The sequence below is a fragment of the Wyeomyia smithii genome, chromosome 1, assembly GCF_029784165.1.
Source record: "Wyeomyia smithii strain HCP4-BCI-WySm-NY-G18 chromosome 1, ASM2978416v1, whole genome shotgun sequence".
Lineage (NCBI taxonomy): Eukaryota > Metazoa > Arthropoda > Insecta > Diptera > Culicidae > Wyeomyia > Wyeomyia smithii.
Window position 1 is genome coordinate 59993194 of NC_073694.1, and position 72089 is coordinate 60065282.

At 38.9% G+C, this 72089-nt stretch overlaps 3 long non-coding RNA genes across 3 annotated transcripts; 2 read left to right on the top strand and 1 right to left on the bottom strand.

The window, feature by feature from the left end:
- The first annotated feature begins 5339 nt into the window (after positions 1-5339).
- On the top strand, positions 5340-13915 carry LOC129734071 (uncharacterized). Its single transcript, XR_008729769.1, has 4 exons — positions 5340-6146; positions 13510-13594; positions 13657-13734; positions 13807-13915. It is a non-coding gene; the product is annotated as an uncharacterized LOC129734071 (long non-coding RNA).
- Positions 13381-13942, bottom strand: LOC129734072 (uncharacterized). The gene is made up of 3 exons (XR_008729770.1): positions 13805-13942; positions 13655-13731; positions 13381-13586 (listed from the first exon to the last, which is right to left on the bottom strand). It is a non-coding gene; the product is annotated as an uncharacterized LOC129734072 (long non-coding RNA).
- A 12451-nt stretch (positions 13943-26393) lies between these two features.
- On the top strand, positions 26394-33124 carry LOC129718946 (uncharacterized). The gene is made up of 3 exons (XR_008727091.1): positions 26394-26528; positions 32658-32697; positions 32756-33124. It is a non-coding gene; the product is annotated as an uncharacterized LOC129718946 (long non-coding RNA).
- The last annotated feature ends 38965 nt before the right edge of the window (positions 33125-72089 follow it).

The window sequence follows — 72089 nt, forward strand, 5'->3', positions numbered from 1 at the left end:
GTATATAAAAACAATTGGAGGGCCAAGGATACGAAGCAACTGACTACAAGAATCCGGAATTGTATCCGGAAAATGGACGTAAGTGCCGTACAACGTTCTTGTGAGAGCATCGCAACAAAGTTGCGTCGAACAGCAGACCACGGCCCTTACTCAAACATTCACTGAAATTTTTTTGAAGAAAATACATTATGTTATTAATAAAAAATACTGAAATCGATGAAAAAAAATATTTTGTTTATATGTGATTGAAAAAATTCTCATTTTTTATTTAACACCCGTTACTACGAGACCGTTGAGGAAACGTATGGAGAGTACCCACAACACGACATAAAAATCATCGTCGGGGATGTGAACGTACAGGTCGTAAAGAATTCTTTCGCCTTGTTATTGGTAAAGAAAGCCTCCACTCTACCACCAACGACAACGGCTTGAGGCCATCTGTAGTACCTATTTTGCACGTCGGAACATTCGGAAGCACACCTGCAGACATCCGAATGGAGAGGCCTGCTCCCAGAACGACCATATGTTACTGCAGAATTCACTCGGAAAGTTGATGAACGGATCGATGAACCAGTTGAAATGGACCTGAACGAGCAAAGAGAGCGCATCCACGGCGCAGTCAGTGAAACAGCACATACCGTGATGGTCATGGCAGTGGGATCCACGCGTAGTGGGTGGTTTGATGCTGTGTCTAGAAGTGACGGAGTAAAAAAAAACGAGCCTACGCTAACTCATTAGGAGCAGCTAACCGTGGGATGCATCAGATGTGGAAGCAATACCAGGAAGCTAAAGCAACCGAAAAGAGGCTTCACCGCCACCAGAAACGCGAACACTACAATCGGGTCCTCGCGAAGGTGGAGAAATGTTTCACCAGACACTCCACGAGGAGCTTCTATAGACCGATTAACGAAACCAGGAACCGGACTGAGTAAAAACGCTTTACTTTATTTAGAAGAAACGGATCGGCAACGATCTAAGCGACGAATAAAGGACACCGATTAAAAGTTCGAAACCTGAAATTGTAGACCGCTGAACATCCTGGGTGACGGCACCGGAGCGCTGGAGGAACCTCGCCGGAAAGAAGAAAATATACGGAGGATGTGAGCGGGGTACCGGCTTTATTGTGTTGGGCAGGATGCAAAGTCATGTGATCAAGTGACAAGCAATCAGTGATAGGATGTGTGTATTGAGAACTAAAGGCCGGTTCTACAATTACTCCATCAACAATGTGTCCTGCCACATTAAGGAAGACCCGATGTTGAAAAAGAAGCCATCAACGCACAGCTAGAGGACGTCTACGACAGATGCTCGCAGCGGGAAATCAAGATCGTCATCGGGAATATTCCGATGCCAAATTGTTATTGTATCTTTGAGTATCGCTTGCACTCTTGAAATTACATTAAACAGATTTCAAATAGGTTAATTTAACGTCGAGATTAACCTAATTCAATATTGTAGGGGAATCGGGGCAAAATCGACATATTGCTGACATTTTACGTAGAACAGACACCTTTCTGAGACTTTTTTACTCAATATGAGATATAATTTGATTACCGTTTTTAGATATTAGCGCATTACCATTAATGCTCATACATACTCGATATTATTTTGCTCTGTAAAATATACTAAAACCATGCCAAAACCGGTTTCGTAGAATCACCGTTTTGAGCTCAGTTTTTGTCCGATTTAAGATCTGTTTTTTGTTTTAAAGATGGGTAAGAAGATGCTTATATGTGGACAAACTCATGGAATTTTGATATTTGGTCTTAAAACAAAATGGCGTCTAAAAAACCTCGAAAATTTTCGACTTCTCAAAAATTCAAAATGGCGCTGTGGTTGCCCCTTAAGTTGAAATATGTTCAAACTCGGGGATATTTGGTTGTGCATCAAAATACACAAAAAAACTATATATAGAAACCAAGGCAGAAGAAAAAGTAAATTTTTGTTGCACAGTCCGAAGTACATTCTTCCCCCGCAAGGACATCCACAAAGCCACTTGGAAATCACCTGACCAACGAACAACAACCAAATTGACCATGTGCTTATCGAAGGATGTTTATTCCGCACATCACCAACATACGCACCTATCGAGGTGCGGACATTAACTGGGACCGCTACTTAGTGCCGGTTTGTATGCACTCAAAACTGTCGACTGTCTATCAGTCATGCAGGAGCCTATCCCCGCGGCTCAACATCAAGCAGCTACGGAACGCGTGAGCTGCCGAAATCTAGGCACAACAGCTTGAGGCGGCACTACACACGGTAGAGGAGTTCGACGTAGCTTCTCTCGAGGCAGCGGTGATAGGTAAAAGCCGGACCTGGATAAATTACCTGAGGGTAAGGATCAGAGAGAACCTGGTCAAGTACAGACGTCAAAGAAAAGAGCGACATGACCACGATCCTGAGACGTAAAAAGCGCCAGAATCGTGACCATGAAGAGCTAGAAAAGTTCTTCACTGCTAATGATACGCGAAAGTTCTACGAAAAGATTAACCAATCCCGTAAAGGCTATGTACTGCTAGGCGACTGTTGCAAGGATGTTGAAGGTGATCTCATTACGAACGATAGCGAAGTGGTCGACAGGTGGAAGCAGCACTACGATGAACATCCGAATGCCGATGCAACAAACAGAAGCGGAACTGGAACGGAGCTGGGAATGCCAGCAATAGATGGGTATCAGCCTCCGACCTCCACGGAATTGCCGGGTGAACTCTACAAAAGTGGTAACGAACATCTTTAACCAGGAGGTTCGTGGGACAGTACCAGGCAAGTTTAATGGGAGCCCGCGCAACCGCGGACCAGATACTTTCAATCCGACAGATTTTGCAAAAATGTCGTGAGTACAACGTGTCAACATATCACATTTTTATCGACTTCAAGGCAGTTGATTGAGAACAGCAGATGGAAGAACATGCACGAGAACGAGGATATTTTCCCGGATAAACGACACGGCTGATCAAAGCTACCTTGAAACGTGTGATGTGTTACGTGCTAGTTTCGGGGATATTTTCGAGTCCCTTCGAGTGATGCCAAGGATTGACACAAGGTGATGGACTTTTCTGTTTGCTTTTCAACATCGTCCTCGAATGAAGAGTGAGCATTGAGACGAGTGGTACGATTTTCACGAAGCGAGTTTAGTTTAAAGGCTTTGCTGATGACTTCGACATCATAGCACGAAATTTTGCGACGGTGGAGGAAACCTACACCAGACTAAAAGTGGCAGCTAAGCTTTTGATCAATGCGTCAAAAATAAAGTATATGGAGGAAAGAGGCTCCAAGAAGAACAATAATAGCCTCTCACCCCGGATCATCATAGACGGCGATGAGCTTGAGGTGGTAGATGAGTTCGTGTACTTAGGATCGCTGGTGACCGCTGACAACAACACCAGCAAAGATATCCGGAGACGCATTCAAGCGGGAAATCATTCCTACTTTACACTCCGTAGGGCATTGAGATCCAATCGAGAAGCCGCCGTACGAAGCTGAAACTGTACAGAACGCTAGATCAGCGGTCCTCTATGGGCTGTAGACAACAACACTGCTCTCAGAAGATCTCAGCGTCCTTGGAGTTTTCGCACGAAAGGTGCTGCGAACCGTCTACGGTGGAGTACAGACCGAAGACGGAGAATGGCATAGTCGCATGAACCATGAGCTGCACGCGCTAGGAAAGACCCCCGTCGCACATCTGGTTAAAGTCAACTGATTGCGATGTGCCGGACACGTCGCAAGGATGCCGGACGCCAACCCGGTCAGTGTGCACGATGGATTGATCAGATTGAAAGTGAACTACACGCCTGGAAGCATGACGCCATACAGCTCAGAACTGAGTGGAATGGAGGCGACTTCTTGATACAACAGGAGCCACTCTGGCTCTAGCCTGCTAGACTCGCCACCGGACCCTGCCAGTTCCTGCCATGTATAATGACAGGGAGAGGAACCTGATTACCGTTAAGTTGCAGGTGGCCAGCGGGTGAAAACAACACTTCAGTCGGGAACGAGCGGCTGTATAGTGCAGTTCACCAGTTTATCCTGAGGGTATGGTGCGCATATAATTGGCCCTGACGACTTTGTTGATATTGGTTTGGTTTTTACTTGCGAAAGTGAAGGAAGGGAACATTTTTTCTTTTGCTTTCACACATAAATTGACAATTGCATATGAGAGTTCGCGTAGGTGCGAACAGCCTTAAAAATCTTTTTTACTTGTGTCAGGGCCAATATTCTCCTTGCATCATGTCTCATAGACTGAGGCCGCTGCATGAAGCTTTTAATGATGAATATCAGTGCGGCTTCATGATGAATACCATTGGGGCATTTATCAGTTCCACATCAAGCGTCAGGACAGCGGGTGAAATTGCAGACGTGTTTTGAAATTGTGTGATTTGAAGCAAGAGCGCGAGCCCTCGAATTTGCAGATCAACATAACCTTGAAAGGAGCTGTATGAAGGGTAGGTGTGCAGAGAAACGGCATTTTTATCAAGAAATCTCTCATGCCTCTAGGCTTTGCGGACGACATCGGTGTTATTCTTTGAGCTGTGGAGGAGGTTTTTCACAGGTCTCAGAACGAAAAAGCAGCTAAAATATTACGTTGTAACTGGGTGGGACAATGTGCCAGGCAAGTATAAATTCGAGAAGACCAACCAGCCTTGCATCACTTCCACAACAATGACATCAAGCGCATACATGTTTGAAGAAACAGATTTTACCATCATTTACCAAGCTCGGAGGTATGTATGGCTCCAAATTTCACAGAAATGGTTAAAAAGCTGAAATTTTCCTAGAGCAACTATTTTGAGCATGAGGGCAACATTTTTTTTTTAAATTTTGCCGAACAGTGTTATGAAAAAAGTTCGAAATTTTTTCAGAACTAGAGAAATGCAATAATAAAACTGAAGAAAAATACTGCGATACAGGTAGTCATTTATAGTTTTTTTGCGTCATTCCAGGCCCGCACTGTAGAATGTTATCAGCGGTCAGATCAGCTCTAGTCAGGTTCCATTCACTTAACACTTTTAGATAACAAACCAATTAAAATAATAATTAGTATCTCTTCTTATAACCGGTTCACAACGCAAGTTAGTTGCAGTAAGCTAACAAGTGCCAATCATAACGAAGGGCCAATGTAATTACTTTAACAGTGAGAATCGAATTAATTGTGCGGCTGCCAAATTTCTTGCTATCCGCTCGGTTTGTTGTGTAGAATTGAAACATACCGACCAAGAAGGGTGATTCAATTAATACCCATCAGGCGGTATCATACACTGTGTTGTGGTGCAACTTGAAAACTGAAAATGTGAAACAGATTTTTTTTGGCAATAGTCAAGTGGGAAACCGAATGGGAATAAAGGCACTGTTGGATTCGGTTAGTTCAAAGGTGGTCGAATGAAATTCTGATCATTTGATCACAATATGTTATTAACACTTCACAAGTAAAAACCAATTAAATCCACCCACCTATCAAGGAAAGTAAATTCGTTCATATCGCAAGTGAATTCGACGGAGGCGTCCCGTATCTCAGCTGACCCGGCTCGGTAGAGAATTCTCTGAACATTGTTCGTGAAAATGATTCAAAGTAACAGCACTCGTTACTGGTTGCCAGGAATTTCACCGAGACCGTCCGGATCCATGTATGGCGCGGGCGAGGATCGACGGTTGGTAGAGGAACGCATGTCATAATCGAATCGAGCTACAAACGATGACGGCAGCGGCGGTGACGACGATGGCGGCAGTGGTTTAGCTAGTAGTAAGAGCGTTTGGCATGTACGGCGTTTGTGGTCGGTCAGGCTAAAAATAGTGTTCCTTGGTGTGTGCGGTGTACAAGCGATTTTTTTTCTTCTGTCGTACGATCCGGACTATTTCTGCTTCGCTTGTTCTTCTGTCATTGAGTGTGAATGATTGCGGCAATGATGCTGACAGCACTGGCGGAGATGATGATTGGCATCGTAGTCCGCAAATATCGTCGACGAAAAGTAGAAGGAATCAGCAGTCAGCCTATATGCATGCACCGCTCCGCTGCCAAGGTGAATTGTTCGGATGATGAAATGGCCTTCGTCCCTAAAACAAATGATGAACTTTTACGCTATTGAAAATTACATAAACTCCGCTTCAACGAGGGATGAAAAATCTACAGCAGAAGCAGTTTATGAAAGGTAATTTAAGAATACATTGGTTATCAGGTTGAAAATATCCTGCACCAAGAGCTTATCGCGTTCCCTTTTGTTCGTACCATTCTAGCCTAGAAATGATTTGCAGTAAGGACGAACCCGAGGCAATCGGTGATGACGTCAAAATGAAAATTCCGAGCTGCATATACGCGCATATCGCTCTCGTCATTTGCACAGAGCCAGTAGCACTTACTGTAGCTCTCTGGTGTATCTTATTTCACCCTTTTTTCTCAACAGCCACGTTTAAAAGCGTCAAAATCACGTTATAAATGCGCATATTAGCAGAAACGCATCCATCCATCCATCTATCCGTCCATCACTTCCCATAGAGAAACGCACCATCTATCAGCAGACCAGCATCCTTTTCCTCCGCAACAATCTCTCCCTGCGAACCCCACGACAGAGTGCACTTTTGCAGCAGCTGCATACGCACGTATCATCCTTCCGGAAGCTTTGACGTCATTATCGTCCTCCAACAACGGTCGGCCTCCAGCCCTTGCCGCTACTGTTCCCCCTTCTACAGTTCGGTTCCCTTCTCTGCAACGTGCAACTCTGCTGCACAAACATACTCTCCTTTCCGAAATTGAACATGACGGTGTGCTCCGTATGACATACATGCACCAACAGCACCACCAGCAAATGGGTAACGAAACACAATGCTGGCTGCTTAGCTTTATACTTCAACCTCATTCCGCTCGCCGTCATTCATTGGAACAGGATCAGGAACATGGCGCGAGCGATACAGCTGATTATTACAAACCATGGCGGGTATTAGTGCACGCTCAATAAAGCCACACTGCATCAGGTTATATAAAATATCCGGCACATCGATGAGCCTGCGGTGAAGCGATCCTGATCCTGATCGCATGGTTACTAATCCTGTACCTAGGTACTGTTAACGTCATTCGGAGCTGTAGATAAAAGCTCGCTTTTGTACGTTCTCAGATTTGCTCCCTTCAAAAAACGGCAACCCATCAGGTTCCTAGAAACCAGTAACACCCTTTGGCTCATGACGACAGCATTCCCAAAATTTGCATGTAGGATAACTCGCTGAGAGATCGACTTTCAGGTTTCTGGTCAATCACGGAAATTTTACTAGGTAGTTTCCAGCTTTATTTTGGAAACTTGTTGACTCATTCATATTTCACTGAAATGATCTCGATTAGTTTATTCGTTTCTTTTGCAATGAATTTTTTATACCATTTTATTAGTGTACAACACAGAAAAGTATACAGCTAGACGAAACAAAAAAAGTAACAGAAGCTGTTAGTTTGTTATGAGAAAAACTTCCAGGTTGTGTTTTCAGTTTGATAGTCACTAAAAAAACAGAAATTTTAACAAAAAGGGTTATAGTAATATCAAACCCGTATCAAACTTTGTTACTAACGTATCTGCTTTTCAACTAAATAAGAAAGCATATAGAATAATGTTATAACAACCATCGTGAGAAACAAAAGCTTTTGATAGAGATGAAAAATCGGTTAGACATGTGTCAGAACAACTTCATTTCAGGATTTGGACTGCGTGCAGCAAACCGAACCAAGCGCTAAAAAAAATATTTTGAGTAATCGGCGTTTAAAGTTTAGCCACCCCTCATGTTTGTTTTACTGTCATAATGAACTGTTCAAATGATTCCATTTTTCCATAAAAGATAGATTATACATTTTCGCTTCCAGTGGCGTTAATAACTCAATTTAAAAAAAATGGTGTCTGGTTTGGTCTGATCACACGCCGATTATTTGTTATTGTAACTCATTTACATTCAATTTTGCTATCGAAAGCATATGAAAAATACAAAATCGTTACAAAATGTGTTATTTGTCTCTGCTGTTGATAGAATTTTGTAATGTCTTAGTTATGCTTTCCTGATCGGAATGCCAAGATATGAAAGACATAGACATCTTACGTCAAAACTGAAAATATTTACAAATGTATAGAAATTCACCCATGAACTCTCTGCCTTTTGTAATTGCGCATTAGATTAACAGTTTTTCAAGCTACAGGGTGCTCAACAAGTTCGAATACAACCATCGCTGTGTAGGTGCACACCAAAGGGCTCGTGTGGCTGTCAAACTCTACACATTTTCCACCTACCACTCATTGATTTTGGTACCAGCGTTTCTGGTACCCACTTTCTGGTTGGTTTGCCCTAAAACAAATGGAATAGAGTAAACGTTCCATAATTGTCGGTACACTTATTTTTGAATAAATATCGTTTTAGATGGAAGAAACAAGAGCTCAACGTTTGTTTTCAGTAAAATGTGCACTTTTAATGAAAAATATAGGTTTGGTAAGCATTTGAAATGAAATATTGACGCCGTGATGAATTTATGATTGGTAGGCAAAATGTTGACGTTTATAGTCCCCTGGTGCACACCATGTGTATTGGTGTCAGTTTTAGCCTCATATAACCAACGCGCATGGTTTCGACTTGCTTTTTGTTGTTTGTTTACCGCGCACGATGAAGGAGTGCCACGACGTCGTAGTAAAGTTGTTTGCAACAGGTGAGCGTAACGGCAACAAACAAGATCGCACGCTAGTCTGTGGAGCTAATAGCGGTCCCGATCAACTAGATTAGTTTAGAGAAATTCGTCATCGATATTGTTTATGGCACATTTTGCATATGTGTAGGATTAGTACAACGATACACCGTGCTCCAGGGCTGAGTCGAGAAAATTTCCAGCTCGAACAGATCTTCGACCGGATCGGGAATCGAACTCGATATCAAAACCGTGCGGGAGAGCTAACCGATCGACTTCGCTAAACACAGAGCCACGGAAAGCAGCGTAGCGATCTTTGAAATCCCATGAGTTGAAGCACAATCTCATCCATATCATCATCCGTCGATACCGGAAAATGAGTTCGGCCGAGAGTCATGCGAGATCTGGGCGACCGTGTTTGGCCAGCAGCCAGCATGGCGGTAAGAAAGCGGATTCGTCGAAAAATGAACCGCTCGATAGGGAAACCCGCTGTTGACCTAGATATCTCGATTGGGACTGCCCACACCATTTTGACGAAGAACCTGGAGTACAATTCATACAAGAAATGCAAGGTTCACGGAGTAATGGAGGCTACAACGAAAAGGAGGCTGGACAGAACCAAACTGATACTTTCGCGGCACGCAGGTCAGGAGTTCGTGTTTTCTTATGAGAATTTTTTTGTCTTGCAACAGCCGAATAATGTCCAAAATAATCGGCATAAACATCTCGCAGTTCCAGAGTGCCATGTCGATGATCGTATTCAGACGTGGGAGCTCTTACCGGTGTTTATCAAGAAACGTGACAATCAACGCCGCTTACTGTAAGACCTAGGTTCTGGAGAAAGTTGTGACCCCGGCATTTCGGGAACTCTATGGGAAGGATAATTACGTCCTTCAAAAGGAGGGTAAACAGATCCACATGGCGGATATCGTCCAACCGTAGTGTCGGGAGAATTTGACTTATTTTCTCAATTGTGGCCCCCCAGCTCTCCGAACCTTAATCGCCTGGACTTTTATGTATGTTTGTACATTCTAGTAAAGCAGAGAGAATATGAAGTGAGCACTACGGACCAATTTAAGAAATTCACCTCTAACATCTGGAATGAGATACCGATGGACCAGGTGCGTTCCGCTTGCCATTCCTTTGGGAGGGGGCGGGTGTGTGCTCCCATTTGATATTTCCTAAAAGTTCTCAATAAACATTGCCTCAATAAAAAGTAACTCAGAGAAGAATACCTTATATTTGCATTTTTCGACACATTTTTTGTATTCGAAGTTATAGAACACTTTTTGTGTTCGAAGTTATTGAACACCCTGTGGATTTCTCTTTGTTTAGTTTCTTATGTAAAGAATGATGAAGCTTCGGACATATTTTTTTCAAAGCTCTTACATTTCAATCACTTAAGAATCTGTTTGGAATCTTCTCAAAACCAATCCTTCTAAAATCAATCAAGCCAAATATTTTAATATTATCTTAGAATTATTTTTTAAATATTTTTTAATCTCTCTGTTTTTTTCTCTTCAGCGTCATTTTGTAGTCATTGTTTTTTTGTGGATTGTTTCTAGACCTTTTTGACATAGAAACTAGGTCCGTCAAGTTTTTGTATTTTTTGTAAAAAAATCTCATGCTCTTCTGATTATTCTCGTCCGAAATCGTAAACCATTATGTTTGGAAATATAGAATCTGGTTGTAAGTTACATGTAAACAACACCGAAAATGTTGAAAAAAAGATCGTACACGTTGCAGCGAAAACAAGAATTTTCTCTATCCCATCACGAGTCGGTCACATTTTACGAGTATTATATCAAAAGGGCGAAAGTCAAATTCTTCGCAATCCAAGAAAACCCGCTGATCAAATTGCATTACAGTCATAACTCGTCGGAGGGTTGTGTGCAAAGCCACGACCACAAGGTTGAAGTAGAATACTTTTACAAGAAAGATAACCCGGATGAAATCGGATTTGTTTCGTATATACCACTTATTAAGTACAGTATCAACAAATCGTAATAAACATCACACTGCTGTGCATTTGCAGCAGCATCAAACCTCAGTTGCAGTTTATTAATAACCATTCATTATGTTCTTCCAAATACATTTAGTAGCCTTGAAAAAGGCCGATTGCTGCAATTTTCATTTAATTATTGCATAAATGCTTCATGGTCAGATATACCCGCTGCAACTGCTTCGCTATCCGTATCCATGCCACAGTTGTGGCCGCTATACGCTGCCATTGGTATCCGCTGCCCCTGCATCAGCTGGCCCAGCTGCTATCTGCTAAGATCCGCTGCAACTAGTGCCCTATCCATTGATATGCCACAGCTGTGGCCGCTATCCGCTATCGCTGGTATCCACTGCACTGCTACTGCTGCTGCTAAGGGATGGCTGCTGTTGTCGCTGTCTAGAACTGTTATGAGTGGCTTCGGCTGAAACAAGCTCTTATATAGGCCAAATAGCATATTTTCAATTGCAAGGTATATGATTCTGTCGACCGTGCTTGGGAAGCAATCATATGACGACCAATCAGAGGTCGAATTTTTCGTTTTAACAAAGCTTGACTATTTCCAATAGTACAATAGTTTGAATAATATAATTACAATTATCTTCATTTGGGAAAAATCTTAGAGAATTTTCCAATCTATTGCTGCAATAACGAAGGAAATCCATCGATTACTAACCGATTTATTAGCATTTGAAATTGGACATATTTTTCACTTTTTTCGGTTTTAGATTTTCATTTCACATCCCTATGTAACCGAACCGAGAAGTATTTTACTTCAAAAAGCGGCTGTACTATGCGATCCACCAGATAATACTAAGGATCTGGGCGGATGAACAAATGCCGAACGACTGGTCGGAAGGCCTCATATACCCTATCTGTAGGAAGGGCCATCGATTGGATTGTGGCAACTATCGAGGCATAACGTTGCTCAATTCCGCATATAAAGTGCTCTCCCGTATCCTGTTCTTCAGATTGAGACCGTTAACGGAATCCTTTGTTGGCGAATACCAGGCTGTTTTTCGACAGGGGGGTTACACGACGAATCAAATCTTCACCCTGCGACAGATCCTCGATAAGTTCCGCGAGTACAACTTACCAACTCACCATCTGTTTGTGGATTTCAAAGCGGCATACGACTCAGTAAAAAGAAACGAGCTGTGGCAGATCATGCTGAACACGGTTTCCCTACAAAACTAATTAAGCTGAGTCGTATGACGCTGGGGGTATCGAAATCATGCGTGCGAATAGCTGGCGAGACATCAGCCGCGTTCGTAACGTTGGATGGACTGAAGCAGGGGGATGCGCTCTCTAACTTACTGTTCAACATCGCTCTTGAAGGGGCAGTACGAAGAGCAAACCTGGAAAGAAACGGTACGATCATCACGAAAATTCACATGCTTCTTGGTTTTGCGGACGACATCGATATCATCGGTATCAACCGTAAGGCCGTGGACAAGGCCTTCGTACCTTTTGAGAGGGAAGCAGCGAGATTGGGATTTGTCATTAACTCTGCCAAAACGAAGTACATGGTAGCTGGCAGAGAGCGTAGGAGTTCCCGTGGTGTTGGTGCTGAGGTGGAGATAGATGGAGAGCGATTTGAAGTGGTTGACGAATTCGTTTATCGCTTGTGACATGTAACAACGATATGAGCCGTGAAGAATAGGATAATTGAATCTGTTAATGTCTCAATGTGGTAGTCAAGTTATATCTTAAATCGAAAAAAACAGTCTCAGAAACCTGTTGGTAGGTGTCTTATTCACGTAAACTGTCAGCAACATGTAAAGTTTTCTCCAATTCCCCTACAATACTGATATAGGTTTATCTCGACGTAGGATTAACTTATTTGAAACCTGTTCAATGTAAGTGTGTATTAACCCTCTAGTGCCCAAGTTAGTTTTCAGACGGGCTTCGGTAAAATCACTATGAATCATAAACACTTTTCAAGTATTTATTGAAGCTTTATAGAGGTTTGACTGAAGCCCGCCAAATGGCGGCATTGGGCACTAGAGGGTTAAGAGTATAAGTGATACTCAAAGATACAATAACAACAAAATTAACATAATTCTTCTGCGGGAGAGGATTGCGTTCTAGGCTAGGATCGGTCAAAATATAAAAATCTCGCTTGAGCTACGAGACAAAATCTTCCATAAAGTAAATACTTTTAATCATGTATCATGCTTTTGATATTCTAGATACCCAACGTGAGAAACTGAAGAACGGAAGAGGGGGATATGCTGCTGGCTTGCAGAAGATAAAAACTAATATAATGGTTACTCAATAGAGCTGATCACATGGATCGATTTTCCCTCCAATACACAGTGGTACACTGAGACAATGGTCCCGAAATAGGCGAAATAAAAAAAAACTTTTTTATTAGCAGAAATTAGACCATCTAATCTAAATCGCCTTGTAAAAAACCCAAATTAATCCACCTAGCGGTGAGACCCTGCCTTTCTCATTCAAACTTATTATATGTGTTCGGATGACTAAATTTTTCAAAGCTGCACTTTTGGAGTGGTTCAAAAACTAGAATATGCATTTCGGGGCTTATCACGAGAGTCACTTCACGGTGAAGTGACAACCGTAATAGGCACGGTGAAAGTGATTCCCATTTGATTTGCACGCGTCTTTTTTCACCGTGAGATTTTTTCACTTCGTTCTCACCGTGAAGTGACTCCCGTAATAAGCCCCTTCAATTAACGTTTTGTTTGCGGTTTACATTATCTTTACTTACTCAAATAGTCTCCTCCTTCCTTACGATACTTGTCCTTCCTGAACTCTTTCTACTGTATACTCCGTTTCCGGTTATTTTTATTATCATTTAACGCATTGACTATTAATTTTACTTGTTTATTTCTTCTCTTTACAGATACTCACAATCAATCACCGTACCAGTCTACGTGACGTTACGGTACTACTCTGGATGGTCAATCGCAGTGTTTCAATCTAGTTAAGTAAGTATATTATTTTCAACCATTTCATCACTATATAATCTTTCTTTTGTTTTTACTTACAGTCCTCAATCAAAGGGTATTTATCCTATTTACTACTACGGTCCGATCCGGTTCTTCGGTTAAAGTGTGCTACGAACCTGGTAAGTATTTGTTTGTATAATTGATATGTTTCCACTACTAACATTATTTTTATTTTTTTTTTCTGCTTACAGGTGTCGAGACCAACTAGGATCACCGAAATTTTCACCTCTTCACTCCTAACACCTATTATTATTCCGAAAGTTAATAATTAATAGTTGATTAAATCACGTTAGCTTAATATAGCGAAAACTTTGTTTATGTTTTTCTTTTTCCTCTTCTCCTGCTAGTCAGTTTTCGCTGTCGATCTATCCATGACAGATGAGCGTGTTGGCATATTTTTCATTTGCGTTGTTTTGTTTTCGTTTTGTTCGAAACGGTACTCGCCAATTTTACCGTCTACGGTTGATGCCCGGTGATGCGAACAATATGTTAAAATAGATTTACACGATTCAAGAGAAAGAATACTCCTTGAAAATTTCTGCTGGTTTCATTTTTTACTCTAAATAAGGAATTTTTGATAGCCAACAGCACAACTATCCCAATATTAAGTTAAAATTAAAAACCTATCATTCACACACATATGAGCATACATTAAAACATACATATGCAAATACCATGAAATAAATATTTTTCAAATACATCACGCGAAAAATCCAGATGACTACTTCTGGTTGCCGGAATACATCCTAAAATGGTCAAATACACATATTTTGATCGTAGCTATAGTTTTAAACGGTCTCCGGGTTACGTTTCTTTCTAAAACTTCCAACCCACATGTTTAAACATTATGAAATTCATTGTTTAAGAGTTTAAGTGCTCAGTAATTTGAATTAAGCTATGTTCATAGCTTTTGAGATAAGAGAGCAATTTTCACGTTGCACATACACACGTACACACCCACACACACATATACACCTATACATGCATACATGCAGAAAATACTCGATTCGTTGAACTGAGACGAGTAGTATGTGACATTCGGCCATTTGGATCACTTTTCTACCTTTTAATTTGCCAGTGATTGTTAGGAGAAAGCCAATATGTTTACTTTCATTATGTGATATCACATTTTTATGAACAACGGACAAAGTTACAATCCGATTACAATGAAATTTAATAGAAACCTATGGGGCAACTAGACCTTTCATTTGACACTAATTTTGTGAAAATCGGTTCAGCCATCTCTGAGAAAAATTGAGTGAGTTTAAACAACCTCAAGATAACTTTTATTTACATAACTTTTAAACCATATATTTAATCATTACGAAATTTAAAATTTAAGGGTTTTGGAGACAGCCCGATCATTTGAAACCAGTTTTGTTAAATCGGTTATGTGGTTTCTGAGATATTGATGTTTCGTGATTTTTATATTTTGATACATAACCTCTACAGGGTGACAAAGAAAGTCCGGTCACACAGGAAAATCTCAATATTTCAAAGAATAAGAAGAAAATCTGAATCTGGCTTTCATAGCTTTATTCAGTAACTCATAAAGATACTTCAGAGACGATTTCTCGAAATTACACCACCTTTCTCTGATCGAACCAGCTTCAGACGTCTCGGAAAGTCTTCGCAAGCGGCGCGCACGTGCTCCACCGGCATCTCGTCCAGATTTTCGTGATAACTCGCTTGAATTGCTCCAAATTTGTTATTTTATAGTCGTTCAGCTTCGACATCATGTATCCCTACACGAAATAATCCAGTGGATTCAGATCCGGAGACCACGGAGGCCATTCATTCTTCGAAATTAAATCGGTCAAGTTTTCCTCACACCACGCCTGAACAACCTTCGCGGAGTGGGATGGAGCGCCATCTTGCTGAAAGCAGTAGCAATCGTCTTCAAACAATAGTTCAGCTTGAGGCAGAACATTTTTATTTAAAACCGTGTCCAGGTAGTACGCTGCGTTGATTTTGACCCCTTTATCGATAAAAATAAGAGGCAGTTTACCTCTCTAGCAAATGACTCCCCAAACCATCACTGACGTCTTATTTTGGAACCGGGAAACGTTCAGCTTGTCCGCAGGAGCTTGCTGGAGGCTCACACTCCAAACTCGATCATTTTGGCGATTGATTGTTTGCTCCAAAACGAACAGCTTCTCGTCCGAAAAAATAATCTCGTCATCTGCGCGCTAACCGAGCAACTCCCGCGAACGTTGGTACCTCTTGTCCTTTGTAGCTTTGGTAACCCCATGAACCACCTGTTTTTTCTACGGTGTAAGTTTTAAATCCTTGCGCAGAAGCAGGCGGATTGATTCTCGGTTCATTTTAAGGTTCCTGGCCAGCTTCCGTGCAGATTGGGCGGAATTTCGGCGAATTCGATCTCGTATAATCTTTTTCAGCCTTGGAGTTCTCACAGACCTTGGTCGTCCAGATCGTGCCTTGTCCTCGGTGCCTCCGGTCTCTAGGTACCGATTATGGTGTTTGAATATGTGTCCGGGTTTGTACCGTTTCACATATTCAGCGATAACAGCTGCTCTTAATCTGCCATGGCTCACAACTCAATGTAAACAAACTGCACAGAAACGAAACTCTGCCACTTTGGGCAGCAAAGTTAACCCTTTCATTTGACATATAGATGGCACCAGAGAGACGTGTAGGCTACAGGCGACCCCAAAAAAGTGTGACCGGACTTTTTTGTCACCGTGTAAACTAACAATCCGATTCAATGACATTGACATTCAATAGCAACATATGGGAGTGAGAAAAAAAGTTGCACATACACACACACACTCACACACACACACACACACACACACACACACACACACACACACATACATACATGAAATGCTCAGTTCGTCGAAAGGGATCGAGTGATATATGACATTCGGCCATTGGGAGCACTTTTATATACCTTTGGTTTTCCCAGCGATTGCTATACCTTTTAGGAGAAAGGCGAAATACATGTCATATTCCTTCATTGGAATTCTATGAGAGTTCAATTTTTTTTGTTTTTTTTTTTTTGAGATATTTGATTTTGATTGATAACAGTTTCTCTGATAAAATTCGAATTTTAGGCATTATTTTCGATAAATTTTCCGACTCAAAGTTGCTACATGAAACGAAGAACTTCACTTCTTTTCTTTTGAAGTAGAATACTTCTCTCAGGAAGTTCGGCTACATAGGGATGTGAAATGAAAATCTAAAACCGAAAAAAGTGAAAAATATGTCCAATTTCAAATGCTAATAAATCGGTTAGTTTTCGATGGATTTCCTTCGTTCGTGCAGCAATAGATTGGAAAATCTTCTAAGATTCTTCCCAAAATAAGATAATTGTAATTTTATTATTCACACTATTGTACTATTGAAAATAGTCAAGCCTTGTCAAAACGAAAAATTCGACCTCTGATTGGTCGTTATATGCTTGCTTCCCAAGCACGGTCGACAGGATCATATACCTTGCAGTTGAAAACATGCTATTTGGCCTATATAAGAGCCTGTTTCAGCCGGAGCCGCTCATAATAGTTCTACACAGCGAAAACAGCAGTCGTCCTTCCTTAGCAGCAGCACTAGCCCTGTGGTTGGTCACCACGTCTCAGGAGCAGCGCGGTTTTTCTCAGCGTGTGTCGCCAGACAGCCTTTATTCCCCCCGTGTTGGGGCAGCATGAAGATTGCCATCAGGAAATCCAATTTTGAAGGCAAATAAACAAGTCATTGAAAGTTAATAATTTTTGTCAACGCAAGCAAGTATTCTGTGTTGCATCCTAGCAATTTAAATTTGTCGCACCCGTCTAATTTACTGAATGTGAAATAGCTTCCACAGTGCATGTTGTCCGTGTATCTCAATTCCCCCAATGTTAGGGCAGCTCTAAGGTTGTAATTAGCAACCGATTTTGAACAGCAAAATGCTTTTTTGAAGGCAAATAAAAAAATAATTGAAGGTTAATAATTTTCTGGCATCAACACATCCTGTGCGGGATGCAATCAAATTCTGTTGTAGTTGTCTAATTTTTACTTTATTTAGTAAACTCCCCACTGTAGGGGCAGCGCAAACGCTGCGATCAGCATAACCGACATTGAATAATAAACTGCCCTGTTAGTACGCAGCGATGGAAACGAAACGATTATGACCCGATTGTCGTTTTGTCCCAAACTGTACAGATTGCGATGTGTTCAAGTAATGAATAAACTTGAATCCTCTCAGTACGTAACAAAATGTTGATGCATTGCTCACTCGGAAATAATAAATACATAACTAGACTATATACAGCTCTTAGAAGAGAATGATCCGCGCAACTCGTTGTGTTTTTTTCTCCGTACGTGGCTCGTCGCACGAGGAAAAACGATAGCAAAAGAGAATAATAAACTTGACTTGTCCCCTTCGCATCACAGTGACGCAGTAGCAATGATGTGGTACGGTGACGGCGGGAGGGAGAGTTATTTTAGGCTATCGGACTACTTGGGCAACGATTGTTTTCAGCAGGTTTGCTACACCAATTATTAAAAAACTGCTGGAGTAGTGTGAAACATGATATTATATAATATTTTTTTTGTTTTATTCATTTAAAAAAAAAGGCTGCTTAAGCAGGTAATACAGAAATTAATAGGTACCAAACTTTGCTATTATTCAATTAACCGAATTAACCTACGTTAAGCTTGCGGTTATGCCGAAAAATTTATCTACCTCTCGTTTTGGTTATGGTTTGGTGAATGGAACATTTTCCTCATATTAATTTCAGAGGTAGTGCTAAGAGGAGAGAGAGAGAAGGTGGCTACCTGATATAAATAAATTTAAAAAACGCAAGCTTGGCATAGTTTGCGTGATTGATAGTAGACACTCAAATGCTTGAACCTATCTCTTAAAACTAAATTCTTTTTAGTCGTATTGAACTAAGATTTTTAGTAAACATAACAATAATTCTTTTCAAGCAACAATAAGTTTCAGGGAACCTACGTGTAATATTTTATTTTTTTATCGTTTCCTTTCGGATTGACTTTTTACAAAGAATCACTTCGTTACTTATTGTTACGTAGGAGGGAGGGAGGGAGGGGGGGGGGGGGGGGGTAGTAGAAACAGTTACGTAACTATCATGTTTGCTCGAAATTGAAAATTTCGGAGAGGAGTCAGACTGATTAGTGGTAAGTAATTTTAGGGGGGGGGAGTCATGTCGAACGCTACCTATCGTTACATAGGAGGGGGGGGGTCTGAAATCTAGATTTTCAGCGTTACGTAATTTGTAATATAACACGTCGATGTTGCACCATCATGTTTCATATCAGAGCAATTCCATCACAAAACCGGGCAATCAATTTAGTCGACCATTGCAAATACAGTGATCACCCGATTATATCACCCCCTTGATGATGTTTGGAGTGATAAAATAGGGAAAGTGATAAAATCGGGAATTTTTTTTTATTATTATTTTGTTATAAAAGATGGTAAACCAATCATTTAACACGTAAAATCAGCGATTTTGATTACTACAAGAAATCAAATCATATGAAAAGGCAGTTCTATCCGTCTGTCTGCTTCTCCTTATAGACGTGGGAACTACTGTACTAATCGGCGTGAAAATTTTTATGTAGGGGTTTTTGAGGCCGGAAAAGGTTATTAGAGTAGCTCGAGACCCCTTCCACTTCTTAAAGGGAGGGCTTCCATACAAATATAACACAAACTTCTACGTAACTTAAAAACTAATCAAGCAAATGGAACCAAATTTGACATGGTGAGGTTATTAGGAGTAAGAAATATGTCAATGGTCACTTGACACCCCTCCCTCCTCTGGAAGAGGGAGGGCTCTCATATAAGTAAAACATAAATTTCACTACTAGTTCGTAGGATAGGTACTAGTGTTTGCATAAAGCTGTGAAGTTGTTCTCTTAGTGTCATACATATCTCAAGCAGCTCAAAAAATTAGTTTCAGCTATTTTCTAAGGTTACGGAAGAGGGATCAGAAATGACCCAAAATGTGTTTATGTGGTTTACTGATAGCCCTTTCACAAAATATCTCCTGGCTTTTTGGACCGATAGGCCTGAGCAAAACTAGAGAGGGAAAAAAATCGATGAAGTAGTTGAAACAACACCAATGATTTTAAAAATAAAAATTAATCGAGGATACTGTCTACAGACATTAAAAGATGAAAGTTTGTATCTTAATTGACAGTGGAACTGGCACTTGTAAATAATTGCGAAATTCGGAGATGGTGGACATACAATGTTATATGATGATAAAATTGGGCGAAAAAGGTGATAAAATCGGGGGCAGATAAAATCGGGTACTGATATAATCGGGTGATTACTGTATTTTCATAGCCAAAAAAAAATCGGTTTTCGATGGTTTTTGATGCCAAATGACTTAGAAACGCATGAAACGTCGAGAATTGGTGTCATCTGAAAAAAAAATTGCAAAAATCGACTCTCTGGGACTTAATCGTTTTTTCAATTGTGGAAGGCGGAGTTTGAAACAATTAGAATTTATTTAATGAAATTGATTGCTAGTATCTCGAAATAGCCTGTATAATGATATATACTATAAGTAGCATCGAATACATCATAATTCATAATATAGTGAAAAATGAGTATAAAATAAAAAGCACTTCGGTTCGTTTGATTGGTGTGACGTCTTGGACAAAGTTGTAGATAATAATTCTGTCTTTTCAAAAAAATACATTTAAAAAAATCATTTATTGAAAAATAAAATAAGACGAAAAATTAAAAAACAATTATGTATTCAAATGAGCTCATTTTTTAAAAATCTGATTTTTTAATAAAACCTACAAAAGATTGCCAAAACAATGAAACCAGTCCGACCATTTAGAAGTTAAGAAAAACAAAGTTATCGTTTTTTGAAAAAAAAAAAAAAATTTTTTTTTTTGAAAAAACAAATTGTTTGAATCGTTTTTTCAAAAGGAATATTTTTCTTTTGAAAGGACAAAATATTATCTACAACTTTGCCGAAGACACTATGTCAATCAAACAAACCGTTTCGACTGTAGACATATTTTTAATTTCCAATAGAGCACTGTATGAGGAATATTTTTACGGTCAAAAAGGTTTATTTGATTGTCATAGTGTACCTGGCAAAGTTGTAAATAATAACTTTGTACTTCCAAAAAAGATGTACCCCGTGAAAAAAAAATAGCTTTTTTTCTGATTCCTCCATGACTGGTTTCGTTGTTCAGGTAATCTTTCGAAGTTTTTATAAAAAAAATCGATTTTTTTTAAATGGGCTGTTTTGGATAATTAATTTTAAATTTTCTTCTAATTTGTTTTTAAAAAATCAATAATATGTTTTTACAGTCTATATTTTTTTGGAAGACAAAACTATAAGTTACAACTTTGCCGAAGACGTCACACCGCTCAAACGAACCGTGTTGGCTCTAAAAGTATTGGTAATCATCAATACCATCATAATAGCATTTTTCAATAGCTTTTCAATATGAGTTGTGTTTCAAAAAATTAAACCTATAGCACAAAAGGGCATTTTTTGCCTATAAAAACGACTATGCAAAGTTTCAGCCAATGGGCACGTTCACGTTCTGATGATGTAAACTTGACAGAAAATGTATGGTTGAACTGTCAAAACGACGCAAACTCAGAAACAACGAGTCAATTGTGTTGCTTATTGATTGAGATCCCTATCCCTGGCAAAGGACATTATTGTGGTAAGGGGCTGTCCACATACCACGTGGACAGCTTGGGGGGGGGGGGGTTGTGTGATGTCCACGGTCCTTACAAATATTTTATAATTCATATGGGCATTTGTCCACGGGTGGAGGGGGGTCAAAATCGTTAAAAATCTGTCCACGTGGTATGTGGACGGCCCCTGAATAAAACGAATAAATTGTCTGGTACAGCATTTGCATAAACAAGTACATGTGTCCTAGAGAGTATATTTTTCAAACAAAATCAAAAAAACATATTCCATCAGTATCCACCGTTTCATGTACTTTCAAGACACTTGGAATAGAAAACATTATTCAAATTCCATGCACCTCCCGTGTGTGATTTTGTAAATGACATGGAAGCATTCAACATTTTCCGCGAGACACAATCTTAATTTTGGTTGAGTTATTTTTTTTCACAGAGTAGTTTTTTGAAACATTTTGTAAATTTGTTTTGAAATATCTTGCCATTTTACATGGTATTTTTTTCCAATTCAACATTGCCACCCTAACGACAATGATGTAGCAAATATTATATTTTCAGAAATTTTTCTATTGGTACTAAGTGAAAAGTGATTTTTTTCTTTTTATACTCATTTTTACACAATATTATAAACCACTCTATGTCAAATAAATGAACCACCCTAATGAAACATAATGTATTCGATGCTAGTTATAGTGTATATCATTATACAGGTTATTTCGAAAGACTAGCGATCAATTTCATTAAATAATTTCTTAATATTTTGAACTCCGCCTTCCGCATCTGAAACCGCCATTCTCTACTGCGAAAACTTGCCGAACTTTTTGCGGATATGTTAACCTTTTCTACCTTTTTGTCCATCCTGACACACGTTTTATACAAGCAAGATCTCTAAACCAACTGGGAACTTGAACCTGCCACCAAAACAATCTCATTATGGGAGTAGGAAACAACACACTTTTTTTTCACTCTCTTTTTGACAAAAATCTCAATCATTGACTGAACGATCATGAATGATCTTTGTTTATCATATGTAAATATTGCGACTAACCCCATATACTCAACTGTGCACATTTAGATACAGATGTTGTTGTTAGCAGTCACGACAAGAGGCGAATAAGGCGAAGGAAGAGAAAGAGAGTACGCCAGCAGGGATACTATATACATGGTGCTCCTTTGCAATCCTCGTAACTCGTCTTACACATAGATCTGCTTGCAAATGTGAGAAGAGTAAATGTATATCGCACACTGACAGAGATGTTAATGCATCACAAAGGAGATTTATATGTATTCAAAAATCGCTAGAAACGATTTTCTTCCATCGCTGTTAGTACGCATTCACAAAAGCAGTTAGTTCGACTATGCAGAGCTAATATGAAGTCGATTCAATCAATCAGCGTAAACAGAATTTCGTCGTCTCCAAGCTGCCAAGTTGTCACATGATGCAACACGCAACAGCGAGCGAACGAAATCGCTTGATGTTACAAACCGCAATAAAATACGGGTTAAAACCGTTGCGTGTGTGAGAGCACCATCGGTGTTTATTCGCTGGATATACTATCTACTGTCTACTGAACGCAATAATCTGCTTACATGCGACATGGGGACGGGAACATTTTCTTCAACCAAGCTGCACAACACGACACAAAACATGTTATTTTGTTGCTTCAATGAGAGTGCTATCGGTCCGGCTCGACAGAATGTTCACAAGAAATCATTTTTGCGCATCCGTGCTACGAAACTGAGGAAAAACTTTAGAAACTGAAAAAAGAGGTGGAGCTTATCAAATGATCGCTCTGAGCCAGAATGAAGTCACACATATTTTTCAAGTTATATCATTCCACCACGTACGTAAAATAATTCATTCCTATTTTCATCCCTATATAAGAGCCTGTTTTAGTCGAAGCCGCTCATAGTAGTTCTGAACAGCGACGACAGCAGTCCTCCCTTAGCAGCAGCGGGAGCGAGCAGTGGGTACCATCGATAGCGGATAGCGGCCACAACTGTGGCATGGCTGCGAATAAGCGTAGCAGTTTCAGCGGATCTCACCATCGATAGCAGCAGGGCCAGCAGATGCAGGTACAGCGGATACCAATGGCGGCCACAACTGTGGCATGGCTACGGATAGCGTTGCAGCAGCAGTTGGGCCAGCGTATAGCGGCATAGCGTAGCTGTTGCAGCGGGTATATCAGCATCGATAGTAGCAGGGTCAGCTGATGCAACGACACTCCCTTCACTAAAATGCTGTTTCAGTGTGGTAGCGGGAAGCATCAGCAGCAGGCTTGCATGAAGTGAATACATCAGCCAGCAACTTTCTCTAAGGCCTCTGCCATAGTAGACGCGAAAAGCGGCGCGAACCGATTCGCTCGGCCGTAGGTTGATGTACAGCTCTACTGATGGCTGTACCTTAACCTACAGCTGAGCGAATCGGTTCGCGTCGCTTTTCGCGTCTATTATGGCAGAGGCCTTATGGGAAAGTTGTATCAGTTTGTTCAGAAGAATATTATTGTCGGTAATATTACAGAGATGCGATTGCGTAAATCCGATTTTGAATTGAACAATTGTTCTTTTGAGAACAAATAACACACTTATTTGAAGAGTTAATAGCTTTTGGTACCAATAGCAGTATAGTGACAGCCTCAGCGGTAGATGCAGATGCAGCCGGTACTTCCCTGAGGCCGATGTAAAGGTAAAATTTGGTAACACAGAGATGTAAGATAAACACTACATCCTATGATGAAATGAACAATTGTCCTTATAAGGACAACAAATGAATTAATGAAGATTTAATTTTGAATTAGAATACTTCTCTCAGGAAGTTCGGCTACATAGGGATGTAAAATGAAAATCTAAAACTGAAAAAAGTGAGAAAAATTTCAAATGCTAATAAATCGGTTAGTTTTCGATGGATTTCCTTCGTTTTTGCAGCAATCGATTAGAAAATCTTCTAAGATTCCTACCAAATGCATGAAATTGAAATTTTATCATTCAACTATTGTACTATTGAAAACTCTTAAGCCTTGTCAAAACACAAAATTCGACCTCTGATTGGTCGTTATACCGCGCTTTCCCAAGCACGGTCGGCAGAGTTATGGACCTAGTAAATTGGAAATGCATCATTTGGCCAATATAAGAGCTTCATCAGATAATAAACAAACATTTCATCGGATATTAAATTGAACAACTGAAATTTGAAGAACACAAATGATTATTTAAAGAGTTAATATTTTCTCGTTTTGCGCTATAATCCAAAGGTAATTATCTTCATCTACATGCATACTCTGACTATTACTACGTGTTTGCGCCGCTTAGTGTTTGGCTACGGTCATGCAGAACGCAAATAACGGCGCGATGCGATTCGGCAAGACGAAATCTGTTGAAATGTATAGCTCTACTTCGCCTTAAGAAGAGCTGTACATTTCACCACGGTGAGGCGAATCGCATCGCGCCAGCATTCGCGTTCTGCATAACCGTAGTCTTTGTTCCGTTCCCGTTTAATGATGTCGCATATTAAAATTCGGCAGCACTTCAACTTCTCATTTGCACAAAATTTAAAAATATCCAATGAACTTCATTCAAAACATCAGACAAAAAGAAATTACAATACTGCCAATGAACGGTCAACGTTTATTTACTAGAAAAAATGACTGACACGCAAGCAGCCTGGTTATCTTTCTTGTAAAAGTATTCTACTTCAACCTTGCGGTCGTGGCTTTGCATACAACCTTCTTGTGATTTTTTGTTGTTGTCGAAAAACTGAAATCGTTTTCAGAAAACTTAAACAAGTGTTTAATACACACCAAAAAATTGTTATATATCAAAGAGCTTAATGGTAACCTTTTCGAAGTCATTTTCTGATGGTTTAAATCCTCTCTGCAACATTTGACTATGTTCAACTATTTTCAATTATAGTCAGAATGAAACATTTCTCAAAGCAAAGAACTTTTCGAAAAACAAAATAACAACTATAAAAGCCAATAATTATAATAATCAAATAATAAACATCCTTGGAGACAATAAATCGGAGTGTAATTGCAAAAACTGTCTTATATAAATCAGCTCGCAATTATAATACCCGTAGCAAGCCAGAGCCCATGTGCAGCCACAGCCAACGAAATCCCAGCGCAACTTCCATCCGCAACGAAAACTACCCACGATACCGCACCAGAACTGTTCGAACCTGCACGCGCCTGTCAGTGCTACTAACCTAGAGCCCTAGCAATCCTCTGACCCACATTCGGAGCGCCCACGCGCAACCGGCCGAGTCGGGTAGTGCAGACAGTTCAGTCGGCCAGAACGTACGCGCACACAGGCAAGGGATATGCAACTAGGTCCGGGTACTGCATGCCCGAAAACGGCATTGTTTTGACGATGTCCACCCACGCAGTCAGCGTGGATTGGCCGTTCCGTGGAGGCAGGCGTCCCAAAGATGCGTGGGCGAGATGACGACATCCGGATCTGCCACGTACGATTCGTCACCACCACCACACAGTCCTCTCGGGGAGTAAACAGCAGCCGAGAGCAACAGTGAGACTAAGAAGGGAGAAGAGAACCGACTGCTGTTAGGGTTTATTGACCCACCTCAAGAGTTGTGCTGTTGGCTGGAAAATTTGACTGGTGGAACTCTGGAAGCGATCGAACCTTGGGCTCAGTGGTTTCGCTGACGCGCGTTGATCAACGAAGCACTATGCGATGAAGTTTTTGTTGCATTTCAGGGAGATTGACCTCGTTTTTCTTCAAACGCAAGCTGATAATAACGATGACGTCATATAGGTGCAAACGACCGACCCGAATCAAGACCCATTCCGCTTACAGTGAGAGAACGCGCGAGAGCGAGAAAGTATGCGAGAACGGTGCGATGATAAAATTCCATTCAAAAATTTATTCCCGTCGCTGGCCGTTCAGCGCATGTCCGGAACATATCCTCAAGCCAATTCCGCCAAGCCCTTGCATGGTTTTTGAATTGCCACCAGCAGTTCGGAGTTCATCCGGCTGTGCGAGGCAACCCAAAAAAACACACCACCGTAGCAACGTGAGCAGCAGCATGCTGTTTGAGTGCCACACACAGCATGCGAGTTATCGCCTAAAGTTAGACAATATCACAGCATCAGTTCCTCGGCGAACGTTGGACTGTACGCACAGCAAATGCGGAAGCGAACCTGCTTACAGAAAGGTTTAGGATAGTTATAAAACAGTTGTGGGCTGTTTGGCAAGTGTTGTTCAGCCTATTTGATAGTGCAATACTAGGCTCTGGCCAATCGAAAGGTAAGTTTCTAGTTTGAAGAAAAAGAAAACGAACGTTGGAATCGTTACTTAACAAAATGAATGCTTATCGGTTGATTATGTGATGTGGTTTAAGAATAGTTTATCCGTTAATTTCTACTCTAAGTGTAGCTCGGTTAGGAAAAATGTGAAAATTCATCAACAAAAGAAACAAAGTTACGAACTCGCACGACACAGTCTCGTGGCACAGAAAGCCAGCAACATAGTAGAAACGCAAACTACGTCATTGCCTCTGACGTCATTGAGAGCAAACGGTTTTTTTTTTTTTTTTTTCAAATTCCGCTCGTTGTTATAGCAATCCGCTCCCGTCCGTTCTTCGTGCGCAGCAGCCTCGTAGCGATCCAACCCCCCAGATAGCATCGATATCTCGGTTTTGTTGCTGCTGTGTGTGAACGAAAGAAATCTCCCAACCCCAACACTGTGCCCAAGAGGAAAATGTTGCTGTTGGTTTATAGCTTTGGAAGAAAGAGAGGAATAGTGTGCATAATTTCACTTCCCGTCCGTCCTTCGAGTCTAAGAATAGCTCAACGATATTTTTTCTTATTTCCTCGATATAAATAGAAACTAGCCAAAGTTATGCTCTGATGCTGACAATCCGAAAAATTCCTTATTCAACGGCTGCCAGATAATTCTCGGTTTTGCTATATCGATCATCAATCAAAACGTCAGGAAGAACCGCGCGCAACGGTTGAGTTCCATGACCTACTTCTGCAACATGCACTCTCACACATATAGAAACGCATACATCGGTGCATCAAACGTCAAAAAAAGAAAGTTTTCGTATCCGGATACATGCTGGAGTTACCGAGCGTGCCCTCTGTCGGCACAGTTCGTATATTTGAATGACGTCATTCTCAAAAATAATACCTCTGCAGCTCCACACACGGACCCTCAGTCCCGGTAACACTATCAGAGCGAGTTCGTGCGCATTTCGGCCCATTTCCATACTCCACATGAGAGAAGGAGGTCTTTCCATCTTTCAATCCCCAAACAGCAGAAAAGAATTGCATCCGGCTGCTTCGGAAATCGCCAAACGTAGAAACCAAAACTTACGAACAAGAAGACAGTGAAGAACCGTGTGCGGTGATCTACTGAACGATATTTTCGATGACGTAGTCTGGCCGACTGCGTCCGTTGTCGCAGTAGGGCCAACCGAGGCGACATGGGAGGCTGCGACCCCAAACAGAGCAGCAGGCTATGCACTTGTGCCAACTTATTCAGTCAATTGGTTCGCTGCATCGCAGCTGGCCATACTGCATCCGGTTGAACTGAAACTTACCCTTGCCTGCTGCTCCAGTTGTTCCGCTGGTGGAGTGCTCGACCGAGTATTGTTCGAATGTGCAGTTGCGGATCTGCGGTTTCGGTGACGTCGGCTTTCGGCTGCGATTGACCCTATTTTTAACCATCGTGACGTCAGTGCATCGGAGCTTAAGAGTGCACTCTTAACTACGTCAGTGATTGACCCTCTTTCGAAACAGTGACGTCAAAGGGGGCGACTCTTTTCGGAACGCGGTGATAGTGATTAGAGAAGAATATTTTAGTTAGTTTTTTTATGCAATTTTTAGTGTCAGTGTAATAACGCTGTGGTGTGCATTAGAGCAAAAAATCCGCGGATAATACTGAACGATGACCCAGTTTCAAAATGTTAACATCCCTATTTGATGGTGACGTCACAGCTATGGTTTTCGTTTGGTTTTTTCTTAAATTTTCAACTTCTTTGTTGTTCTGTGGGTCGATGAAGACTTAAAATAAAGTGGTTCGTGTTAGGATTATCTAAGAGCTTTGCTGTAACTAAGAGGTGAAAAGTTGGAGAAGCTCATTGATTGATATGTGAATTTAAGTCCAAAGTTTTATGACTTCTTTCAACTTGCTTAAACTTATTATAAAATAATTGGATTCTATTCTGCTGTAAGTGCATTCTATTCAGATTGATTTTTCAGTTGAAGCTACAAAGTAAGCTAGGATATACTTTGTGAGGTTAAAGACCACAATTCTCATCAAGATATTGAAGTGCTGTATCAACGTGTCCTAACTTGATCTCGTTAACAGTTGAAATATCAGTTGAAGTCTTTGCTATTCATTACGAATATGTTTTGTTAGGTTTCCTACAGAACTAGATCAGAACAGAAGGTTTCCTACAAAGTCTTTTTCATGAATATGCTCCAACGTTATAACTGCTCTTGCTCTAATCGCGCCATGTAAAATTACTTCCACCTTTTGCATCAAAATTTTTGGAAGGTGCTGTACCTTTAAACACAGAACTTCGAAGTATTGGAAATATTCAATCTTAATGGATATTGCTTATAGAAGCTTATATTTTTAAGGTGTGAATGGTTTATTTGAAAAAAGGAGACCTTTTGAAACATTCAAGTGTATGATAACATAATTTGAAAAAATCTGTATCTATTTTTCTGGTATGTCAGAAATATTACAGGTTTTGCTATTTTCATCAAGTTCAGATATATCATATATTAAAGTAATCCGTTTGTTAATATTCAGTTGATCGAGAGTTTAGTTTGAAGATCAGGAAAATATCCGGTTGTTAAAACTGTTCTAACGTCTTTTAACAATTTCTTCTTTACCTTGCTCGAAAGTTGATTTATTCTTGAACAGATTGCGTGATGCTATCGGCATTGTCTCTTTCAATTTCAATTTGTTTTATCTACAGTATTGAGCAACAGAAACTATTGTTAGATAATTAAGAGAGTTCATCAATGAATCCACTAGAATGAAAATGAGCTTTAAATACGGGGCAAACAAATTTGTGCATATCCATAATTTATTTTTCATTACGGAAGATCGCGTGACTATCAGAAAGTTTTTTGCGCGAGAAGTTTTTTAAAATGTCAGCAACTGCTTGAAAAATCGGACAAATCTGCTTGAAATCTGCTTGTTGTTTAGCTATATCAGTTTTTTATATCATCTGAAAGAGCTGCATTTTCCAAGCAAAACGTGATTTTCAAAAATTGTCTATCGTTGCCATTCTATTTAAATCACGAATCAAAACTGATCAAAATCTGCTCGAAATTGCTACAATGACAGTTCGCCCATATACCAACTGTCATTATTGTAGCGCTTTAGATCTGATCTGCTGATTGCGATCGCAACCGGCAATATATAAACATAGACTCTGGAAATTGGTTTGTTGAGTAAGACTAGACTATCGTTTGCTTGAAAACTCTGTTTTCAACTTTCATGAGTTACTTACTTACTTTACTTTATTGGCCGACGGATCGTTTAGCGGTCTAAGGCCAAACGAATCAAAGAGTTCCAGCTTCTTCTGTCTTGAGAAGCCATCTCGCACACCAGCAGATTGTATTCTCTTCTACATAACAGCATTTTTGTATACTCTGCATGCGCATGATGCAGAGAGCTCATTCTTTCGGATACGCTGGAGACGACATGGAGCGGACTACCAATAAGGAGCAGACTACTAACAAGCCTCGGACTACCAGAAAAGCAGCAGGAAGACTGCCAAAGGCGAGTAAACCGGTTCTGGAGGACCGTCTTCAGGAGGAGACGGCTTGAGAACTGGACGGCTTGCCATTCCTGGCTTCGAGCGGACCGCTTGTAGAGCTTGTGGCTGCAGAGCGAAAGCCGAAGATTATGTGGCTGGCATTTTACGACTACCACGCTCTCAGGCGGTGATGGACGATGACACTGCTACCGCGTCCTCCGCCGGTCACCACAGAGACCTTAGCTGGTTACGTAGTCCGTAGGAGGCCTTGTCGGCAGCTGCAATTCGTTGTTTCACTTCATGGCTTATATCGTTGTCACATGTCACAAACAATCCAAGATAAACGAATTCATTAACCGCTTCAAACCCCCATTAATCTCTACTTCATTCCCTATCAATATCCACTTCATTACCAACACCACCGGAATTCCTACGCTCCCTGCTAGGTACTGTGTACTTTGATTTGGTGGTTAATACTGAGTAGGGTCCGCTTGTCTCCTAGAGGCCTGAAGGCCTTGTCCACGGCTGATATCAATGTCGCCCGCAAAACCAAGGAGTGTGTGTGATGTCGTGAAGATCGTATCATTTCTTTGCGCGTTTGCTCATCGTACTACACCTTCAAGGACGATGTTAACAGTAAGTTGGAGAGTGCATCCCTCCGCTTCAATCCATCTAGCGTTACCAACGCGACTGGTGTCTCGCCAGCTATCTGCACGCATGATTTCTATCCTTCCAACATCCTACGACTCATCTTAATTAGTTTCGTTGGAAAACCGTCTTCCAGCATAATCTGCCACAGTGCGTTTCTTTTCACTGATTCGTACGTTGCCTTGAAATCTGCAGAAAGATGGTGAGTCTGCAAGTTACACTCCCGGAACCCATCGAGGATCTGTCGCAGAGTGGAAATTTGATCCGCCCCTGTCGAAAACCAGCCTGGTATTCGTCGACGAAGGACTCTAAACAGGATACAGGAGAGCACTTTATACGCGGAGTTAGCAACGTAATGCCTCAATAGTTGCAACAATCCAGTCGATGTCCCTTCTTGTAGATTGGGCATATGAGGCCTTCCAACCAGTCGTATAAATACTGTGCTGTTCATCCACCCAGATCTTCAGTATAATCTGGTGGATCGCATAGTAAAACGCTTTTAGAAGTTCGATCGAGATACCATCCTTCCCAGTGGCCTTGACGTTTTTCAGTTCACTCATCGCCTTTTTAACCTCTTCCTATGTTGGTGGCTTCACAGCTTATTCGTCACTCATAATCCTCATCATGTTCCTGTTTTGCTCATCTTGCTCCTCATCGTTCAATAGCGCTTAAGAGTGCTCATTCTACCTGGCTGCAACCGTCGGTTTATCCGTAAGCAGATTGCTGTCCTTGTCATTACACATCACCGGCAAAGGGAAATTCCTGCTTCTGACTATGTTTATTGTTCTATAGCAGCTTAGCACGTCATTTCACGTACTCGCGCTTCTTCTGACGCGTAGCCCCAATGAGCAAAGGAGCGGTAGGAAATAGAAGCTACATATGGCCATTCCTCTGGTCGCAGCAAAGTTTATCAGCCTCAGGCCGTTTTCATTGGTTAACGAGTGAAGACTATGCTTTCCAATGATTGGACGGAAGAATTCCTCCATCTCAACCTGTGCATTTGCATCTCCGATGACGACTCTTACGTCGTGTTTTGGGTACTCGTCATAGATTCGTTCAAGCTTTAATAGAACTCATCTTTTACGTCATCGGATTTGTCGTTTGTCGGTGGATAGATGTTGATTATACTGTAGTTGAAAAATTTGCTCTTAGTCCTCAACACGCATATACGGCCTTGCCCGGATGTCTCGTGTTTTGAATATTCACAAATTTACTTGTATTCCGTATACTTGATGAGATTCACCCAAAATATTGAAACAACAAACAATAAGAGTGCACGAATTTTGAATGAAATTGATTGTATCGCACAATATAATAAGCCAGTCATCCTATGTTCCGGCTTGGGATAGACTGTAGAAAGAATACTGACTCTTGTCACCTGTGACAAGTCTTCTGACACCTAGCCCGGTAATGGTATTGTACAATTAATTGGAGTTCGGGGTCTCAAGTGTTTTATACTGATGTGCTGGAATAACAGCACAGGCAAACAGACGCATCACTTAATACAAACTTCTAAAAAAATATTTCAACATCTCTGACAACCATACTGCCGCTATTTGCATAACAGTCCTATGAGGCATTCCATGGAAAATAGGTAAAAAAAATATTTTTTTTTGTATGTCATTTCTGATTTCTCTGAAACTTTTCACAGTTGTTTTTTCTTGATAAAGAGGTCATTCTATGATATCAGTTCTTAATGTAGACCCGCGGCTGCTGCTTCAAAAGGGTCTATTCAAAATGGTGACTGATAGACAAAAATTTCTATATAAAAATGACTTGTTTGATTGAAAACAATTTTTTTTTGTGCCAAATTTTCCAAATTGTCGCAAAATATTCTCAAAAAATCTCAAAAAGTACCTTTTTAAAAAATCCTCTTTTTACACATTGAAGATCACAATATGTACTACTATCTGTCAAAATTTGTTGATGGTAACATGAAAAACAAAAATGTTATGAACGTATGAGTGTTTTGACATTTTCACTTTGAACTTTTTTTTTTCCTGTAGGAGCCTATGACCACTGCTACCATTAGTTAGATATATTGTGGTAAGTATATTGTGGTAAGTATCACTTTGAACTTATTTTTGAGTGCTTTTTTTTCTAGCTGCACATAACGATAACAATGTTGAAAATTTATCACAAAGAGCATGATACCATTCCAATGCGCTGTTTTTATAGCTTCAGTCACTGACGAGGCGAGCAAAATGTTTCATTAGAGACCGAGAATGAAACTTTGCTGGTGACAGCTGAGTCACGAACGAGTCGAGCGATTTCGCAGACGAGCTACTCGTCCGAAATCCAACCGACTCGCCATCTGTAATACAAAAATTGATCACTTACTCACTCAGGCCACTACAAAATAATATTCAAGAAACATGAAAGCTGAATAACTCTGAACAGAATATCGCTTGGACATATCCGCATAGTTTTTCTCGTCAAATGTGGCCTTCAATCAGCCCCTGATATATTCCCAACAAGGAACCTAACACCCTGTATAGCAGTTTACAATTGGGTTGTTTAGCTATATCAGTTTTTTTTTTCATCATCTAGAAGATGCTGCATTTTCTAAGCAAAACGTGATTTTCAAAAATTTTCTATCGTTGTTCTTCGATTTTTAAATTACGAGTTAAAACTGCTCGAAATCTGCTCGAAATCGCTACAATGACAGTTCGCCCATGTTCCAACTGTCATTGTAGCGATTTAGAGCGATTTTTTATTCTTCATTTAAAAATCGAAAAACAATGATATTTTTTTTAAATCACGTTTTTGCTCAGAAAATTACGCTCTTGAGCTTGAGCTTGAAGCTTGATTAATCACCACCGGTTGCCGCTTCGTTACAGACCAGGATCGACCGGAATTGCATATCGAATTCATCAATTATTGCTTGGGATTTAGCTATTCGATGTGCAATCTCCAATGATCCCTGCATGCTGATCAGTACCGACGCCTGTCGGTCCAGAACGTAGATCTAAGGAAGGAAGGAAAGGAAAGTTTGTTCGATACTTGTTGCTACTAAAGGCCGGATATACTCCTGCACACTCCACAAGTTTGTCACGTTTCTTTTTTCGAAATTTCCTCGTAGGCATGTAGTGTATCGCGGTTCTAATTCTATCGAAGTCAGCGCGCACGTTCGTCTACCCAATCCATGTCTATCGCGGTTTTAGCGATGCGATAGTGTTGTGTAAGAAGCATATAAATATTAACCTCTAGGTGAGACAGCAAACGGATTCGGGGTGCTGGTAATGAGGAGCCTGAGAATGAACCCATGCTTAAGTCCTTTGATCGGTCTCTTTTTTTTCGCCACGAACAGTCATCGGGCGCGGACGCGTTTTCATTTCGCTCCGCAATTAACTTGTATTTTTTTTTTTACACCTTGACGGCGTCGCGAGTGCACGTAAGCAACAACTTATTTATTTATAAACAATCTTTGACCGTCGCGCTACCGCGTGTATCTAACCTTTTCTCGACAATTCGTACTCGCCGCGTAACAATTTTTAATCAGTGCTATGGAAAAGTGTGGCATAACCAACTGTACTTCGACCAACAACCGTTTCCTGTGGAAATGCGAAGGAATATGCAAAAGGCACTTCCACGCTGCCTGCGTAGGAACCCGTAGAAACCAAGAAGAACTACTGCGTTCATTTATGCTGCCCTTATGCATAGAATGCCAGGAACAATTCATGGACCAACTCCAACTGAAGAAGCTCATCCAGCACCAGAAAATTTTAACAGAAAGTATTGAATCACAAATCAAATCAAATCATTCAATAATCAGTCAACTTCCTAAACTGACTGTAACGCACGACACACTGGACAGTATCAATACACTGCTTTCTGAATTGAAGACGGAAATAAAAAAAGTAAATATCAACACAAACAATGCGTCGGCAGAAACCATAAATCGCATTTCGACGCTGTTCGGCGAACTTGGCCATGACTCCATATCGGATATATCGGACATTAGCAAAGAAAATCGGCAGCACACAAAGAACATACAACAGCACCTGGAAAAAGCATTTACTAATATAGAATCAAAAATTGACAATATGGAACACCAATTAGAAGCTATACAAAATAAGAAAACAAACTGCAGTACAACGGCGCAGGAACTAATCAATGAATTAAAAGCGCTCAAAGAATCGAATTCACTCCAGCCAGAAACAGACAATCATCCCAGTCTGGCTGAAGAACTTCGCCTTTCATTGCCACTTCCAGAATCGGACTCAGAAGAACACCGTACTCCAAATTTCACATCAGGCTGGCGCCTAATTGGCAATAAAAAAGTATGGAAACGCGACTGGACTGAATATGACGCCAGACAGCGTAAAAGACGCATGCAGGAAAAGCAAGCAGAAAAGGCCGCTCGTAAACGTATGCAGCAACGCAAACGTCAGCAGGAAAACTCAAACCTTATCAGCATAAGTAACAACACCTATAAACACGGAATAAACCATTTCGCCTGCAACTCAAAGAAAACTCAAATTGCTGAAATGCCAAAACAACCACTACCCTCGGACAAAGACCTCCTGGCAGCTGCACGCGTTCAATTTGCTGGGCCGCCGAATTCAGACATAACATCAAAATTTATAAATTTCCAAAAAGGCGAAACTATCAACCCATATCGGACAGAAAAAAATGCAACTAACAATGAAAATTCTGCACTGGCTCCTGCCAGCAACGCCAGCATACAATCAGCACCGCAAGACAGCCAATTTGAACTTGACCCCATGCGTCCACCAATCGTCCGACTTACGCAGCAGTCATCGAATGGCTAGACTCCGCGACCCAAAAGTAATGCATATTACACACCTATATCTCGCATACATGAAGGACCAACCATCATCTGTATGCGTAGAAGGAATGACACCAACCAGTATAAGAATGCTTCTCGCATCCGAAGGACTGCCGACATCTCCAGAACAACTCCAACGCGTCTTTATTGAAGTCCATCAGGAATATGGACTCACGCCAGCCGAAGCAGTAGCCGACCTTCAATCATATCGTCATTTTTTATCAAATGAACGCACGCACCGTCTTCAACAACTTCGCGAAAGTGTAAATAAATTTAGTACAAATTTTCGCAAGTAAGGACGCCCTCTTCTGAGGCAGAACCATTATATTTAAACATAAGTAATAACTTGACTAACACTTCTTCGCTTCCTCGACAGAATGCGACTGAAATTCTTATCTATTGTCAGAATTTCAATCGCATGAAAAGCCCAAGCAAAATGAAAGAAATTCAACAAAATCTATTGTCGTCATCTTTTAAAATAATTTTAGGAACTGGAAGTAGCTGGGACGAAAGCGTAAGAAGCGAAGAAGTATTTGAAAACAATTATAATGTATTCCGGCACGATCGGAATTTGTCTACCAGTCAAAAAAGTGGGAGGGTGGTATCCAAGACACGACCGCATAGCTGACGCAGGACTACAATAGTGTCATATTTCCTTTCGAGGCTCTGTTTGATTTGAGCTCGTTCTACCTTTCGCACGGTTCCATTTTGGCACACATGGGCCAAAAATGAGCGATTAAGTTTAATCACAATTTTTTAGTTTTCTTGATTTTTTAACCAATTTAAGCTCAATACCCTCCAAAATAAGTGGCCCCGTGGCTCTGTGGTAAACGATGTCGGTCGGCTAGCTCTCCCACACGGTTGTGATATCGGGTTCGATTCCCGATCGAGTCGAGGAACTTTTCGAGACGGAACACTGAGGCACGGTGTATCGTTGTACTTATCCTACACATGCAAAATGTGCCAAAAACAATATCGATAACGAATTCTCTCAACTAATCTAGTTGATCGAGACCTCTATTAGCCCCAAGTCTAAGCGTGCGATATTGTTTTTTGTTCCCATCCAAAAAAAAGGTATTTTATTTATTTGTGTTGCCGAAGCGAATAACCGTTCTGGCGTGTTGCCAAGATCGAACGCGGTTTGTATTTTCAATATGTTTTTGCAGCTCTTTATTTTGGAAGAAAAAATATTCTCTTTAACATTGATGAACACCTTTCATTATAATACAGTCAATTTTCTTCAATACGTGAAAAACAACCTTCTATACAGACCTAATTGAGTTCGATTTAGTAGAAATTAAACTTCCTTCTATATTCAATTGTCTTGTGAAAGTTTCTGCAGGTACAAGTTCTTGGAAAAAATAACGAGAGTTGCCCCCGCGGGATGTAACTTAGATTGTCATATTGAACTAAACTCATTTAAATAGCAAAATATAATCATCATTACAGCTACATCAACTACCTATTCAAAGATCTCTACGGAGTATTTTGGTTTTCTATTGTTTTTCAAATACTCTATACTTAGTTATTTAACTAAATCTGAAAAATAGTAGGAGGGTGGTATCCAAGACACGACCGCATAGTTGACGTAGGACTACAATAATTTTATATTTTTATTTTGAAGCTATGTTTGATTTGAGCTCGCTTTACTTTCGTAGTTTGCTTGATTTATTTTAACCAATTTTAGCTCAACTTCTTCCAAAAGGAAGGTATTTTGGTTCGGGTTCATCAAGCATCTAGGTCGTCAGCCCAAATTAATCAAGCGACACCTCAAACGACTTGGAACTAAAACTAGTTCATTGGTGGCCATTTCTACTGTTAAGGTCGTCTTTGACCATTTAAAATGTCAAAAAAGTCATGAAAAAAGAACCGTTCATTATTAGCATGGTTCGATTTTGGCGTGTTGCCAAAATAAAACGGGGTCTGTTTGTTTTGATTATTTCTTTGCAGCACTCTATCTTAGAAGAAAAAATATTCTCTTTAACATTCACAATGTAAAAGAAAGTTTTTCTCTAAAATATTGCTATAGAGCTCTAGACCCAAATTTCCCCCTAAATTTTGTTTCTGGACCATTGATGAATACCTTTCATTCTAATACAACGAATTTTCTTTAATACGCGAAAAGGCAACCTTCTATAAAATATTTAATTTAGTACGATTTAGTAGGAATTAAACTTCCTTCTATATCTATTTGTCTTGTTGAAGTTGGCTCACTCACCGATCACAAAGCGGGAAAGATGTCACATAATTTTTTTTCCTGCAGTTACAAGCTCGTGGAAAGAACATCGATAACAAATTGCAGTTTTAGTAGAAAATGTATATTCACAGAAAATTTGAAATTGACATAGAATTTTATGAACATGTAACATTCAATTCAGGTCAATTTAAACATTTTATCAGTATACAGAATCAATCAGAAAAAATTTGATCAGTTTCAAGATACCAAAGAACAACGAAGATACCATATTTGAAAGTTATATGTCTGTTATCTTCGAAATTCGAAAATAAACTGGGCTAGAGTGATGCACAACATTAGCCTGAGCAATTGATGTTTGCATAGCGTTGTTCAATCACAAGTAAGGTTATGGAGAGTATTATTTTCTTGCAAATGCTAATTCAAAAAAATTTTCAATTGAAAAATACAAATACTAATGTCGAAACTCTAATATCAAGATGAAATGAATTTGGTTTTCCTCTATACCGTCACCGCGGGATGCAACTAGTATTGTCATATTGGACTAAATTCATTTAGCTAGTAAAATATAATCATCAGTACAGCTCGTTTAACTACCTATTCAAAGATCTGTACGGAGCATTTTGGTTTTCTATTGTCATTTATATTTAGTTATTTATCATTTATTTATTTAGTTAATATCATTTATATTTAGTTATTTAAATAAATCTGAAAAAAGCAGAGTGTAGAGTTCAATAATAAACAACGCATTTTGTTGTCTCCGGCGGCGCATGCGTATTTTGCGGCACCCGAAAAATCATATTGAATTCTGATATTTGCTGCTATACGAAACAAGAAAAAGAAGAAGACAATTCAAACGGCAATTCGATTGTGTTTCACGCCCCACTGTGCGTCAACAGCGGCAATGTAGTTTTCACTTTGCTTGACTGCACAAAAATGAATATCGAGTTTTTCTGCACTGATAGACGACGAGTAACCAGCGCTCTATTCATACATTGCTCGGTGCAGTACTGTTGCCTGTGCCATCACATTCTCTTTCAAGACATCAGTTTTATTAACATTAACATAATTGTTAACAGCAGAACGTAATACTGTCTGATAGTGGAGGTGGTTACGAACTTTCCGAAAAAGCTTCACCTTCAAGACATCAAAATAGTCTAGGCTCATTGAAGCTAACATAAGTTGACCTATTGGGACGGGGAGATTCTGTCAAAATTTTTTTGCCACTGCTATACAGGATATCACAGCAGGCAGTTGGTGTCTATTCATGAAGTCTGTGCCAGGCGTGCTCGCATATGATTGGTACATTGTTGGTGAAAATTCGACCTCGAAACTTTTATTCAATTTTCAATGTTTAACAACGAAGTGATAATGAAAATTGAAGAATCATAAAATTGTCCATTATTTTATCAATCCAACGACATATTGATTATTGTAATCCCTCATGTGGTTACATCAGTATAACCGTTTGAAATCTTTCATTCCGTCGTTACATCTTGGTTTTAGTTTTCGCGGAATGTATCTCGATATAGTGCGGTTAGACGTAGTCCTACGTCAAAAAGTCAGGCGGTGGGGTCCTCATTGCCATTAATGTAGACTTTACTTCTGAAGAAATAATATCCGACAAATATAAAGAATTTGAACACGTATGGGCCAAAGTATTTATTGCTGGCGAAGAACATATCTTCTGTTCCGTGTACTTTCCACCGGAACATGCTCATAAACATTCGTATGAATTATTTTTCAAAACTCTAGAATCTATTATGTCTAACATGAAACCAGAAGTAAAACTGCATGTCTATGGCGACTTCAAGCAACGTAGTGCAGACTTTATTGTAGACATTGAAAATGAATCTATCTTACTCCCAGTCGTAGGCGAAAACGAAACACTGCAGTATCTTTTTGGCAAATCCTCAGAACTCGGTCTATATCAAATCAATCATGTCAAAAACAAACAAAATGCTTATTTAGACCTATTATTCACAAACTGCACTGAAAACTTCTGTGTAGATGGATCATTGACTCCCATCTGGAAAAATGAAGCATTCCACACAGCAATTGAATATTCAATAGTAATGAATAACACTTCGTACCCCAGCGACTGCGAGTACGAGGATGTACCGGAATACCACAAAACTGACTTCGAACAAGTCAAACGTAGACTTCGCATAATAAATTGGCGTAGTATAATTTGTAAAGAAGGAAATGTCAACGAAGAAGTAACAAAATTTTATGAAATAATTAATCAAATTATATCAGAAAATGTACCTCTAAAAAAAAGAAGACGAACGAACACCAACAAATATCCAGTGTGGTTTAATCCACAATTGAAGAACCTAAAAAATAGAAAACAAAAAGCACATAAAATATACAAAAAAGACAACAATAGCGAAAATCTTCAAAATTACCAAGAAATTTGTTGTCAACTTGACGCAGCCATTAAAAATGCACATGAAGAACATAATCGTGAAATCGAACATCAAATCAAGTCTTGCCCTAAGAACTTCTTTAATGTCTATTTTAGTGTCTATTTTAATATACACCGTTCAACAATGCAATATATTGAAAAATATCCTAGAAATATCAAAATTTCTACGAAGTACTAAAAACATATTTTGGTCCACAAAATTTTTACTTTGGCCCACCTTTATATCTACAGACGTGTATGGAAATAGTTCGGACTAATTATATTTAAGATCATCATCGGTATTTCCAGAGCAAAAATAGTGAGTTTGAGGAGAACATCCTTCTGCTGTGAATTTTTGTAAATTTTAGGCATCTAAAAATAAAATGATTTGGCTTATAGCGGTTTGACAGGCATTCTCATCTAATTTCATATAGTTAAATGTGATGATTTAAGAAGTAATTACCTGTAAATTGTCACAAGCTGCTTCTTTGTTCACGTGCAACGGCCGAACGGTAATCAAAGAGATGTCAAAACTTGGCATGGCCAAAATATGTTTGCCTCAGAAAGAGGCAAACATATTTCGGCCATGCGTTTAACCACTTTTTCAACTTTTTCCATCATGTTAGAGTATACAAACTGTTTCTATGACATTTTATTGATGTTACTACAACAACGAATTGTTTCAAAAACATTCATATTTGTTACAATAGCTTCCGGACGTTGACTTGTATATTACCACTTCCTCTTCACTTTGGGTTGACTCAGCCATGACTTTGAATATGTATGAACTAATTCCAAAATAACACTACCTAGAACCAGTCTTTCGCCGAAAATTATAGTGTAGTATGATATTCTTAGGTGTGTTATTCAATGTTGCATGCATAGTTTTCCAATATTCATTGAATTTATCAGATAAAATGCGTAAAATGTTACCGGGTGGGCCAAAAAATGCATGTGGGCCAAATACCCCCGTTACCCTAGTAATGAAATATGTAGTCTTTTTGCCACTTTTTTCAAGAAATTTACACCACATATGAAGAAACAGATCGCGACCGCGAATACTTCTCGTATTTTCCTGAATTTTCGAATTCTTTATCTGTCAATCAAATATCTGGATTCGAAATTCAAAACGCACTTAAAAATTTAGACGCTACGAAAGGTCCTGGACCTGACAGAATAGCTCCAATTTTTCCCAAAAACTTGGCAGAAGAACTATCTACACCCTTACAACACCTTTTTAACATGTCCCTGAAGAATGGAATTTTCCCAGAACTCTGGAAAACTTCATATTTAGTGCCAATTTTCAAATCTGGCGCTAAATCTGACATTCGTAATTATCGTGGAATTGCCATTATTTCATGCATTCCAAAATTATTTGAATCAATAATTAGAAACGTAGAAGCTTTTTATAAGGACTTTAGCAAGGCATTTGACAGAATAGACATACCATTATTGCTCTTCATGCTCGAAAAATACGGAACTGAAACAAAATTTTTGGATTGGCTGCAGTCATACTTAACAAAACGAACACAAATAGTCCGCTTTCAAAATTCCTTTTCAAACCCAATAGAAGTAACTTCTGGGGTTCCTCAAGGTTCCCACCTGGGCCCTCTTCTTTTTATATTATACGTAAATGACATTTCCTTTCTTCTTAAGTCAATACATGTGGTTGTATATGCTGATGACATGAAGCTCTTTAGAGAAATAATCAATGCAGAAGACTTCGAAATATTCATTTTCTTAGGAAACCAACCAGTAGAAAAATGCAAAATCGTAAGGGACCTAGGCGTAATCTTAGACTCCAAACTTACATCATAGAACATTATAATACAATTATCAACAAAGCAAATAGTATGCTGGGCTTTATAAAACGCTTCGGCCACAATTTTCAAGACCCATATACAATCAAACTATGATATATTACATACGTCCGACCAATTCTGGAATACTGTAGCATTGTATGGAATCCCTATATTGCCACACATGAAGAACGCATTGAATCTGTCCAAAAACAATTTCTTTTGTACGCGCTTCGTAAGCTGAATTGGACATCATTTCCCTTACCATCATATGAAGCACGCTGCATGCTTATAGACATACAAGCACTTAAAGAACGCCGCGATCTTTCAATGCTTTATTTTATCAATGACATTATTTCTCAACGCGTGCAATCTACTCAATCATTATCACAACTAAATTTTTATGCACCCAGTCGTCAATTAAGAAATCGTAAAATATTTTCGGAAAATTCTCACAGAAGAAACTACTCAAAAAATGGCCCAATAAATCGCATGATGCGTCACTATAATCAGCACTGCGAAAATATCCGACATCACCATGGGCAGAAATCAAATAAAAAACGACTAACTACTGGAAATAATGTATAGAATATAAGAAAACATTGTATTATTATAACTGTAGTCTACATTTGCTTGACGAAATAAATAAATAAAAAAAAAATAGCCTGCTTCTAATAAGATTCGAACTCACGACCATCTGCTTATCAAAGCGGACTCTGTAACCTTACGGCTACGAGCTCAGAAAATTACACTCTTTTAGCTGATATACAAAAATCAGAAATCCGTGAATTACCAAACAACCCAATTGATGACATGTATACTAGAGATGGTCGGGTATGGGAAATTTGTTACCCGTACCCGACTCATCGAAAATTTTCAAACCCGTACCCGACCCGACCCCGAAGGCTGGTTTGTTTAAAATACCCGTACCCGACCCGAACCCGAAAAATATCTATTCCAACTACCCGTACCCGACCCGTACCCGAAAAAAAAACGCCGAAATTGTCGGTACCCGACCCGTACCCGACCCGTACCCGACCCGTCCTGGATTTTTTTAATTTTTTATTTTAATATGCCTGGGTACATCCTACATTTTATGCACTGATTTTCATATGTGGTTTCTCGAGATGATGACCGGAGTTAGGCTAGAACCGAGTGTGCGTGTGAACGAATGATATTGAATTTTAAAAGGGTAAAATTAATATAGTTTATAACTTGAGAAAAATTTGATAATTCACTGCATTTGTCAAAACCTGTAATTGCTGAGTATAGATTCGGTGTCATCGATAAGTTTAAAAAATCGGTAAAATACAGATATTTCTGCACATGCGGCATCCTTGGTCACAGTCAGCGTTGCCAGGTCATTTTTTCAAAAATCTGGAAAAGGCAAAATAAAAATCTGGAAAAAATCTGGCAGTCATTTCGTGGGGTGAAAGGTTAATTTTTCGAATAAAAGTCTTGGGGTACGCAAAATTTGAGGTGACAAAATTGCAAAATTTCGCGCCAAAATTGAAGTGATGACCTTTTTGCGGAACAGAAAAAATAAAATCTGGATAAAATCTGGATCATCCATGAAAAATCTGGATAATTGGACATCAAAGCTGTCTACCTGGATACATGTTCAAAAATCTGGATAATCCAGCTAAATCTGGATACCTGGCAACGCTGGTCACAGTACAAACCAAGACTATGCTATCGCTGTCAAATCTCATATATTTGTTTCGTACTAAACATCTCAGTGCACAGTGGGAAATCGCTGGCCATCAAAACAAATGTTTTTTTTTTAATGTTAGCTGTTTCATAGTATTTTTCCATTATTGCTATAACATTCAAGTGCTTAAGTCCAAAATTTGGGTGCAATATCATAAAATTTGATTTTTTTATAACTTGTCAAAGCTCGGCATACCGACGTTTTTTGACATATTTAAAAAATATATATCGTTACTTTGAAACGCTCTGCAGCTTCAATGATAGCTTGTTTTTTTTTGGCGTCAAAGAAAAAGTTGATTTGCAGTTAGTTTTTATTACCTATTATAATATATAATATTGTTTTAATTTTTATGAAACCAAATTTTTTTTTCGCGAAATTTGGTTAATTTAAGGAGTTGTGCAAAAACTACGTAATCTGTTTTTGTAAAGAGGACGCCCTGTGGCGTTGCTTGTGGTTAAAGATCATATAATTCTAAAAAAGTGAGGGTAAAGTGCTAAAAAATCATGAGAAATTAAGTGACGTGCTTTATGGACGTCCCCAAAAAAATGGAATGGAGATTCGTGTTCAGCACCCCAAAATTAAGTAAATACCATATTTTTGTCGTATTTATCGACACTCTTTTTAACTTGGCAAGCATTTGCATTAAGTCGCCCGTTTTTCTGACAGTTATGAAAAAAGCCCGACAAAAATTCCATTTGAATCAAAACCCATGCAGGAAGAACTATTCAATCTAACATTAGAAAGCGATAGCATGATGTCATTCTCTTGGTGCATAGACTGCCGACAACTGTCAGAATAGGTATTGAGCGATCTCTCGTTGAGTGAGGATGGGCGATTTTTTCTCCGATCTTACCGATTATCAACATTAAGAAAACACCTAGGCTTAGAATGTTAAAAATTAAATTCTCATAATGCACGAAAATTGAATTACCCGTACCCGACCCGTACCCGACCAATTGAGAATTTTTCAAACCTGTACCCGACCCGAACCCGAAACCTTGGTTTTTGAATTACCCGTACCCGACCCGAACCCGTAAAATATTTTTTGGTGTTACCCGAAACCCGACCCGAACCCGTCGGGTACGGGTTTCGGGTAAAAATACCCGTACCCGACCATCTCTAATGTATACTATAACTGCAGAGATCATTTTGCGATATCATACGACAATTCTGACAGTTTCTGGAACGGTGAAGATTTGTGACGCACTAAATTGGAGTTCAACGCGATAGGGTGAAATGGGCCATTTTCAGTTTTTTACTTTTCAATTAGCCCAAGCCCAAAAGAAAAAAGTGTAAATAAAGAACCGTATGAAAAATTAGGACCAGGCAATTTTTTTCAACGGAAAACCCCGGACCCGAAAAGTAATTGAAGAGACAGTGGATAAAATAGAAAGAGGATCATCGTTGGTATACATTCATTTCATAATTTTTACATATCTTGATAGCATTCTTGAATTGTTCGGATATTGATAAACAGAGCGTACTTGCATATTTAAATACGTCACTTCCGAAGCGGGGCGTTGCGTTGAAGAAAACCCTTCTTAAAAATATTTTCGTAATTCGTGGTGCGCCACAATCGTTTGCTTGTTTCCCCTCGCAATATCAAAACTATCAGTTATTATCGTAATGCAAAACATGGTGATATAACCAAAAAGCTGCTGACTTATTAAATGAACAAAATATACTGCATAGCAATCAGACTTTGCACTAAAATCAAGATGCAGCTTGCGCGCATGCGCGTTAACTATCGTACCATCAACCGGACTGTTATTTACTAATTATTGCTTGAAAATTGATATGATTTAACCCAAGAAAAATTTGTAGATTTATCGGCTTAATCAGTCCGTGTATAGAAGCAAAAACGATTTTTTGTTTCTTAATCCGACAGTTTCGGTGACTTTATTTCACCTTTTTCAAGGAGTCTAAAAATATACATTACGTGTAGTTTTCCTTTTTCTGTTACTGTTTTGAGTTTTTTGTATGTGTTTGTACTTACAGAAAAGATTATCGCTTTATTGTTCAGTGTGTTGGTGTCCAACATAGGTTGTCTGGTTTGTATTGCAAATGGCGTCTTAATTTGGCTATGTGTAAAAATAGATTTTCTTAAATTTAAATTCGACTGTTTCTTAACAAACTGTACTCACTGCATATGTCTCTATTTTTGTGTGCACTATACTGTATAATAGTTATCACTTTTTTCTAGCACTGCTTTTTCTAGCACTATATACATATAGTACAAACACATACAAAAAACTCAAAACAGTAACAGAAAAAGGAAAACTACACGTAATGTATATTTTTAGACTCCTTGAAAAAGGTGAAATAAAGTCACCGAAACTGTCGGATTAAGAAACAAAAAATCGTTTTTGCTTCTATACACGGACTGATTAAGCCGATAAATCTACAAAATTAACCGCTACAGTCGACAAACAAACAAGAAAAATTTGGTTAGAATTTTTGCCTTTCTCCTAGAAAGGTATAGCAATCACTTGCAAAACCGAAAGTATAAAAGTGCTCCAAAGAGCCGAATTGCATATATCACTCGACTCAGCTCGACGAGCTGAGCATTTTCTGTATGTGTGTGTGTGTGTGTGTGTGTGAAATTAATTGCAAATGCAAGGTCTTGTTGTCCCATAAGACCCAATTCAATTTTATTGAAATCGGATTTTTAGTTTAGAGGTTATGTATCAAAATGTAAAAATCATGAAACATCATTATCTCAGAACTGCACAACCGAATCGAACAAAGTAAATTTCAAATGAACGGGCTACCTTAAGAACTTTTGAATTTTATGAAGATTGAACTTGTGGTTCAAAAGTTATGAAAAGAAACGTGTTCTGAAGACTGTTTAATCTCACTCATGTTTCTCAGAGATGGCTGAACCGATTTTCATAAAATCAGTGTCAAATGTAAGGTCTAGTTGCCCCATTAGACCCTGTTGATTTGTTTCGTAATCGGACCATTACTTTGCCTGTTATGTTTAAAAATGTGAAATCCAGCTATGAAAAGGAACATATTCCGAAGACTACTCAAACTCACTCACTTTTCTCAGAGATGGCTGAACCGATTTCCACGGAATTAGTGTCAAATGAAGTATCAAGCTGCCTCATAACACCCTATTGAATTTCAATGTAATCGGAAGTCGGAATCGGAAGTCTGTAAAGTACCAGAATGTGAAAATCACGAAACATCATTATCTCAGAAACTACACAACCGATTTGAATATTATCAATATTATTATCAGATGAGCAGGCTAAGGGTTAACTGATGAATTATGATTGAACACGTGGTTCCAAAGTTTGGCTGCCCTATACGTTCCCATTTTATTTGATTATAATCGAACTTAAGCAACCGTTATGTATTAAATTTTTAATAAAACAACTAAAGTCCATTATCTCAAAGACTACATGACTTATTTGAACATAACTAGTGTCATACGAACGAGTCATCTCTCGAACTTACAAATAACAAACTTCATAACAATTTGATATGTGGCTCAAAAGCAGTGGTGGGCACCATTCCGCTAATTCGCTAATTAGCGACGCTAAAATTCAGTTAGCGATTTAGCGGTTTCGCTAATTTTTGAGCTGGTTAGCGAAACTGTTAGCGTCGCTAAAATTTTGGCCTTCGAAACGCTAATCGCTAATTCGCTAAATTTTGTAGAGAAACGACAATAGAAATATTTAGAAAAACTGTGGATTGCTGATGGCGTACGTAAATTGATTCGAAAGATGAACATACTTTACTGCGAAAGTTACTTGAGTTAGTTTATTTACCCTAGAATGGAGTTCCAGTTATCGTACAAGCCACAGGAGCATTTTGAAGAACAAGCACAAGGTCTAGATTAAATTTTCGGCACACCAAGAACTTTGGTAAATTGCAATGCGCTTGAAATTATGACAACTTTGGTTCTACTTTTTCGATTCAGATAATAATTGAATTTTTATGAAAACATTCCTAAGAGTATCTATTTTCAATGCAAGCTAAATAACTTTTGTTATTCTTGTTTTTACAAAATCAAATATGAATACCGTTTCGTGAACCTCTTATTGTAAATACTTAGCTTTAAAAAGTAATTGTTTTCGTTTGTTTAACCAAAAAAGATCAAAGTGGTCCAAATCTTGCGAAAAAAGAGCAATAAATATAGCGATATGACTATTTACATATTAAAAAGTTAGCGATTAGCGATAAGCGAAAGTTCCGCTAATGTGGGTTTAGCGTTTAGCGATTATCGAGCTAAATTTTCCGGTTAGCGGCTTAGCGATTAGCGTCGCTAAATTTTCGTTTAGCGGTGCCCACCACTGCTCAAAAGTCATGGAAAGAAAAGAAATTTAAAGACTATTTAAAACTATACCTGCTTTGATCGATATATGTGGCCTCAACATAATTTTAATGTGGTATCGTACTATTTGAATGTTCCAAATTTATTGATTCCTTGCGATGTGTTAAAAGTCTGCAAATGCACGACGAATCGGCCATAGGATATGATCAAAGTCAAATAACAAATCGTTTGAAATGATTGAGTTTATCGAAATGACAATATCCTCGACCTTTGGCTTCTGTACATCGCCTCAATTCTGAATATATTCATATTGGGTGGTATTCGGTCATTTTCAGCAGATTTTCTGGCATCAATCTGACACCAGAAATACCCATATTGGGGGGTATTTAGTTAATTTGGTTGTTTTCCAGAAACTTAAAGTGGTCGTCTTTAAATTCAAAATGGTTTCCAGGGTCAATGTTTGGTTTTTATGCATCATCTCGATTACGGAAATATTCATATTGAGTATTATTCGGTCATTTTCGACTGTTTCCTAAAAGTTGCCATTTAGCAATTCAAAATGGTGCCTGAGGTCAATTGTTAGCTCAATGCATCATTCTAGTTGCAGAGGTACTCATATTGGATGGTATTTGGTTATTTTAGGCTATTTTTCACAAACCAGAAGTCGCCATCTTGGATTTTAAAATGGCATTTGGGAACAATTTCTGGCCTCCGTGCGTCAATCAGGTCAAAGAAACGCTCATATTGGGTGGTAATTGGTCATTTTCGGCTGTTTTCCAGACACCGGAAGTCGCCATCTTACAATTAAAAATGTTGTCTGATGTCGATTTGTGGCTTCAGTACGTCATAAAAATTCCGGAAATACCCATATTGGATGGTATTTGGTTATTTCAGGCTGTTTTTCACAAACTGGAAGTCGCCATCTTGGATTTCAAAATGGTATTTAAGATAATTTTTAGCCTCTGAGCGTCATTCTGGTTGAAGAAACACCAATATTGGGTGTTATTCGATCATTTTCGGCTGTTTCCCAGGAACCGGAAGTCGCCAACATAGAATCCAAAATGGGGTGTGTGGTCGATTTCAGCTGCTGTGTATCATTTTAGATCTGGAGATACTCATGTCAGACGAAAATCGGCCAGTTTTGGCTGTTTCCCAGAAATCAGAAGTTGCCATCCTACAATTCATAGTGGTGTTCTTGCAACATTCTGGCTCCGGAGATACTCATATTGGGTGGTATTTGGTCACTTTGGGCTGTTTTTCAGAAACCGAAAGACGTCATTTTGAACTTTACAATTGCCTGTGAAATCAATTTCTGTCATCTGGGCGTAATTCTGGTTCCGAAAACATTCATATTGAATGGTATTTGGTCATTTCTGGCTGTTTGCCTGACACCGAAAGTCACCATCTTAAAATTCAAGATTGTGTCTGTGATCGATTTTTAGATTCTCTGCATCTTTCTGGTTCCGGAGATACTCATATTTAATGGGAATCGTCCATTTCAGGCTGATTTCCAGAAACCGGAAGTTGCCATCTTACAATCCAAAATGTTGCCTGAGGTCGATTATGGAACATATTTGTTACCACTGAAACATTCACCTGCCAAATTTGGCTCCATTTAGTTGGTTAGCTCTCGAGATGTGCAGAAATTTGTGTTTCATTTGTATGGCATCCCTCCCTTCAAAAGAAGGAGGGGTGTCAAAACATTATGAACATATTTTTTATCCCTTAAAACATCTACATGCCAAATTCGGTTTCATTTGCTTGATTTGTTTTTGAGTTGTGAAGAAATTTAAAGGGAGGGGTCTCAAACTATCATAGGAACCTTTATAGGCACCAAAAACCCCTACATACAAATTTTCACGCCGATCGGTTCGGTAATTTTCGAGCCTATATGGATCAGACAGACAGACAGACCAGATTGCATTTTTATATGTATAGATTACAACATCAATATTTTTTAAGAGTGAATATACATTTATTGGATTGAAGCGTTCATGTAAATCTATTTTTACAAATAAAAGTTTGAATGAGAAAGGCTGGGTCTGGCCGCTAGGTGGAATAATTTAGGTTTTTTTTTCGAAAAAAAACATCGTATGCTTGAAACCAATTAACCAATTAAACTGCTCACATACTATCTGGCAAATAACTAACGAATTTGGCAACACTAGTGATATGCCGCTGTACACTTGGAGCTGTCAACTACAAACTGTGTGTGTCTTTCGGCTTCCGTTTTATTACCGCTCAAAATGAAGAAATAAAAGGTAAATTTATGTAGTTTATCTTTCGATTTTAGACCGGCGGATGTGGTAAGTGAAATTATGCTAAACCTACAATACCTTGCGCTTGTATGGATACGGAAATTTCGCATTAACCTGTTGCTGATTGGCAGGGAAAAAAGTGATACAATAGTTATTTTAAATAAAACGTAGATCAGATGCCCATATGACACTTGATTTAAAATGATTTTAAAAAAAAGTATACAAGAACCCGAGCTATTATTTCAACCATTTCCAAGCATCAACTATACGGTGAGTGGTAGAAGTTTCCTGGAGGACATTTTTGGGTGGGTACAGAAACGAAAATAAGTAATGGTGGAATTAGATTGAGCATGAACTAAAAAATACTCACAATAGTGTACAGAAATGTACTACACTTTAATAAATTATTGTTTTTCTTATCAATCTGTTACTGCGATACACATTATTATAGGTTATCTGCTTCCTCGTGGTTGGGTAGCCATAAGTCGCCTTTTAACTCTGAAGTTTATTGCAATAACTATCATGATTGTTTCATATAATTTATTGCAGCTATAGTAAAATATATCTAACATTTAAAATGAAATAGAAGACGACACTTATTTGAGAAAAGAACAATCGAAAAAATGGACAATCATCGGAATATTAGAAGTGACAAATAGCCGTTGAAAACAGTGAGATTTTTGGAAAGATAAAGTTGCCAAGTTCCTCGTTGAATTTCTAAGCTAAAGTACAATGCACATGATATTTGTATGTATCAGGTTATTGACGAAATAGACGTGGGAGTTAAGCGGTCCAGTACCATCTAAAGCTGGGGAAGTATGCGAAATCCGGTTGAAGATTTTGAAGCTGACTTCGATTTAACGGCCCTAATCGTTATATTGCATTTCTGTTCCGGTACTCCGAGCTCAACTAAGACAACCGTAAAGCAACTTACTGCCTTTTATCGATGTTGTATTAAAAGCGAATGGTAGACGGAAGAAAGCTGGATACGTCAAATATTTTACTATGACTGCTCACGAAATCGTACGCTACCGTAAAATCAAGAAGCGGATATTGAGCGTTTCCCAATATCTCCATCATCTCAACCGATCAACGCAACATTAGGAGTCCGATTCCATCATTTATTATTTCACTTATTTCATAACACCAAGGATTCTGGATCCATCCATTTCGACATAAGTTTATGCTCAGGCTTATGGGGAACCTCCATTTCGACAATACATTGATAACCTTCCTCTCACAAAATAAAAAAAATGATCTGAGGAACGCCATACGGCAAGTAAATGACAATAGGCGATACAACCAGAAGGAACGAACTCGGTATAATAGAGCAGAAGGCTTAAAAAGAAGGATAAAAATATGTCACACTCTTACTTTTAATAGTGACGAAATGAAATGCATGATACAACAAACACAAAGACAATCAACGCAATTAAGGTTGTAGTTCTGGCCAAAATGGTGTTTTCATCAGGAAAAAAAGATACCATTAGTTGGTTCTTGTTGAACTTTCTAGGAGCTTCTTGTACATCAGGTTCAGGGTTAAATCCTTTGATTTTATTCTAGTGCGTTACTTTAGATTTGAAACCTTATTAGTAGTTTCCAGCTCCTCGTTTCAATTTGAAATGTTCGCCTAACTTTGACTATTAGTAATAAAAAGTTGATTAATCTTTTTGCTTTTCTCACAGAACAGATATGCAACTTCGTACAAAACTCTACAGCAAATCGGAGCCCAAGCTTTCGCATTCATTTTTTGCTGTTCCATCCTACATTGATTTTACAGTGCATCGTTCGAACAGTTCGCTCCAATAGTTTGAACATGCACCAAAAAACTATTTTTTTTTTGCTTTGCTGGCAAAAAGGTAATCTTGAATAATTGAATCTATCAAAATCAAGTTAAGACAGGCATTCAAGAGATCTTTAAAGTGGAAATTCAGTAATAATTCACAATCAACGTCAATAAAACAAATTAAACTGAAAATCTTTCAACAATTCAAACATTGTCTAACAAAATTTTTTGAATCGTACACCTCACGACTGTTGAAACTATTTTAACCTGTTAGTTGATTTACTTGAATATTTTCGTTGAACATGGAAACCGAATTTCTCGATAAACGACAATATTTTTTTCTCGTACTGTTTTTTATACCTAACATTGCTAGAAATGCTTATCAGACGCGCTGTACCAGCACTGCTTACGACATTAGATACAATGTAAAAAAATTATTGTCGTTAGTCAAGATATTCAGTTTTCAACTTGGGCAACAATGAAGTTCATTAAAAATATATCTACATAAAAACCGTTGCACATATGCGGGTGGTACTGTACGTTTATCATGAAAAGGCACCCTCGCTATACCAGTACCGGGGAGAACAAAGGATTCTCTCGATGAAAAAGCGGCGAGAGCTCATACAGTCCTTTTGTTGAATGAATTTTGTCTCGTTTTTGGTTCTTCAGTTGAACAGATGTGCTTTTATGGTGTATAGAAACTTAAACGGTAGAACGGTATGCCAAATCGGCCATATTAAAAAAAATCCAGAGACTAAGTTTGCTATAGACAACTCATGTATAAAAATTATCGTATCTAATATATCATTTGGAGGCATTTAAATTATGAATATGGCAATGCTACATACCGTGCTTCCAATATTCATTCATTTAAAAAGCAATATTTATCTTAAAACACACATGCTTTGTCTACAATCCTCCAAAGCAAAAAACGCTGGATTTAACTTGGAAATCATTCGACTGTGCACACGTCATTTTAACCGTGAGTGGTAATGCTTCCGCTATGAGGCGCTCGCGTCGCTGACAAATCAAGTACTGATATCGATAAAATATCGACACGGCAATATTGATGCAGTGCAGCTGGGACACCTGCTGATTTGTTGTTTGTAACCCCGCACGTTGAGAGAGTGTCGCGACGCTGTAGATGCCGACGTTGGCCAGCATCCTCCAATCCCACATAAACATCTCACAGTTCCAGAGCGCCGCATCGGTGATGGTTATCCCCCTAACCATGTATATAGAAGAGAGAAGGTCCGACTAGTGTTTATCGAGAAAAAAACGTGAAAATCAACGCTGCGAACTATAAGGCCGATTTTCTGAAGAAGGCTGTGGTTTCGGCACTTTGGGACCTCTACGGGAAGGAACACTACGTCCTTCAACAGGACGGTGCACCGGTCCACACGGCGAATATCGTCCAAGCCTGGTTTCGAGAGAATTCGAATAATTTTCTCGATAAGACTTTGTGGCTTCCCACTTCCCCGGATACTAATTCTCTAGACTTTAATGTGTAGTCGTACATGCTGGCCAAGCAGAGCGAACATAAAGAGGGCACCATGAACAAGTTTAAAAGGCCTATTTTCAAGATCTGCCACGAGCAATATTTTTGAAAAACTTTTCAAGCTTGTCATACAGCACAAAGAGGGTGTGCTCTCAACTAAAATGTCCTAAAGATTTTCAATAACTTACTTACTTACTTAGATGGCCGTACGTCCTAAGACATGGCCTGCATAACGTGGTTCTGCCAATTTACTCGGTCCATGGCTGCCTGCCTCCAGTTCCGCGGGCACCCGGTACTCTGCAGATCCATCTGGACCACCCATCTCGCTCGTTGCGCCCCTCGCCTTCTCGTTTCCGCCGGATTTGAAGCGAAAACCAGTTTTGCAGGGTAGCTATCCGGCATTCTAGCTACATGCACTGCCCAGTGTATCCTTCCAGCTTTAGCCACTTTCTGGATACTGGGTTCACCGTACAGGCGCGTAAGCTCGCGGTTCGCCCTACCCCTCCACACTCCGTTCTCCTGGTTCTTGGCACTCGACGTTCAAAACTCCGAGTGCTCGCAAGTCCTTCCCGAGCATTGTCCACGTCTCATGCCCGTAGAGAACGACCGGTCTTATTAGCGTTTTGGTGCGAAGACTTCGATTCTGCGACCGTAATTTTTTATGGAGCCCATAGTAGGCACGACTTCCACTGATAAAACGTCTCCAAATCTCCCGGCTGGTATCGTTGTTTTCAGTTACCAGAGAGCCGAGGTACACAAACTCGTCGACCACCTCGAACTCATCCCCGTCGACTGTTTTTTTTTTTTTTTTTTTGTAAGATTTGGACCACTGCGGCCATTATTTTGATCTTTTGTGGTATACCTCTTCTTTAGTCTAGGTACTCGTGGCAGACATATCACTATTGATGGAAGTATGAAATGTATTACCTCATTAGGATTCGCAGACCAGACCTCAAAAGGCTCCAAAGTTCCTTTTCCAAAGGCTCTTATTCTGCGCTGTATTAGTGCACTGCAGTGGCAGAGCAAATGTTCGAACCCGCAGAGGCGACAAATTTCGTCATCTGACTGACCAATTTGTTTCAGGTGATGCTTACTTGGACAGTGTCCTGTAAACAGTCCGGTAATTGTCCTTAGTCCCTTTTTATTTAAACTAAGCAATTGCTGGCTTTTCTTGACGCTTGGTTTTATAAAACGTTAAGACTGGCGTAGCCCTACTGAGCATATCCAGTTCTCTTGTATTGTCCTATGTTCCCAGGTTTTCAATTCTGCTTTCAAGGCGCTTGATGACACCCCACAGAACGGTTCTGGGTCAATGAAATCGGTACATGAACCCTGTCTAGCTAACGTATCGGCTGTTTCATTGCCTTCCACTCCGCAGTGACCAGGAACCTAGTATAAACATACTTAGTTCCTTTCTGCCAGTTGTTTCAGTGAAAGGATGCACTCCCATACTAGCTTAGAGGTGGCTTTTAGTGCTTTAAGTGCTGCTTGGCTATCAGAAAAAATGCATATGTTAGCATGCCTGTATTTCCTAGCCAAACAGACTTGTGCACATTCATAAATTGCTAATATTTCGGCCTGGAACACTGTAGGCCAACGGCCCATTGGTATCGAGCAGGGTTGATATTTGTTGACACTCTTGAGTGAAAGTGAAAAAAAGAATCCATAAACGTTATTTTTTTACAATCCTTTCAGAGTTCTCCCTTCCCGCTTTTTGCATGGAAGTGAACTGTCAAAACACCTCATTATATTTCATGCGATGGAAGCAAGACAACAAAATCAGTTTATCAGTTAACGAAGATTGTCAAGGCATCGGTCAGTGTCAGTGAAAAAGTGTTTCGGTGAGGTTCATTTCGGTTGAGTGGACTATTTGTTTTTCTTTTTCACTTTGAAGTGAAGATCATTTGGTTGAATTTGTCGTCAAATTTTATTCCGTGACCGTGAACGATGCGCGCGATCTATTTCATCTGAGTATAACAGCACGTTACTAGGACAAAAATCGAGTGTATCTGAAAGAGTGCTGCGATCATTGGAAGTGAAAATTGAAAATGATTGGCTGTAATTTTCGGAGAATTTTGCTGGGGAAAATGACTTTTATCAGCACTGGTATCGAGATACTTATCCCAGGACCATTTATACCTGCTCCGGTTGAATCATTAATTTTTGAGCCATCTGTGTAAAAGACGACAGAGCCTGTCGGATTTTCGGGCCACCTTCTGCCCAAACTTCCCGTTCGGTCTCTATGATTTTGAAAGGTATTTCGAAGTTTGCTTCTGCACGGGTAAAAATAAAATCTCGAAAACGGGCAAAATGACTCATGATTTCATGATTTGGATGTATTTTCATGGTATGAATATACACCATGAGTAAAGACTCATGGAATCATGAGCCAATTGTTTGTAACGCACCCCGTGCGTTACTGTTTTGCTGACATCATGAGCAATTTGGATTGGAACCATGATTTACGGGTCATGAAATTTGACTCATTTGACTCATGAAATCGGGCGTTCAATTTATGAAATCTCCCTTTGACTCATGGAACCATGATTGTGATTTATGAAATCATGAAACGCGAGTCATAAAATATAGCATTGGGCTCCGGGAATCGAGTGTTCGATTTATGAATTCTTGCTTTGGCTACTGGAACCATGATTTTGATTTATGAAATCATGAGTTGCGAGTCGGGACATATAGCATTTGACTCATGAAATCGGGTGTTCGATTTATAAAACCTTGCTTTGGTTTGGAAACCATGAATTGAACTCATGATTGATTGGGCTAGTTTCATGAAATTATGATTTGTGCGATCCGATTCACGAAATTACCCAATCCGCACGAGAGTCACAAATTAAATAAGACTTTTTTCTTACAATTGTCCCCCGAATGTTTTAAAAATAATATGGAAATAGTTTTTGTACGCGAGTAACCATTACTTTTTATAGAAAAACTTGTGTTAGTTTTCTCACAAAAGACACTAGCGCTATGATTATAAAACAAATTTTTCTTTTATTTTGTCTCTGTGATAAATGACCTAAAATTTATTTATTCTTCTCTGAAGGGTCACAGGCAAAATTATTCCACTTGTGAAACGAAATTATTTTTTCCATTAAGTAGTCACGGTGATAATTTGAAGTACAAATGGTATGTTGTCTTAGAATAGTCACTAAGTCATTAAGAGGTACATTTAAATTTTTCTGATAATTTCATGGTGACCTTCATAGGAATAGTTTCCCCTGTTAGTCACTGTAACTTCTGTGAGAGAATATTTGTCAAAAGTTTTGTTCAATAGAAATTGTGACCTTTTGAAAAAAACTTATATGTTATTAACATTGTCGCAGTGATTTTGGTAATCATCTCTTCTAGTTTAAATAAATATCAGAAAAAGTGAACATCGGGCTTCAATCAACAAATGTTACTTTTTAGTCACCGTGACTTTTGTAAAGAATATGTCAAACGTTGTTATGAATATGTGATCTTTTCAAAAATTTCGCGGAATTTTAGTAACTATCCTTTTTAATCAAAAGGCTTCGAAAAGATTAGTTGAAATTAATAAGGTCACATGTTTCTTGAAACTAACGTTCGATTAGTCTCAAAAAATTCCCCGTATTAATTGATGTTTATTGAAGAATAAAGAAATGAACCATAACCGTTATTAAGAGGAATGCATCTTTTTTTCGAAAGTCACCATGAATTGGTGACGAGCACCTAAAGTTTGTTGACTCACTAAAATGGAGGCGATGCTTGACGAAAGTAGTACATATATTATAAAATTAAACCATAATATGATTTAAAAGTTTACCTTGATAATTTTCATATAATTTGTAACAAAATTACAACAAGAGTTATCCATTAACAAACAGACGCTTAAAAAAACAATAAATTTCATTTTAAGTGTTTCTAAAATATTCATAATTTTACGAATCCTATCTAAACCCTAATTTTTGGGAAGGCGCGCGAAAATTTTAAGGGGTAGGCGACATATTTTTTTCCATGAAAATGGGATTGCATTTGAAAATAGCTTTTGGCATTCATCGCAAATTCAACTTGTTCTATGTTATTGCTAATATGTACACGTTCAATCATTTCTAAATTTTATCGGCGAAATAAAAAAAAATAATTACAAATGTTCGGGAGTTGGTCACGAACAGTATATTTTATTTTAGAACTTTGTCACGAAAAATATTCATGAATGTGTTGATAAAAATACGACTCGCGATGACAACTTAAAACAAAATTAGAAACGTTTCTAGTTTCTCCTATAAATATCACACAGTTGAAAACATGTAAATGCAGAAAATTGTATAAGGCTCTAAGCCCCGCCATTTCGACGCTTTTTCAGCATTCCTGACCATTTACAGAACATATTCCTAGTACGAATATTAATCTTCTCTTAAAGGTCACCAACATGTCATTTGTGCGGACTGGGTGTACATTTAATTTATGAAACTTCACTTTGGTTCATTAAATCTTAATGTCATGATTTATCGATCACGAAACTGAAAATATAATTCATGTGATCTAGCGTTCCACGAATGAAATTAGACATTATATTTGAATTCGTGTTTTGGTTTATGAAGTCAGTAATTTATTTCATGAAACTACAATAAAAGTTCATTGAACTTAGGATAAAGTTCATAAACTTTGAATTGGATTCTTCACTCTGATAAGTTGGAATTTGATTCATGATTATGAATTATTGAAATTATAATTTTTCAACTTAAAACTGAAAATTGTAAAAGATCAGATTTTGTTCACGGTCTTAGATGCCAAACCGTTACGGGTTTGAGGATTTGCGTTTGTAGTTCAAGTTCGACAGTCAGGATTATTTATGATTTGCACGGCAAAACAAGGTAAAACATAAATTAATAAGTATTCTTTTGCAGCTTTTCTGCAGCAGTATTATGCAAAAACCTGCCAAAGACGTTCGATACCCTAATCAATTTATAATAACATTTCAACCATTTTTGATTGTTTTTCCTAACGGATTTTATTTTTTCTGAAAAAAGTACTGTAAATCTTTATCGATGACATTGGAGAACACAAAATGTTTCTCATCTATTTTTTTTAAATGTCATTTGCATAGCATTGCATTTGCACCTTGCATAGATGTTCTTATGGGCTGAAGATGTCATTTTGTGCTATTATAATTTTTTGTTTTTGGTCACGAATAATTTGGCGGCATCCATAAATTACGTAATACCTATAGGAGGGAGGGGGGATATATTTTTTGGCATTACAATTTGTTATATAGGGGAGGGGGAGGTAAGATCAGCGTTACGTAACAAAAAATCCATGGGGAGACTTTCCAAATATGAGCATTTTTATTTGGCATATTCTTCTACAGCGTTACGTAATTTTTATGGGGGGTAGGTTTTGGCGTTACTTCTCGTTACATATAGGAGGGTGGGGGTCCAAAAATTGGGTTTTTAGCGTTACGTAATTTATGGATGTTGCTAAGGCAATCGACGAGACAGGTGCGGTCAGATGATTTCAGTTAGTTTTAAACTTTTGACAGCCTTAGGTATGTTCGAACGGTCGCAACTTGGATGCAGCCCGGATCGAAAAGCACGAAAAACAAACAATCGGTTGCTCCAGTATGGTTAGTGACAATCCTTGACCCAATAATAAAATATCACTTTAGATTTTTTTTCCGGCATTAAAAGATTTTGTGTTTGGTTGTGTTTTGGTTTTGCAACTTGAAAAAACAATTACAAACGTACAAGCAGTTAAACGTCACCCGTGGATTGCCTTATGGATAATAAAAAAATATTTTTAGAAACAGAACGGTTTGTTTAATCGGTGTGACTTTTTCAGAAAAGTTGCAGATAACAGTTTTATCTTACCGATAAAAGTATACACAAAAAAATTATTTTGATTTTGGAAAACAACTTGTTTTAAAGTTTTTTTCAACTACAAATGGTTTATAGTTGTATGCTCCAGTGTTGCTAAACTCGCTTTAAACAAGCATGCGATACTCCAAGTAGTGTTCTCACCGCTACCGAAATCACACACACAATGGAGTACCTCCACCATTCGAACTGTCTCTCGTTCTTTCACACTTCCTTCATTCCACACCGCCGAGTGTTGACGCTTGCGAGTTTTCTTCGCTCCCGAAATCATGGACACACACTCCTATTTACGGTCTTATTCGCGTGCACTCCCCTACTCGCGAGCACGATCAGCCAAAAATAATTGTTTCAAGACGCATCGGAATGGCGTGGCGTGATGCAGCGGATCGATTTAGTTAGGTAAACTGTGTAAATGTAGTAAAAGCTGTTCCTATCAGATGCTTAAATGTTTATAAGTTGTCGTCAAAATGTCGCCTCAAATTCTCTCAGAAAGCAATATGTTGAACATCATGGACATCCTGAATAGTAGAACTAATGTTTGACGTTGATGGTTGGTCTAAACTGGGCTCCTTTGTATTATTGTGGAAAACATCAACAGGGTCTACTTATAAAAAAGTTCTCTCACTCAGTTATTTGTTCCTTGGTGCACATTTAAATTTCGAACACACCAGTACACCAACATTTTGATTAAGGTGTAATATATGAACGACAAAATTTTAACTCTTCAATTGACTATTTAGTTCATCCTTAAAAGGACAATTAGTTTGTGTGTTGCCAAAATACGGCAGTTTTTCACTGGAGGAATTGTCGCTACCGCACATAAGCAGCTTTTTACTAGAAAAGTACTACTACCGTTACACTTACCGCTGACGCTACTATTACTACCGCTACTGGTACTCGCTATCGCTGCTGCCCGCTGCTACATAGTTAGCACCCATCCTCCGGTAGTAAACTGATTGCTTTTTCAAGACTTTTTAATAAATTTTGTTTTATTTCTTGTTATTTTAACACTTTTCAATAACAATTTTCAATAGTAGGGTAGCGAAAGGCTTCGGCAGGTTTTCTGCAGCAATCTTAACCACTGCCGAAGCCGTTCGCTACTTACAATAGTTCAAATAATCAAATTACAATTGTCTATATTTGGGGGCTCATGCGTGGATAATTTTCAATTGATTGCTACAAAAACAACGGGAATGCGTTGGAAACTAAGCGGCTTATAAGCATTGAAAAACACAAATTTTGTCCCCTTTTCCGTTTTCATATTTTCATTTTCACCCCAATGTAGCCGATCTTCCTGAGAAATGTAGTTCTACGTAAAAAAAAAACAAGTCTTTATTATGCTCAACTTCAGTGATGTGTCAAGATAGTTTACAGTTCCAAATTTCCGCTAGCGAAATTTGTCAGAAAACCTGGTTGGAGAACACACAGGTATATCACCAATCTGCAGTTAACAGTTCATGCGAAGCGAATACAACCACCACCTAACTGATTGGGGAGCGGGGGTGATAGATGCAACCGAAAGATCATTCAAATCGATCGAGTTACTGCCGCGGCTTGCAGAATTACGTACACACACAGCTGTTTCAATTGAACAGCATTCGTTGGCACAGCCGGCACATTATTTGGTTTTTCGGCAAAATAGGCACGAATTCTTCTACCGCCTAATTTATCTTTACAGGCGGGACAAATAAGTATTGCCTTCCCTTGTGCGAACGAATCCTTGTGGGCACGACCGTTAATTTCACAACATTGCTAGCCGATGTAACAAAAGGCATCGCAGACACCGCGGGGCACTGGTTTCAAATCATTAATAGGCAGGATTTACAAACAAATTTTTAGACCAGCAATGCTTTATGCTGTACCGATCTGGTCAAGTTGCTGTTCAACAAGGAAGAAAACGCTCCAAAGGATTCAGAATAAAATTCTGAAAATGATTTTGAAGCGTCCTCCTTGGTTTGGTACACTCGAATTACATAGACTTACTGGTGTTGAACCATTAGAAGCTATGTCAAATAAAATTATTAACAATTTTCGACAAAAATCGTTGCAATCCTCAATTGCTACGATAAACTCTCTTTATAGCCAATAAGTTAGCATTTAAGTTAGTTGTAAGTTTACTTTCCTTTCTTGACAAGTAGGTTTAAATCCCTACGAATGATAAGTCCTAATTGTGAAAGCAAACAAATTAAAATTACAAATTACTAACAGTGTTGAGAAGTCACCATTTGTGATTGGACACACATACTCATTATTTACTAATATTTATCATAAATACTTAAGCTACTAACAAATCCCCCTATTAAAAAAAATAAAAAAAAACATTAATAGGCAGATGACACTCGCCGCACAGCTTCTTATCCATCAATTCTAGCAGCAATCGTAAGTTCTCTGCCACAGTTGTTTCAGTTTCAACCGCACTTGATAATACTGTGTTGAGTAAATTTATGCAACCGGACACTCGTCTTATGTTTTATCAACACGTTCACTCGCGAAAACCTTGTTTTGCACATGAAATACGCTAGTCCACCTACGGTATTAATCACGGTTTCTAAACTTGCAATCACTGAATTCGCTATGTGCACGGTACGATGCTGCCACCTAGATTAGTTTGGTCGGTTTGTGAAAAAACATAAACAAAACCCAGAAAACGTATGGGTTTTTAATCTCGCAAAGCAATATTAACATGAAAAACAGTGTTCCGTGAACATCCGCAGCTATGTGATGATTATTAGGATGCTAATTTCATATACATGGATTTTTACCGGTTGGGTTATTGAAATCGTACGCAAAACACGCGTTTCAGGATGTTTACTTGTCTAAAAGGTTAGTAAGAAAAAAAATGTTTTAAGTATTTTAAATTTCTAAACAATATGTATATTCAGTATCATTATTTGATGAAATCAAATAATGATACTGAACTAATCTATTATAGAAAAACAATTACAACAACTTGCTTTCAAGAGATACGAAAATTTGCGTCCAAATTCGGTTGAATCGTTCGTTTCCTGTTTCGATGACTCTACTCTGTATCTGAAGGTCTAACCAGAAACAATTCTTTGCTCGAAAGACTGGACATAAAAAAGTAGTAAATGACGGCAAATACTCCCGGACGTGAAACCGATTGTCTCAGCATCTTCTGATAAATCCGTTCAACTATGGCGAGCAAGCGATGGTACATTTATCTACGTTTTCCCGGGACATGTATAAGAAGTATACCTACACAGTTGCCTCTTCAGCTGATTCTTGTCTGTTGCTCAGCGGTAATGAAGACTAGACGCCTAAAATATGGAGTGTGAAAACTGGGTTAAAAAATTACCGGGGTATGCGAAGTGTACAGCGTTAAATGAGCCCCAGAAGGATCGCATGGCGCGTCTGGTGGAAAAGACACAGTTTTCAATTGTACGACGCTCGAAGATCGATCCTTGACAATTTCACTCATGTTATGTTTTGGTTTAAAGATGGTCATATGATGCTTTTTCGCTAATTAGTTAGACTTTTGTTCATTTGAAAAATACGGTAAGCATAAAAATATACAACATATATATACACTGTGTGAATTTTATGTATGTATTATGTATCAGCATATTTAATAAATTCGTGATTCTACATGTCTTCTCAAAACTATGCTACATTATATGTAACCATGCCTTATATTCAATTAGGATAAAGAGTAAAATCCTTGTAGACAAAGTAAAATATATTTTCAAGGTTTAAATTTTTCGTGACCATGAAGTTAAATAAACTAGAAAAACTGTTTTATATGAAATCTTGAAATCCAATGTCAACAGTCCGATACCCTGTTTGCATTTCTCGACCTTGGGAAATAGAAATGACGATGATGAAAACCGGAAGAAACCCTCAGAACGAACTCAACAACATACACATTTTGGTCGTACTCTCGTCGTCGAAGTCCTGAAATAACAAAAAACAAATGTAGAGTTTTCCCAGGTGCGCAGCATTAGAGGGTATAATTTTTTTCCTTTCACATAAATATACAATCCATCTCTGCAAACAAACATTTTTTTAAAGCTGTAACTGCGGTTTGAACAGAAAAATGTTTAACTGAAATTAGCTCTAATTTTGACTGGCGCCATGTAAGCCACCAGCATTTTCAATATATGAACATATAGTGAAGCTTTTTTTTTCACTGATATGAAAATCTGATAATATGAAACATTCTTTAGACGTATATACTTACCATTTTCCAGAAAAATCACTAAATATTTCACATAAGATGTTTTCAATATGCTATTTATACCACCGATTTGTTTACATCTTTCTTCACAAATACTAAACGTCAAACTCAGTGTGCACATAGCGAATACAGTTTGTATTTGTGCCGTGTCAAATAAACTATAGATGAAGAAAAAAAAAAGCGAATACAGCGGCGCACAGTTTGTCAGATATGTGTTACGTTTTTAGCAGTCATGAGTCGTATTTATAAAAACGCTCTGAGTAGCTCATGATATTCAGAGTCCAACCCATGGTATCATGAGTCATAACTCATGATTCTATGAGTCCATGCGACAGCGATGTGTTACGCTTATAATAGCCATGAGTCACATTCTTGAAAACGCTTTTCATAGCTGACATCATGATATCATGAGTCGTAGGTCATGATTCTGTCGGAAAACAACATTCATGATTTTATGACCTGAAAGGTCATGAAAACGGGAAAATATTTTTACCCGTGTGTATTCATCCAATCTTCGATACCTGGTATATGTTTGCTCAGCTGAAAATGTTTGAGTATTGCCAGCTGGCCTGTCTGATCTCCATCAGGTACTTTTTTAAGGCGTGTTAGTCTCAATGCACTTTTTTCCGCCTCTAGTTGTACTACCTGGTGGAGTGGTAATAGATTCAGAATTGCATCTAAGGCTTTCGACGGAGCACTTTTCATTACTCCAGTAATTGCATTACAAATTAGCCTTTGCAACTTGCCAAGCTTGTTCTGCGTTGACCTTTCTTTTGTTTTAGGCCACCACACTAGCGAGGCATACGTTATTCTTGGTCTTATTATTGCCTGGTACAACCAATAGATCATACTTGGCCTTAGACCCCATGTTCTGCCAATAGCTTTGCTACATGCCCAGAGGGCACTCGTAGCTTTACCGATGACATATTCAATATGTGCATTCCAGCTTAGTTTCTGATCTAAAACTACTCCAAGATGTTTAGTCTCAGTGGAAAGCTGCAGTGTAGTCTCGCCCAGCTTCAGGCTCTCCAAGTTGTACCTTCTTTTCCGGGTGAAGGGAATAATGGTTGTTTTAGAGGGGTTGATGGTCAGTCCCTCTTGTCTGCACCATTCTAAAGTATAGTTTAGAGCTAACTGCATTCTCTCCGATACTGTACTGTCGAATTTTCCCCTCACAAGAATCACAACATCATCGGTGAATCCGACAACTTCGAAACCTAGCTCAGTTAGGTTTCTAAGTAGCTGGTCTACAACAAATGATCACAGCAAAGGCGATAGAACTCCACCTTGCGGGCATCCCTTAGTTGTGTTCCTTGTAAGGGTAATATTACCCAATACTGCAGATATCTCACGACTATTCAGCATGGTTTCAATCCATTTTGAGGTATATGTATCAAACCCATGGTGTCCCATTGCGTTCAACATTGAGTGATGGGATACATTATCAAAAGCTCCCTCTATGTCTAAGAACGCAGCGAGTGCGATTTCTTTTGTATCTATAGATTTCGCTATTTTTGTCGTTAGCATATGTATTGCATCCACTGTTGACATGTTGCTTCGATATGCAAACTGATACCTACTTAGCGGAGAAGTTTTTAGGTACGTTGATTTAACGTGATAGTCAATTAGTTTTTCCATAATTTTCAACATAATGGAGGTTAGACTAATTGGTCTGAAAGCTTTTGGAAGTGTTTTGTCGCGCTTCCCAGCCTTTGGTATGAAGATCACTCTCGTTTTTCTCCAGTTGGTGGGTATGTAATTAAGTGTCAGGCTTGCCCTAAATATCTCGGTTATGAATGGAATTATTACCCGTCGACTGTTACCGTATTGCCTAGGCGTGCCCTGTCGTGCTCGGACCCACCTGCAAGCATATACTTAGTTTTTGCCGTAATAATCTTCAGTCCGATCCTATCTGCTTCACGTTTTAGTCGGGTATACTGGTCTGCAACCGTTTCAAATTTTCTGCCGACAATATCCACGTCATCCGCAAAGCAAATAAATTGACCTGATCTGTTGAAAATCGTGCCCCGCTTGTTAAACCCCGCTCGTCTCATAACACCCTCTAGCGCGACGTTAAACAATAAGCAGGAGAGATCATCACCTTGTCGGAGCCCCCTGTGAATGGGTCCGACGTTCCACCCGAAATTCTCACACAATACTTCACATCCTCCATCGTAGCCTTAAGGGCTATTCCCACTGCTTCCGTTCCGGGGCCGGGCCGGATCCGGGCCGTGTCCGTGTCCCGTCCGGGACTTTAATGCATTCACACTGCGCCGTGTACGAACCGTGCCTACGCTGCGCTCTGGCTGAGAAAACACAACACTTTTTTAACACAACACTTTTCCCGAACTATAATTCAACGTTTGACTGTGACGGCAATATGCATGAATACAAATGCAAAGCAAAACCGAAAATATGTTACTACTACATACACGCATCTACCCGAATGCCTTCCATGCACTCTCCCGGCAACACAAAGTATCGTCGGCAACGATAGTTTTTTTCTCGCACGGCGGCAGCACGACGGCAACTCAGCGCTGCTCCGGTCTGGGCACGTCGCGTCGGTGTGAATGCGTTCGTAAGAACGCATGCAATCAATCTCAAACGAGCCCGGATGACACACGGATCAGCCACGGCCCGGTCCCGGCCCGGTCCCGGATCGGAAGCAGTGGGAATAGCCCTTTAATCAGTCTTGTCAGCTTCCCCGGGAAGCCGTTTTCGTCGAGAATTTTCCATAGCTCTTGTCGGTTTATTGTATCGTATGCGGCTTTAAAATCGACGAAAAGATTGTGTGTAGGGTAAGGCTGTGCGAGATTTCGAATGATTTCGTATAATTTCGCAAAACTCGAAATTTCCCGAAATTTCGCGAAATTTCAGTTTCGCGAAATTGCCAAAAAATTTCGTTGAATTTCGCTAAATTTCGCGAAATTTAACTTCCAATTTCGACGATTACGAAATTTCGCGAAATTTCGGACCAAATTTCCGATGCACATTATTACATTATTTTGGTTTGTGCTAATTGCGACTATAAATTAAACAGAATATATCTCAACAGATATCTGGTAAACTAAGTCATACATAGAAGAATAAACTCTCAGCTGGTAATTTTTGTTTTTAAAGACAAAACCTTAACATCATGCGGGAAGTATTTTTTATTCACGCAGAGCATAAAATTTATGTCATCACTGAAGTCATATTCGAGGAATATGAAGCCGTCCAAATGCGCTACAAGGTATCTAGTAATTTGTTCGTAGCAATAAATTTTTCGCATCTTTTACGTACATCAAAATGTGGTTATATTTGCAGCCCACAAGCAGCGTTGCCAGGTATCCAGAATTAGCTGGATTATCCAGATTTTTGAACATGTATCCAGGTAGACAGATTTGATGTACAATTATCCAGATTTTTCATGAATGATCCAGATTTTATCCAGATTTTATTTTCTCTGTTCCGCAAAAAGGTCATCACTTCAAATTTAGCGCGAAATTTTGCAATTTTGTCACCTCAAATTTTACGTACCCCAAGACTTTTATCCGAAGAATTTACCTTTCACCCTACGTAATGACTTCCAGATTTTTTCCAGATTACTCTTGTTTTGGGGGACACAAAATTTTACAATGTCAAAAACAAGTTCAGATTATAGCATAAAAGTGATTCTGACTTTGCACTTGACGAATTTACAAGGTCGAAGAAAAGAAAGGTAAGGTTCCCAAACCACGTAGTATTATAGGGGGACGGGGCGACGGGGGGGGGGGGGGGGGTGGTATCAAAAGACCACGAAAAATCACGCGGGGGGTGTGGGGGTTAACGAATAGACCAAATAGTCTTTTTTCTGACTTATAATTTATTAATGCCACTAAGTCAAGACGAAGCTTTCGCAATTTTTTAATTAATAAATTTTTTTGACACGGCTAATTAATAAGTGTCACGGAAAGTTTGAGAGTTGTCAGCAATTAACTGTAATCAAATTTTTGAATTTTTTTTTATCCGAACGAAGAAAAATTTTTTTGTTTTAAACAGGCTTTGCCTAATATGGCATTTACTTCTTTAGAAAAATAGTTCTATTTTGCAATGCGTCGGGATTTATGTTATTTTTCCTGGAAGTATATTTCAATACTCAACGACCGGTAAAAAAAATCAACGTTTTGGTCTTAAAAACAATATATAAGACCTGGATGTTCGTAAACTGAAGGAAGAAAGAATTTATATTTTGTTCGACATTCAAAAACTTTGTAATTTATTAAAAAAAACTAAGTTACAAATCCGATACCTGAAAATCACTAAAAGTAATGTTTCACTTATTATCAACTAAATATTTTTCTAGATGATTTCTAGATGAGTATACAATTAACCATAACTATAAGCGAAAAATTTATCGTAGATGATCAAACTGCTTAAACAAATTTTATTTATTTTGATACTCAACAACAAATTAAAAATCATTTTGAATATACTCAACACAAAAGCTTATTTTAAATTACTTTCAGGTAAGGAAATTATTATATTTGTTAAAGACAATGAAATATTATAAAAAATAAACAACCATTATCTATTTGTTATTTTGGTTTTGAGAAAATGATATTACTGAAAATTCTATTTACAATTTGCGCAATAACTAATAATCAGTTTTCTTGAACCTTCATTTTTTTATAAATTTTTCATACTTTATTGTACATATATTTGCAGAATAAGATCACAAAACAAACGACTACGGGGGAGTAGGGAGTATAAACGGGATCAAAATATGACCACGTAGTTTGGGAATGGTCCCAAATGCATTTTATTATTTTTGGTGTCGCTGAAACTCACAGGGCATATTTTTTTAGGACAAAATTATTTTCTACAACCTTACCAGAGACACTAGTTATGCCAGTCAAACAAACCGCCCAAGCAACAATTGAAACATAATAAAAAAATAAATTGTGATCATTTGTTGCACTAATGAAATTCCGAGGTTTTAAGAAACATTTTTTGTTACTACGATGACATTGTAAAGAAACAAGCAACAACTAAAGTTGCATCGCTGCTTCAAAAATCTTCACATCAAGGACGTAATTCGCGAGGTTGGATTTGTTGTTGAAACGTGTAAACGGCATTTGAAAACCTAACCTTCACTGAATAGATCTAGTGGGTGGAGCATATAGGTTGCCAACGTGATGCTTGCGAGATACAAAGAACAAGCACACAAAAATACTTCTAAAAGTTGCTGTCATGCTCTGAAGCCATGTAACAGTAACTTTTGCTCGATCGTTCGCCTTATATTTGTTTTTGAGATGAGGTTATTTACTGCGTTGTAACTGTTGGGTGCTTGGACTAGAAGTCGTCCAAAAAGTGTGGGTGTCTAAACGAAATATGATACATTGCTTTGAATTTCATTATCACGCTAATGTACTGATGAATTGAAGAAGCAAAATTAAAAACTGGTAATGACCATTGCATTGGCATGATCAGGGAAGCAATATTTAAAACTGAGCCCTGAACTTGCAATGCAGCATTTACCATGTTGTTATCAAATTCCATGCATAAGTTCATACACTTTGCGGTTTCATTCTTGAAACTTGTGTTGAAACAACGAAAATGTTGCAATTGGCTCCACCTCCTGTGCTTTTTTTGTCATTGTATATGAAACTGAGATGTAACTGCAACTTAATTTCGCATAAGAATTTGTTGCTGTGATGCACAAAGTTCATTATCGAAACAAATTTTGCTGCTTGGGCGATTTAGCTGAAAAAATAATTTTAATCTCCAAACACTCTGTGGGTAATTAAAATATTTTTATAATCGAAACAGTTGGTTTGATTGGCATAGTGCCTTTGGCAAAGTTGTAGATAATAATTTTGTCCTTCCAAAAATAAACATGTTGTAAATTTACTTTACGAACTAATTTCATTTTTGTCATATGACTTACATTTTAAGTTTAGTAAAGCCTATATTAAGTTTATACAGCCTATAGGAACGTTTATGCAAAGTTTAGGCCAAGTCTAAAACGACAAAAAATATTTAAACTGGGACATTTTTTGTGGAACTGCTCAGTTAAAAAGTAATTTTAAGTTATATTAAAAAATGTGCAAAAATATTGAAAACTTCAAAGTTTACAGAATAGTTAACTTAAATTTTGTTTTCCTCGAATTGATAAAGATGTCACTTAGTCTAGTCTGACTAAACAGTGTTAAAAAAATTCAAAAAAAAAGTTGCCCTCCAAAGGTTTTACAGCTTTTTAACCATTCCTGTGAATTTTGCTGCTTTTAGAGAATGCAGAAATGCATCAGAAGGCCGCCGAGGAATTGCTTATCGGATTCGTCGCTTTTACGTTTGCATAGGGAAAAACTCTTTGGAAAAGTTATCTTTGCTAGGGACACCAAAACTCACAGGAATGGTTGAAAACCTACCTACCATCTCTCATGTTTTCCAGTTCAAGCTCTAGGACAACACTTGGATTTTGAATGATGAAAGTGCTATGACAGAAGGATTACTATTTTGAACATAGTTGCATTCAAACCAAAAGAATCAGTTCAGAAGTTTATTAAATTATTATTTACAAAGACATTTCGAGTTTGACCTTTATATCATTTGTATCTATCGCGCTAATATTACCTGCAATATAATCTGTATAAATGAATGCACCAAGATTTTAGTTTTTAACATTTTTGATTTTCTCGTCATTGTCGGTTTATCATTATATGAATACCTACGTTACTCTTCGTCGACCAGGTAAGCACCTTGCGATCAGCTACTGAAGGGTACTTCGTTAGCGTACGCTCCAACGTTACTAATCATTGTAATGCTATGTTTCAGAAACATTTATTTTATTTTTCGAAATTTCGCGAAATTTAGAGACCAATTTCGTTTCGTCTCGAGAACTCGAAATCCACCTTGATTTCGTTTCGACTAATTTGGCGAAACCGAAATTAAGGATTAATTTCGTTTCGTTTCGTTTCGACACCAGAAAAGCCAGTTTCGCACACCCCTAGTGTAGGGACTCTAAACTCACGGCACTTTTGGAGGATCTGCTGCAGTGTAAAGATTTGGTCAGTCGTAGACCGTCCTTCCATGAAGCCGGTCTGGTAGCTTCCTACAAACGTGCTGGCTGGTGACAGGCGTTGGAAGATGACCTGGGAAAACACTTTGTAGGCGGCATTCAGGACTGTGATCACTCGATAGTTCTCGCAGTCTAGTTTGTCGCCCTTCTTGTATATGGGGCAAATAACCCCTTCTTTGCACTCCTCCGGTAGCTGTTCTGTTTTCCAGATCTCGACGATCAGCCGATGCAGCGAGTTAGCCAGTTTGTCGGGGCCCATCTTAATAAGCTCAGCTCCGATGCCGTCTTTTCCGGCCGCTTTGTTGTTCTTGAGCTGCCGGATCGCATCCTTGACTTCGCTTATTGTTGGGGGTGGCGCATCTTCGTCGTTCGTTGCACCGACCACGTCTTCTCCGCTCCTGTTGTGGTCTCCTGCTTGCACGTCATTCAGGTGCTCATCGTAGTGCTGCTTTCACCTTTCGATCACCTTACAATCATCCGTCAAAATGCCTCCATTCTTATCCCTACACATTTCGGCTCGTGGGACAAAGCCTCTGCGGGATGCGTTGAGTTTTTGGTAGAGCTTTCGTGTTTCCTGTGTGCAGCTGCAGGTGCAGGTGCAGCTGCTCAAGTTCTTCACATTCCTTCACTTCCTAGCGACGCTTTTTTTCCTTGAAGAGTCGGACTTGCTGCCTCCGTTTCAGTCTATATCGCTTCATATTCTGACGGGTGGCGCTACGCAGCATTGTTGTCCGCGCTGCGTTCTTCTCGTCCAAAATCTGCCGACATTCTTCGTCAAATCACTCGTTATGTCGATTCCTAAGCCAACCTGAGCGTTGTAATCCCCGATGATGATCTTGACATCATGTTTTGGGCAGCGGTCATATTCACTCTCTAACTGCGCGTAGAATTCGTCCTTGTCGTCATCGGTACTTCCGAGGTGTGGGCTATGCACGTTGATAATACTAATGTAGAAGAAACGGCCTTTGATCCTCAACCTGCACATTCTAGGACTGATTGGCCACCACCCATGTGTGCTTCAACAACTCTGGAAGATGGTGTGACCATCCCTGTACGTACGCACCATCATCCCCTTCCAGCATTCCTCCTGCAGCGCTACGGTGTTGAACTTGCGGGTCTTCAATTCCTCGGAAAACACGCGGGTACTTCCTAGATAGCTGAGAGATCGGCAGTTCCATGTTCCAAGAATCCAATCGTTAGTCCGTTTTCGTTGCCTAGGTCCTAACCGATTGTTCCGGTCCGTAATTAACGTTATTGCGTTGGTTGCTGCTGTTTTTTAATGGTGCGGGCTTGCAAGGCCAGTGACCAACCCTACTATGTCGCAGGAGGGCCATCGTAGTGCCATTGTTTAGAGTCTCGGGCACTATCAGGGCTTGAGAAGGACACTGCATTACTTAGAACGCTTCCATTGGTGTCGATCCCAGGAAACTCCCTTCCGAGGAAGGAAGCCCCGCCCCCTGTGCTCTAACAAAAATTGATACAGGAAAGAGTATCTCGAATTTTACTATTTTTAAAGTGTATTCGAACTTAGTAAACACCCTGTTTGTTCAAGATACAAACGAATAAACAAACAAAGTTAGTTCATAATGGTTTTCTCCATAGCATTTTTGCGATCATTTTCAAAGCAA